The sequence below is a fragment of the Hetaerina americana genome, unplaced genomic scaffold (assembly GCF_022747635.1).
Source record: "Hetaerina americana unplaced genomic scaffold, ioHetAmer1.1.p SCAF_112, whole genome shotgun sequence".
NCBI classification, from domain to species: domain Eukaryota; kingdom Metazoa; phylum Arthropoda; class Insecta; order Odonata; family Calopterygidae; genus Hetaerina; species Hetaerina americana.
In genome coordinates, this window is record NW_027286204.1 from 659430 (window position 1) to 731518 (window position 72089).

Consider the following 72089-nt stretch of genomic DNA (forward strand, 5'->3'; position numbering starts at 1 on the left):
CCTCATCCCATTCCGTCTTGGATCCGAAATTTTCGCCGTCACGCCTATAAGCTCGCCAAATACACAAGCCACACCGAGTTTCTCACCTCCTGCCTGTCCTTAGGAATCGTTCCCAACGGTCTAGTCATTTCCCTACCACTATCTGCTACTCTTCCCGATATCCACCCCATACTTAATGCATTCTCTTACCAAAAATCTTTAGAATACACCCACCTTATCCTTATGCAATACCAATGCATTCGTGAACAACACAAATCAAACCTTTTTTCCCTCTTTAAAATAATCTCTTTGGCTTCTGCTCACCTAATTCCACAACTCAACGCCATAATTTCGTCTGCCCTACGTTCCCTCCAACAAAAACGTCAAACTCTCCTTAAAAAGCTGTCCAACTTGTATATTTCCTACTTCCGAGTTGGTCTCAAAATTCCACACTCTCACCCTTTCCCGCCACCTCCTCCTCAACCACCCCCACTCTTTCAATATAAGCCTGACCTCCGCAGCATTTACAACCTTCCCCCTCCTCCCAAAGGCCCTCCGGTTTTTCCAAAACGCCAGCCACCACCGAACAATCCCAACACCCCCCCTCCCCCCGACAATGCCCATGACATTGTAAACCTTTCAAACACCAGCCTTTCAGACAATGAAATATCCGTTCTTAGCAAAGGCCTATCCTTCTCCCCTACACCAAAAATAAACCACATAAACATACTCACTGATACCCTCAATTTCTGCCGAAACCTTCGATGGCGCGCCTTCTGGAAATCACAATGTAAACCTTTCAGTAACCTAAAAACCAATCCCGCACTTGACAAATTCCGCCCGGCTTACACTCATGAGCCAAAACCCCTTCCTAGTAACCATCCTGTCGAAATTTTTATACGTCTCCTCATCGAAAAAGTTTCCAATCAATCCTTCAGAAAACATCTCAGACCGAAAAATAACCTCTCCATGAACGAACGTCATGCCCTAAAAACCCTACAGTCCAATCCTAACATCGTTGTTACCTCCGCCGACAAAGGCTCCTCTGTTGTAATTCTAAACACCAAAGATTATATTTCCAAAGCCCTCGCTCACCTGAATGATACATCCACCTATACCACTCTAACCAAAAACCCAACACAAACTTTCCAAACCGAAATTCGGTCTTTTCTCCTCCACTCCGGACCAGAAGAAGGCCTCACCTCCCAAGACATATCCCTACTTTCACCCCCAAACCCCAGAACACCCCAGTTTTATCTCCTCCCAAAAATACACAAACCCAACATCCCCTGTCGTCCTATAGTTTCCAGTTACAATTCTCCCACCGAAAGAATCTCCGCATTCCTTGACCACCACCTACAACCACTTGTACTCTCCTTGCCCTCCTTCACGAAAGACACGTACCACTTCCTCGACCGTCTAAATTCCGTCTCTATTCCCTCCACACCCAACCTACTTATGGCCACCATCGACGTTACCTCACTCTACACTTCTATTCCCCATGCAGAAGGTTTATCCTCCCTCCGGCATTATCTTTCTCTGCGCCCCCTACCCCAGCGCCCTTCAACGGAATTTCTCCTCAATCTTGCCACTTTCGTCCTTACAAAAAATGCATTCACTTTCCAAAATTGTTTTTACCTACAGACAAAAGGCACAGCGATGGGAACGAGGATGGCACCATCATACGCCAATCTCTTCATGGGCCATCTCGAAGAGACCTTCCTGTCACAGCAACCCCTTCAACCTCTTTTCTGGGTCCGCTACATAGACGATATTTTTATTCTCTGGACACATGGCTCTGACTCTCTCAACAACTTCTTATCCGCCTTAAATTCATCTTTCACGGTTAAATTCACCTCTTCCATTTCAGACTCCACTATCACCTTTCTTGACACAGACATCTCACTTCAAAACAACAAATTCACTACTTCAGTACACATCAAAGCCACTAACCATCAGCAATACCTTCACCACACTAGCTGTCATCCTCAACACACAAAACGCTCGATTCCTAACTCTCTCTATCCGCGGACACCGAATTTGCAACACCACAGCCACTCTCAACAAATACCTTGCCAATCTACACCTTGCACTCCTCAAACGCGGTTACCCAGAAAAGTTGCTACGAAATAAAATCCACCGTTCCACCCGACCACACACACCACACAATAACAAGCCCACATCTGACGCAGGACTCAACCTTTGCACCACCTATTACCCCGGATCACACAGACTGAAAACCCTCCTTAAAGAACTGTTCCCAATTCTACATGACAATGACGCGACCTCATCCTTACTACCCCAATGCCCATCTATCGCATACAGACGACCCGCCAATCTCAAAAACCTTCTGAGATCCACCAACCCTTTGGCGCCCCCCCGTGACAAATTTCCCAATATTTCCCCAACTTGCAACCGCCCCCGATGTAAAACCTGTCCTCTTATTATGCCTACTCCCCTCTCCCTACATCCCCTCATAGCCCCCCCACCTCGTTCCCACGCTAATTGCCTCTCAAAAAATATTATTTATCTTTTATCATGCAAGCACTGCACTTCCTTCTACATAGGTGAATGCATTACCCCCTTATCCATCCGAATGAATAATCACCGATACTCCTGTAATTCTGCCTCACTCTCTTCTCTTCCTATCCCTTCACACGCCAATTCCCACAACCTTTCATTCGACCAGTGTTTTTCCCTCAGCATCCTAGAATCCCTACCTGATTCAGCTACCAACATAGAGGTGAGAACTCGTGAATCCGCCTACATACTATCCTTCCGTTCCTTTAAAATTCCCACCCTTAACCGCCATATTTAATTTCCCTCCCAGCATTCCCTCCACACCTCCCCTCCACACCTCCCCTCCACGCCCATAACTCTTTCCCCTCTCCTGTTCCATAGCATATTTTCAGTCTCTCTTGAAGAAGGCCCCTGAGAGGGCCGAAAGCTCGAACAATTTACCGTGTAAGTGTTCTTTTATATGTGTCTATTCTTTTCTATTTGTGTTATGTTGTGTCAGCCAATTATATATATATATATATATATATATATATATATATATATATATATATATACACCCTCCCCGGACTAAAACCTTGAAGTGGTGAAAGGGCTTATGCGTTGAGCTGTGCTTGCCGTAGTAATAATAATTGCTCCTGGTAGGGTCACCCATGCCAAGGCAGCGTGTACTTTGCTGTACAGCGCACCAATTTCACCCTTCCTCTGCAAATTTCCATATCCTCACACTGCGTCTTCAACCATGCTTCTTTTGCTTAATTTGTCGCCCGCCTCAATTTATTGTTTAACTATTTGTACTTCACTTAGTCTTGTACTGCACTTCACTAACTCTGTTTACATTCTCCCATTTTCTCCTCCCATCCATCTTTGTAATCGTCTCATCCGTGAACCATGGTTTCCTAGTCCTTTTCGCGTTAACGGTTCCAATATTGCCTTTTGCGACTTTAGACAACCCTTTCTTGATACTTTGCAATTGTTACAGTTGTTAGCTCTTTACCATCCTCCATGATTTCCTCTACCGCCTATTGGTAATGCTTCCTTTTCAATTAATTTAATGCTTCTACATTCCATTTTTCTACCCGCCGCCCATGCCTTATCTTTTTGAAACGGGCGCTACATTTCATAACAACTAAATTGTGGTCAGAGTCTGCATCCGCTCCCGGGAAGCTGTGCGAATTCATCACACTGTTCCTAAACATATGTCTAACCATAATATAATCTAGCTGATACCTTTCTGAGTCACCTAGAATTTTCCATGTATACCAGCGTCATTTGTGGTGTCTAAACCAAGTGTTGGTGATGACTAACCCATGTCTCCTGCAGAACTCAACTGCTTTCTCCCATCGATCATTCCTCGTACCTAAACCGTAGTCCCCCACCTCATCACCATCTCTTCCTTCGCCTACCGTCGCATTCCAATCCCCCATCACTATCAAATGTTTCCCTGCGGGAACACACGCGATTATGTCCTCTAACTGATCGTATATCCTATCGACCTCTTCTTCCTTATGGTTGCTCGGTGGCATGTATACCTGAATAATAACAAAGATCGTCGGTTCTGCTTTTATCTGTATTAGTAAAATTCTATCCGTAACCTGTTCTATGTTGACTACGCTTCTTCGTACCTCTTCATTTAATACTATGGCAACCCCTCGTTGGCTCTCGTCCCCGCCGCTGTATATTATTCTATACTGATCACTCCAGTAATCCCCGGTATCCTTCCATCTCACCTCGCATATACCTAAAATATCTATATTTCCCCCTTCCCATCTCTAGCTTGATATTCTCGAATTTCCCTGCCCTCATCATACCCCTAACATTTAACGTTCCTATTCTAACTAATTTGGTCTTCTTCTCCTGCGTCTTCTGTCCTACTGCTGCCGGTTTTCCCTTGCAAGGTTTTCGTGGGATGACGACCGCGGAAGCCTTACCTCCCCCGCTGCTGGGCACGACACACGGCCGATTGTGCCGAGCCCCGTAGTTGCCAGGACACAAAATCTCTGCGTTGTCCATCATTTAAATCTTGGGAATAATAATTGAGGTGGTTTCCCGTTGCCTTCCTCAATAGTGTTTTTAACGTGACACCATCACTTACTGGCCGCCCCACTGGGGTCAGACGCCATTGCAGCCGCCTCACTGAGGAACAGACGCTGCGTGGACTACCTTTCGTCTGGCTCCTGACCTTCGACCTATCTGGCATGGGTGACCCTACCAGGAGCAATGATTATCACTCCCGCCAGCACAGCACTAGGGGTCATCGGAACGCAAAAGCCCTTCCACCACGTCAAGGTTGTAGTTCGGGGAGGAATATATATATATATATATATATACACACTGTATATATTTATTTATTTATTTATTTATATTTATATAAATGTGGGTCACGGTAGTCCAGGACGTAGAGTGTTGGACTATTGACCGGAGGGTTCCGGGTTAGATTCCCGGTCAGGCACTCTGGGTACCTGCAGCTGCATCCAAGCTATGTGAATCTTTTGGTACCAGATCTTCCTGGGAAACCATTATCACAGGGAAAGGAACTGTCCTCTCTACCCTGATGTGTGGATTTAACACGCCGTCGGGCATGGGTGAACACTGGGTGAACTCTACCATCACCTACCAAACCGACCGTTGGGTTGATTTCTGTGTTTATGGTCTTTTTATATATACGAGCTCGTACTAGCTGTCCCGGCGGTCTTCGTTTCGCCCAATAATCAATGAACAGTTTAGTTACACCATTTATAAATCAAGAACGGCTGTACCGATTTTAATCATGTTTGACTTGTTATAATAATATAAGGAATAAAATTCATTAAAACTACAAACATTAGTTTTACAATGGCTTGTCAGAAACACATTTTCTTTCTTTAATATATACATGTACACATTCGGGTTTTTTTCTAATGATTGAAGCACCTTCTAATATACAACATTTTTTGTTTTGTAATCAGGCGCAAGAACAAATAAAGCCAATGGTTTGCCAACATGTGAACATGCCACATATAATTGGGTTTTCTAGATTCAGACCACAAACACTCAACGACTGGCCTTGTGATTTGTTAATCGTCATCGTGAATGCAACACGAGTTGGAAATTGAATTCGCTTAAACTCAAAGTGCATATCGGTTGGGATCATGGGAAACCTCGAAATTAGAAATTCCTCCTCTTTGAATTGTCCTTTGAGTATAATCGCGTGAATCACATTCATCATCATTTTTTTTACCACCAATCGCGTTCCATAGCATAGTTTGCGTTGATTTAGATTCCGAAGCATCATGGCCACCGAGGCAACCTCTAGTTGTAAATTGTGCGGTGGAATGTATTCCCAGGTCCACCAGGGGCATCCAGGAAAAATAAGCCACCATTGACATCATCAATTGCCTTCATTAATGTATCATATTCTTCCTTCTGTTGGGGGTTCACCAGGGATACATTCGTTTGAACCGATTGGTCAAATTCATGTCGATCATATTCACGTTCACGTTCCAATTCTCTATCAAACGCATCCTTCATTCCATGATCTGGCGCTGGCATTCCTAACTTCACTAATAAACTGCCGCACATGAGGTAACACATGTCCTCAATCAACAGCAAAGCCTGATTATACATCTCCTCATTTTCATCAACATCGAGATCTCTTGGATTTACACAAATTCGATGTAAAATGTCTTCTAGCATGTTATCCTTGTATTGGTTCTTCATGTCACGTGGATTGGATGGGAAGCATGTCGAAATCATGATGGCAAATAATGTGCGTATCTGACTTGGAGATGCAGAAATAGTTAGTTGCTTCAGCAGTTGTCGTGTCCCAATGATTATCGTTTTCAAGCAAATTGAGCTCTTGACATGCAGCACGAAATGTTGGATCCACTATACCATAAACAGATCCTAGAGATTTGAACGATTTTGGCCCTCGAACATTCATCAGCAACAACCGCAAATAGAAGCGTTCAGCATTCTTCGGATGAACTGTACAAATACGGCCAAGAGCATCAGTAGAACGAACATCCGGATGACCAGGAAACGCCTTTCACCTTGCTCCCGACGATGAAATTTCTTCGATGAAGCGATATTACGATATTTTAATGGTAATTCTGCTATCCTGGGCTGAGACGAATCCAAAAAACGAAAATTCATCAAAATCGACGATACGATATTTAACGATACGACACTTTTACGATATTTTAACGGTTATTCTGCTATTCTGGGTCGTATCGAAAAAACCAAACATCAAGCCGTTACCGAGTTATAAATGTTATAAATGGTGTAACTAACACGATTTACGACTTTGTTTTTTAAACGACTGTGTTTATATATATATATATATATTTAAAAACCAATATATATATATATATATATATATATTGTTAGGTAACTACCGGTTAAAGTAGGTTTTTGGATGAACACAGCTTCCAGACAAATATTTTGTGACTCCTAACAGAACACAAAATCCATCATCCTACTCTACATTAGGTCCCTCTTCATCTCTAAGTACTTTCTTCCTCCCTTCATCCCGTACAACATCCCTACCCTGTTCCTTCCCTTTCCTCGTCTGCCAAACATTCACCCCTCTATTACAGTCTTCAACAACCCACTGCCGGTCAACACCCCCTTCATCCACTTTTCCTGCCTCCATAGGATTGCTCCCAGCAAACCCCTCTCTTCGCCCACCATACTAAGTACTTCCTCATTGGTTTTCTTCTCTGTCCATTTCACCTTCTCCATTCTTCACCACACCCACATTTCAAAAGCCTCCAGTCTCTATCTATCCTCCTGCTTCAATTACCAAATTTCCACGCCGTACATAGCTACGCTCCATATAATCGTTTTTACGAGTCTTTTCTTAATATCCTTACTCAACGTCCCTGTCATCAACTCCCTCCTCCTTGTGAAAGCCTCTTTGCCTGGCGCAATTCTTCTCCTTGCATCCCTACTACTTTCACCGTGTTGGTCCAAAACACTACCGAGATACGCAAACTGTTCTATCTGCTCTATTTTCCCCCTCCTATTTCAATGTTTAGCTTACCCTTTTTCTTTCTAAAAAATCGCATAACCTTTGTTTTATTAATATTGATTCTCATCCCATACCTGTCGCACGTAATTTCCAATTCACTAAGCAATGTTTGAAACCCCTTGTCTGACTGACAAACTAAAGCTTGGTCATCAGCGAACCTAACTGATTTTACGAATTTCCCGCCCACTTTCATTCCTACCTCCAGGTCTTTACATGCCTCTTTAATCATTTCCTCCAGATATACCTTGAAGAGCAACGGTGATAATGGGTAATCCTGCCTTACACCTCTTCCTAACACTGCCCATCCGGAGTCCCTTTTTCCCACTTGTGCCTGAGCAGTCTGAGACATGTACAGGTTGCGGATTAGCCTCCTTTCCCTCCAATCTATTCCTATTTTCTGCAATATACTCATTAGTTTTTCCCAATTCATTCTATCAAACGCTTTTCCGAAATCTACGAAACAAGCAAATACTTCCTGGTTGTATTCTATATTCCTCTCGATTGATAATCTCATTACTGAAATGACATCACGCGTATCCTCCATCACTATCAAATGTTTCCCTGCAGGAACACACGCGATTATGTTCTCTAACTGATCGTATATCCTATCGACCTCTTCTTCCTTATGGTTGCTCGGTGGCATGTATACCTGAATAATAACAAAGATCGTCGGTTCTGCTTTTACCTCTACTAGTAATAATCTATTCGTTACCTGCTCTATGTTGACTACGCTTCTTCCTACCTCTTCATTTAATACTATGGCAACCCCTTGTTGGCTCTCGCCTCCACCGCGGTATATTATTTTATACTGATCACTCCACTAATCCCCACTATTCTTCCTTCTCACCTCGCATAGACCTAAAATATCTATATTTCCCCTTTCCATCTCTCGCTTAACATTCTTCGATTTCCCTGTTCTCATCAATGCCCTGACATTCCGCTATATATTATTACATAATTATCTTTCCAGTAATCCCCGCTATCCTTCCATCTCACTTCCCAGAGACCTAAAATATCTTTTTTCCCCTTTCCATCTCTAGCTTAATAGTATATATATATATATATATATATATATATATATATATATATATATATATATATATATATATAACCATAAACACAGTAATCTACCCGAAGGTCGGTTTAGTAGGTGATGGTAGAGTTCACCCAGTACTAAGCCCGTCACGGTCAATCGAACTTCCTCGAAACATCAAACACTGAGACGCGCGCCTCTCTACTTTTTCAGGTGACATCGACATCTATTCTCTACCTGCCAACCTGCAGGTTCGATTCTAATTTCAGACGACAGTTTTTCCTTATTTCCGGACGACAGGCGTGCCGTTACTCACTACAATTGGTTCACATAGCACCCCGAATAGATGGAGCCCCTGTAGCGACCTTATGGTGTGAATCTTTGTAAATCCATGGCCAACGTTGAGGCTCCACTATCAGCGAAACACGTTGACCAACTTGAGGCACAAGACATTCTGGATTTGATGCCTATACCAACCAATAATTTCGACGCCTTTGATACCGAGGGATCTTAGTCTGGGTCTGAGTGACCACTTCCCGATAAAATTGGCAACATAGGCCTCTTCCTCTCAGATTCGCAGAGTTTTTTCAACCGTTCCCATGATGCATTCACCGCACTTGCCATTGCCTCTAACCTCCCCTCTGATGCTGATACTCTTGTCCGAGAGATCTCTGGCTGGTGGTGAGCATTGCTTATATCCTAGTAATAGTGTTTATGGGAGGTGACCGACAGCTAAAGTTATTAGTGCCATTAGGGTTGGACAGGAAAGGATGGAGAGAAAACCCGCATCGGCATTAGCCTATTCTTAACGAGAGGCGCCAAGGGGTCCGCAGCTGAACGTCCCATCCGACGGATCGCTCAAAGTGCCCTCCACAAAGCACCTCTAGTATTTATCGGGATACCACTGAAAAATATCTGTCCCCGTCGGGATGTGACCCCGGGCCCCCGGGGTGTGGGGCGAGTACGTTAGCCACCGCACCATGCCGACCACCTCAACGTTTCATGTTCGCGCTTGGTTCCTCTTCGCCTTTCCCTCCCACCATCACTCCCCGGCCGCGCCCCCTTCTTGTAATACATCGCGCTGAAAATGGATGGGCAACCGACCGACAAGCGACGACGTTTCGTGTTCTACGTGGAAAAAGTAATTACGAAACACAGAAACGACCAGTGGAATAATAAAGTTTACCTCCCAATCACAATTGTCTTTTGAGAATTTTGAAGCATCTCACAAAGAAGGGATCTGCCCGATCTTCGATAGAACGGCCTGCTCTGCCATGGCGTCATCGGCAAGGCAGAAATCCTTGTGACAGCATTGCAACGAGCGATGACATTTAGAACCGACTTGGGAGGAACAGTCAGTGGGCGGCGGGGGCACGGCGGGGGGAGGGGGGGGGGGAAGGCGGTCGAAAGGGCGGCTGTCGGCGCTCGTTCCTTCCGCCGCCCCCCGTCTTCCAGTTACGGACGGAAATCTGCCTGCAGATGAAATATTGAAAAGGGAATGTCGAGCCGGTCGGTACCTTCTGCCGGCACCACGCCCGACCACTCATCATTTAATTTCTCTCCCAAACATGTTTCTTTCCGCTACACTCTCCTGCCGTGGAGAAGAGAAAAAAGTTTGTCTGTCCCTCTAAAACCAAGTGAAGGCCCTTTTATCTCTTTAAACTGCCTCTATTCTTTCCATCGTCGCCAAACTTTCAGAAAAAATAATTTGAAACAGTGCCGACCCTACCCTACGGGCAAACGGCCTGAAGAGATGGGATTATCTCTCGACGAGTCTGCAAGGTCTCTACGCCGTCAGCACACGACCGTACCATTCTTGGGCACTGACAAGGCCTTCGACAAGGTCCGACGCGATGGCCCTTTAGCCTGAGGCTCTTCAGATTGAATGTCCACTTGCTCAATGTGATTCGTAGCTTCCTCTCCTCCCACACGCCTTCCGGAAAGGAGCGCTGTCGACCGCGGAACAGATTAACTGCGGCGTCTCCCAAGGCACTATCTTATCTCCTTTACACTCAAACACCTACGTCAATGATCTTCCTTCTCCTCCACATTACTTTGAACTTCATGCTGGCCAATTACACGAAATCCTGGTAATGGAGATTCCGCCGTTGCCAGGATCCAAGGCCATCTTTCTTCCTATTGACCCTCAAATCGAAGGGCACAATTAACGCCGCTGCCACGTCGACGTCAACTTTCGAAAAAGATTAAAGTACCGAAAATTCCTTCAAAATTTCCCGAATTCCAACGAACACATCTCACAAATGGACAGGGATGCACTGCGACCACAATCTGACCTGGGCGACACACCAGGAGTGTCGCCCAGGTCGGATTCCCTCCCTCTGCGGAGGCGGCCTCCTGTCCCCGCCTTTGTGCATCCTTTAGTCCACAAAGGCGGCCGCATAAGATCGCGCCCTACAAAGCGCACCTTTTGTCCCCGGCTCTGACCTCACGTCGCAATGACGATTCGCACCAATGACGGAGATCCGAGACTAAATACCGAGAGCCCGCAATTCGACTCGCGGTTCAAGCTGAACTTTTCGAAAAGTCCTCCCTTCCACGGAACACTTCCTTTTCAGAGAACTTATGACATTACTCTATGCACAAAAATGCCCTTCAAGCAATACGAACTTCAAATCATTGCGGTAGCAATCCGAATATTTTAAATTTTTATTTTAAACTTCGCTCCTAGTATTGTGTTTTTATTTTAAGTTTCAACGCAGAAATTGTTCCTCGATCGAATAATGTTCTTTCTCATTTTTTTTCAAAACCACCTGGCGAGAGAAAAGTCGCCAAAGAAGTAACGATATTTTTTCCAGCCCGTTGGAAGAGATCACGGCCTACTCACGTCTAGCAGGGTCGCAAATAGGTCCAAAAGCTGCCGAAGATGCAAAGAAAAATAGAATAACAACAAGTCACCAATAAAAAGAGCATAAAAATATAGAAACATCCGGTGCCCCAAATGGGCACACAGGCCACAAAAATAACAATAAAAAATCTAAAACAAAGTATACATCCTCTCCAATTATTAATTATGTATTCATTTTCATTATTGTACTCCTTCATAGTTCATTTGTGATGCCTAGTTTCAGTTCCGTCCATGGGAGCGAGATTGGGCTCATAAACCTCATCCTTAGATTTCATTTAAACTAGTCCTAGTCTTATGTGTGTCATCCTTGCTCACCAGCAACGCTACCCTCCATCTTCGCTTTCACTTAAACTGCAAAAGGTACGCTGGTCCATTCTGATTTTTCTCACTTCCCACGGTTTCCATGGACACTGAAGAGATGAACAGCTCTCTCACGGGACCATTGCCTTCTTTCAGTCCATAGACCCAGTCAACTGAGGGATGACTGACCGACTTTACAATTCGTAAAAAAGAGTTGGTCTTCATCGTGCCGGTCACTAAAAATATTTCCTGCTAGGAATATATTTCACTGCTAAAAACTGCAGAACTATATCTTTTTGATCTCGATACCTCGAGCTTTTGAAAACTGGCACATTAGTTCGGGCCGCGGAAGACATGAGACATTATTCCAAGAGCTGGTAATTGAGATGCATCGGGAGCGGAGAAAATCCTTTAACGACGGAATCCTATGGAGCTATGGTAAACATTTATTTTAAACTTTGTACAGCATAAAAGCAATATAATTCCTGCTCATTAAACATTTTTCTTCGACGAAACTTGGACACATTAGTGGAATTTCGAAATGGTAGGTAGGAAATCTTATTAGTCAAAGGCGGTAGAAACTGATTTAATTTTTATAAATTCTCTGTCCTGGGGGAAAGCCGAGGGTTGGTTTTAAGCGGCCACAGTCATCTCGCTCGGTCGCAGTTCAGAGGTTCGCCCCTGCGGCGTCGCGGGACGGGACGGCCTCCGCCCCTGAATCCTCCGGCATCGTCCGCCGCTGCAATCCAGCCACCCGCCAAACTCGCGCCTTTCATCGTCGTGCCATCATGTCGTCGCCTTGCCAATGTGTGCCACTGTTGGTACACATCAATACTCGCGATGGATGTCCAGAAAGACCAGAACGGAGAGGTTAAAGATGGCCTCGCCCCACCTCCTCAAGCGTTGGCGATCGCGTTTCCGTTGAAGAGCGCGCTTCCAGTTCGCTGTCCTCCGCATCTCAACCAGCGGTCGCCCTTCCCGGCACGAGGAGAAAGGCTGAGAACGCATCTTAATGATAGCAAAATAATTAAACGAGTCTAATGTCAAACCTCATCCGATTACACATCGTGGGTTCTTCACTGTCATTCTTAAGGTACTCCGTAACCACATAAAATGTTATGTGACAATTGATGTTTTACTTTTTTACGGTGGCGCAGCTGATAAGAAACTTGCCCGCCCTATTTGTAAACCTGTGGACATTTGTCCTCAATGGGTTAGCACGCGCACCACGCCCCCCACCCTTCGGAGTCGACATTCCGAAGTTGAATGCCGTGTGATACTCAATGTCCCCGTGGCATGCGCCAACAAAACAAATACAACAAGCGCGCCCCGCCCACGCAGTTCGACCCGATGCAGGGACATACCTTTCTCTCTCTCTCTCTCTCTCCGTGGGGTCCACTTCGCCCCCCTCTCAACCCCGGGGCATGACGCGCCGGCCTTTCCCGTCCCGTCCGTTGGCGGGGAGCGGCGCACGAGACAAGGGTGCGGCTCGCTCTCCGCACGGCCCACCGCAGCCACACACGCTCCACGACAAGACTGCCGCGCGCGCGGACGGCGTACTCTCCCCATCAAACCTTCCCACCACCCCCCCACTCCCTTTCCCCCTTCTCCCTCCGGACGAGCAAGGCGCCGTCGCCGAACCCCACCCCCTCTCCCCCCTCACTCAAGGGGTAAAGGGCCTCTCTCTCTCCCGCCCCGTGATGCACAAAATCGTCTCCCCCTCTCGCTATCCGGTAGCTTCATTCCCGTGCGCAACAACTTGCTCCTCCCCGTCACTCGCTCCACGGAGCAGCGGCCCGACGGAGGGGCGAGCGGGCTGGAAGATATGTGACCGCTGGATGATGCATTTCCTGAGATGACACCCGGAGGGCAGTGGCAGTATGGCACCTTACGCCTGCAAATCACCACGAGAATGTGTGGCAGGAGGTATTAGGTCGCCAGCCGAGAAATCGGTGATTAATGGTTTTCGGGAATTTTAATCAGACGTGAATTACGTTTCCCACCATTGTGGCCTGATCTTGAGCGAGGGGATGTGATGTTTCTTCGCATCGATCTGCTCGTATGTCCGTCTTCCCTTTAGTGATGTCGGCTTCTGAATTGTTATGCAGAGCGACATTAGTCCCTCCCTCTGTGTGTAACCGTTAAGATCGAGGGATTTATAACCACCCGAAAGTTTAAGCCGTGTATGTGGCTTCGTTCCTCAATTGCCCTCCACTCCAATATATCCAGCAATAATAATGACAATAATAAATATAATATTGCGACCCTTTTTGTGCTCTCAAAACTAAATTTCGCGCCGTTTTTCCGCATTCTCTCCAATTCCGTAGTATATAAGTACTAGGACGAAGAATCCAAGCACTCGCGTACAAAATGAGTAAACGACGCAGAATAACGACTTTTCTTGAATTATTCATTCGTTTCACTCCCTAGCATTCGTTTGATGGACCACAGTTTCCCGACTGAAAAGCAGAAAACGATTCTAACATACTTGTTGTCGTAGTATTTAGGGGAGGCGACCGACAGCTGAGGGCATTCGCGCCATTAGGGATGGACAGGAGAGGATGAAGGGTGGAGAGAAACCCGGCGAAGGCTGAGGCCTCGGGCCGCCGGAGTTTCTCTCCCCAGCTTTAAAGAAAGGCGCCAAGGGGTGCGCAGGTGCTCATTAACGTCCCGTCCGACGGACGGCGTGTCACTCAAAGTGCCCTCCACAAAGCACCTCAAGTAGGGATCGAGATACCACTGACAAGGATTCGACGCCGCCGGGATTCGAACTCGAGCCCACTGGGTGGGAAGCCAGAACGATAGCCACCGCACCATCTGGATCCCCCCGAACATAGATTCTCCATTCTCTTTGGCCCGATGAAGGTGAAACTCCCAGGTATTTCAGTTAGTCCGCTTTTTGAATGTCTACCCCTCCGAGGGTATTGGCTGGAGCGATCGGTGAGGTCTCTCAGAACCCCTCATCTGTAGCTCTCCAAGTAGAGAAGGAAGTTGATGATTTTAGAATAATGATTGGCTCACTCACACGCAGTACACAAAGCATCCAATGGAGTTAATTTTTGAGATGCCATAAACAGATTAACTATTTCCACCGTTGCGAAATTGCATCCGTCGATGATGCGATCGAAGACCATGAAGAAACCGCGAGTGGCCACTTTAAAACTATTCATAACCCGAAAGCAAATCCTTACATTGACACAATTACTCGTTGTTTTCTCTAAACCGGAATCTATTACTTAAAATTACATTTTAAATAGAAAAGAGAATAGATTACAATCAGGATGTGTTTGTTGGGTATTAGATTCCGACCTGTTCGATAGAGTAATTCTGGTGGAGTCAACGAAGACAAAACGAAAGGCATGGGTAGAGAGGAGGGGATAGGAGACTAATCCACGCCTGTCCATGTCTCACCCGGCCGTCTCAGGAGCGAGTGGGGGATGGAGAGTCCGGATGGACGGAGTCAGGAAAAGGAGAAAGAAAGCACGCGTTCAAGTGCCCACTTCGTGCATGCAAAAGATAAGAATTCTCGAGTTATATGTATATTTGGAAGTTAGTTTCATGACTTCATTAAAAATAACGTTTTCCCAAGCATAATATTGACATAAAAATAAGATGTTATTGACGCACGATAAAATTTAAAGAAAAGGCCGATTAAGATCACTGAATCGAATCTACAACCTCAACCAAGGATGATTAAGAGGGTATCATCTAGCACGTCAGAGCAGGGCACAAAAAAGTACGAGGGAGGGTGGTCCGAGTCGTTCGAGGGAGAAAGAATGGCGCCAAGTGAAATCCCTTGAGCATATGCGTTTCCATGGATGGAATCAAACCTCAGCTTGAGAGTGATTCTTTGAGCCGTTGTACACCGTTGTGAGTACGAAAAATGACACTCATCAAGTATGTAGTCCGATTTATTAATTTCCTCTTAAAACATAATATCGAAAAGGTGCTCATTTCCTTAGCGGATCAACTTGGATGATCCATTTCCGATGCTATTATGATGTATTTCGAAGCTGTCAACATTCTAATTATGACGTTTTCAAACCATCATTGGTACGGGAGAGAATCTTTTGGGTTGGAATCCGAATATTGCTGTGGGGCGTGAGATATGTTGTGGCCTTATTGAGAAGATCCAATGCATCCTTCGGGGCGCTGGCTGAAGTGTATGGGCAGCACATCGTTGGCGAAAAGCACCCCCTTCATTGATTTCATTAAGGAGGGCATCAAATGTGGAATCCACTCTCTCCCCTTCGGCAGAAGAATCTCATTCCCCCCCACTGTCCATCCTCGCCGGCATCATTCAAAGTCTGGAGCAGTGGCCTCTCCTGCAAATACAGGCTTTATTCTCTTTGAAATATTAGCAGTATCATCCGTAGTGATGCTGTATACTACCTTGACCAAAAAGTTCCCGGAATAACCACCGTGTGGTGCTCCCATCGTTCCGATTTGAGTTCTGTTTTTTTTGTTAAATTGGTACATCTGTTGTTGATATTCCCTTTAAATCTTAGTGTCATAACTTGACATTTGCAAAAGTTACGGTCGGTTTTCGGTATGTCCATCAGTGCTTCCTACGATTTTTCCATTACTTCCTCTCGGCTGCTAAAACGCGTTCCCCGTAATGGTTTTTTAACTCGATTGAACAGAAAGAAGTCACAGGGAGCCAAATCAGGTGAATTCGGTGGCTGTTGGATGGTATTTGTTGCATTTTTCGTCAAAAAATTACGAATAATGATAGCACTGTGCGACGGTGCGTTATCATGGTGCAAAATCCACGAGTTTTCTGCCCACATTTCTGGTCTCTTTCGGCGAATTGCTTCACGCAAACGTCTCATAACGCCCAAATAATACTCTTTGTTTACTGTCTGGCCTTCTGGCAAAAATTCATGATGCACTACACCGTTGTAATCCATGAAAACCGTCAGCATTGCCTTCTTTTTTGACTGAAAACGACGTGGTTTTTTTGGTCTCGGCTCATTTGGTGAACGCCATTCACTTGCCTGATGTCTGGATTGCGTGTCGTACTCATAAACCCACGTCTCGTCTCCAGTAATGATCCTTTTGATGAATGTGGGATCGGATTCAGCCTCGCAAATCATGTCTTTTGCGACGTCAACACGGTCTCTTTTTTGCATGAAATTGAGGTCTTTTGGAACCAACTTTGCTGCTACACGACGGAAACCCAAATCATTAACCACAATGTCTTGGGCGGATCCATAGGCAATGTTCAAGTCCTCCGCTATTTCTCTGATGGTTAATTTGCGGTTATTGACCAACATTTCCTTTACTTTATCAATTTTTTCACCGACTTTCGATGTCGATGGTCTGCCACTGCGTTCATCATCTTCGATTGACTCACGACCACTTCTGAACCGCTCGTGCCACTGGTAAACGACCGTTTTTTTAGAGAATCGTTGCCGAAACACTTTTCCAACATTGCGCCACTAAATCCGTTTTTTACGCAAAATTTAATACAAGTTCGTTGTTGCAAATTTAAATCCATTTCTGCAATTGTAAAAAATCGCCAACACACACAGAGATAGATGTACTCTTGGCTACGTAACTTTTGCAAATGTCAAGTTATGACACTAAGATTTAAAGGGAATATCAACAACAGATGTACCAATTTAACAAAAAAAACAGAACTCAAATCGGAACGATGGGAGCGCCACACGGTGGTTATTCCGGGAACTTTTTGATCAAGGTAGTAGTTGCTGCTCCTTGGCACCCAATCCATGCAGATCTGCTATTTAATTTTCTAAGATTCCTATTCATACCGAGTCCGTGGTTCTTTAGCACACACACACATTTTTCGAATGGTAAATTTCCCATTTGGCCTGTAATGCACGGTGTCACCAGGGCCGATTGGTTTGATCAGTATCAAGATGCAGTATCCACCTTGACACCCACCAATCAATCGTCCCTTCACCTCGTACGGACGTCTCCCTTCACGAGAATAGCTCCCGCAATTACCTCTCTTTGAATGTTGGGTCGAATAGTGGTGTTTCGGAGCCTTACTCATTGATACTCTCTCGCCATTGGATCAATAACCCCACGCGGACGACTGCCCTCGAAAATTGAAAACGGACGCCCGTTAACCGCCACTATTTCCAAGCAACAAATAGTTGGGCGTTTCAGATCGAAATCTCTGAGAGTCGTCGCATTTTTTCCTCCGCCTCTCTACATTAAATCGAGGCGTCATGACTGGAGACGGTTGATCAAATCCTAAAAAAAGAAACCAAAATTAAATCGCTAAATTAATCGCTCGTAAACTTTATAGTAACTGCTGAATCAAGAAAGCTATTATTGGAGGAATGGATGAGGTGGGATAGTGGGACTGTTCGACTCAGAGATGAAGGTAACATTGATTAACAAGGATAAGGGGAAGAAAAAACGGAATGGTAATAACCCCCACACTGTTGTTGGTGTAATCTAGCATTGCTGCTCGTAAATGAATTTGCTTATGGCAAAATGTATGAAAGATGGAGAGGTTAGGTGAATAGAGATGCATAAATGAGCTTATTTTTCGCAACTCTCAATTAATTAAGGCCACCGACCCGTCTCCATTGAGAACGTAGAGAAGCATGCCGCCAGTATGGTGTTTATTTTACAGACCCCGGAATCCAGTGCGTAATTCCACTCAAGGGTGGTCATGAAATATGAGCTTGCAACTCGCAACGTACATTTAAACAGATGACTGCTTGGGCATGTGGTGAGGGGAGTTCGTGGTACGCACCAGCCTATTATTTGTAAACTTAATGTCTACCTTGTGGTGAATGGCAGGGGGAGATTCCTCATCGGGCGAACAACATCAAAATTAGGTGTGGCTTGATTGTTAACTGCGAATCATAGATTGGAATGGAAAATTACAAAACACATCATTATAACTCAATCGAAAAATACGTAGAAGATTAAAATGGAAATAATTGTCAGTAGCTACACTCATTGCCGTTTCGAGTTGAAAGACACTTGGCTTGAGAGACACGCTGCTAGCGAAAACAAGTGAAATGAAATAGGATTGAATGAAAAATGCAACGTTCTAAGCTATTTAGAATAAATATCTTATCACCGAGCCAAAGATATCTAACTTAAAAGAATTGATAAAAAAGTATTAGCGAGAGTAAGAATAAATAGAGCAGGGTAGTAAAAATTGGTAATACGAGATCTGTCCAATAAATACACGATAAAAACTTGCAAAATGCAAAATTTAGCACACATCGATTTGGTCCCCTTCAAAGTACTCTCCATTATTTGTTGCTACGCACTTATTCCATCTTCTTCTTTTCCACTGTTTAAAGTACCTTTGGAAGTCCTCGGCAGTTAAACTTTTTAGTTTTCTTATAGTTTCTTGCTTTATTGTGTCCACATCTTCCCAAAGATGTCCCCACATCACATTCTTGCATATTATAGGAATAGGGAAACGTCGCAGGGGGCGAGATCTGGCGAATAATGAGGAGGATCAAGGATGGCGATTGAATTTTTTGCCAGAAACTGGCGAACAATCAATGCTGAATGTGCAGGTGCATTGTCATGGTGAAGGATCCATCCATCGCCTTGAGTCAAATTTGGTGGCACGCGATCTCTCAAAGGTTTGAGAGCTGTAAGGTGGACCTCAGCATTTACTGTTCGTCCTTCACGAAGAAATGCATGATGAACAACACCTTCGACATCAAAGAAAACCAGGAGGATGACTTTGATTTTCGATCGGCTTTTTCTTGATCTTTTGGTTTGATTAAATCCACTTGAAAACCGATGTTTCCCTCAGAGCATTTTCTCCGTAAACAGTTGTCAACATTTCCGTTATTTCTTGACGACTTTCTCCGCGCTTCACCAAAAAACTTGATGTTGATTTCATACTAAAAAGAAAGACTTGTACTTTTCCACAGATTTTTGGTAAATCTGTGGAAATTACAAGTCTTTCTTTTTAGTATGGATATTAAATACTTCCATGAAGTGAAGCCTGAAACAATAGAATATGTTGATGTTGATTGGTTGCTCCGTGATTTCGTCAATTTCCATTTTCGACGAACAGTAAACACAAGGACAACAGAAACTAACATAACTGGCACCATACGCACAGCTCGACGATCCGCCAAGTACAGACATGGCTCCTCATTGGGTCTCAGGCAACTAGCGCCGCTAGTGGGCGAGCCTATAGTCCGCGTCGTGGCCGTCAGATTGCACCAGTTCGCGTATTTATTGGATTGACCTCGTATATCAAAAAAGGCAAATCAAAAGCCGCAAACAAAATTATAGGAGCATTCATTGGAAATATGTGGAAAGGGCAAGGAAACCATATATTGCAGACGAGATAAAAGGAAGTTATACCAGATAAGGAAATGTGAGAATGTAAACGAAGAATTAGGCAGAAGGAATGGTAACGTGATAAATAATAAAATGAGAAGATAAAAAGTGATAATAAATGAAAAAGAAACACTTTGTTCCAATCCACCACTTTATTACAGGTACGACTAGTTTCGACGCTACGGCGTCATCCTCAGGTACTGAGGATGTGACGCCGTAGAATTTGTACCTGAGGATGACGCCGTAGCGTCGAAACTAGTCGTACCTGTAATAAAGTGGTGGATTGGAACAAAGTGTTTCTTTTTCATTTATTAAAATGAACTTCCACAAAGTTGAGGCTGAAACTATTGAACTAATAAAAAGTGATGTTGGAAGACGCATGGCAAGGACATAAAGAGGGAAGGTGAAATTCATATGCAGTATAGAAACGTGAAACCGCAATCAGGAGGTAAAACTCGAGCACATTTTTTTAGATACGGCTGAAAAATAATTAATTGAAGGAAGAAAGATTCAAGAGAAATGGAAGGCAAGTTTATACGTATAAAGGGAATAGGACGGTAGATTGGGATAGCTTAGGCTCAGATATACAGATTTGATTGCGAAATAGGAAGAACATTAATGGAAATGGAATCAAATGAACATGTGGGGATGAATAACATCCTGACTGAACTACTTTATAATCTAGAAAAATGCTGAAGGGATAGTTTTTGCGAGTTAATTTGTGGCATCTCACTGCGGGGGCACGCCTCCGCTGCCCTCCTGCAACCGTGCGTCACATTCCCTACCTGTGTCTTCGGGGGCGGAGGCCATGAGTGAGTGGCATGTCCATGTGATCGTAGAATTTCCCCTTCTTACTTTTCAATTCTAATTTCCACGTTATTGGGTAGATTTTCACTAAATTTGCGTGTGTACGTTGGTTGATGGTATATTTATGTACATGCGTGTAGGTTGATACGGTTTGGGTGTGGGTTTGCATGAATACAGGGTTCGTCCGGAAAATAAGTGTACTGAGCTCAGGAAACAAAAATTTATTACACTTTTACATATCTTAAGCTAATATTCCTCAAAATAGGACCCTTGTGAGTCGATACACTTGTTCCAGCGGCGTTCCCATTCCTGGAACGCTCCCGCGAAGGCATCATCGGCAACCTCTCGAAGACACGTCGTCACGGCCTCTTTGACGGCGTCCAAAGTCCCGTATCGCGTTCCTTTCAAACTCCTCTTTATCTTCGGGAACAGAAAGAAGTCCGGTGGTGCCAAGTCCGGGCTGTAGGGCGGGTGCGGCAGCGTTGCCACGCCATGCTTGGCCAAGAAGTCCGACACGACAAGCGCGGTGTGAGACGGCGCATTGTCGTGATGCAGCCGCCAGATGTTTTTGATCGCTGGCCGGACGCGGGCGACTCGTTTTCGAAGCCTGTCGAGCACTTGGACGTAAAATGCAGCATTTACAGTTTGTCGTTCAGGTACAAATTCGTAGTGGACGACTCCCCTTTTGTCAAAAAAGACAATGAGCATCGCCTTGATCCGAGATTTGCTCATGCGAGCTTTCTTTTGACGGGGTGATGATGTGGTGTGCCACTCCGCACTTTGTCTCTTCGACTCCGGGTCGTACTCAAAGATCCACGTCTCGTCACCCGAAACAACGTTCTCTAAAAAATGTGGATAATTTTTGCAGTGACCCGCAAGTTGTGTCGCAATTTCCAAACGATTGAGTCTTTGATCATCACTGAGCATTTTCGGCACCAACTTTGCACAAATTTTTCGCATCTGTAATTGCTCCCTAATAATCTCGTGCACTATTGTTTTTGGCACATTACACTGCTCTGCTATCATCTGAACACTAAGACGACGATCAGAGTTCAGTACATCGCGAACTTTTCGCACATTTTCGTCGGTGAGTGTCGTTGATGGGCGTCCAGGCCGTGGTTCGTCGTCGACCTCTTCTCTGCCCTCCACGAACATCTTGTGCCACCGAAAGATCATGTTTCTGGACATGGCTGACTCCCCGTAAGCCTGGTTAATCATACCGACAGTTTCGGTAGACGATTTCCCAAACTTTACCGCAAATTTGATGGAATAACGCTGCTCCAAAAACTTCGGCATCGCGTTCCGTGACGTGGGTCGAGCGTGGAGGTTCGCGTTAACAGAGCTCCTCACTACACCACAGCTCAGAGCCGACTGCCTTTTTCAGCGTCGCTGGCCAACATACCCCCCTCCAATCGCAGCCCGTCAGAGCGGTGCTGGGCGCGCATGGAAAAAATCAGTACACTTATTTTCCGGACGAACCCTGTATTACACTCATGTACATCAAGTATGCCGTCATCTGATTTCGGTGATTTAAGTTCATGTCTTAACGACTACATGGGCAACTTTCTTAAGAGGTTTTTGCATGAATCATAACTTTTAGCCGATTTCCCAGCGAAACATGTTTCCTAATTAATTCACATTGCCGGCGATTGACGTAAAAATCGTTAGAAAAAGTTTTCACTGGCGATTCTTCACTTCACTTTCGTCAATCGCCGTTCACGTGGAAGCACTTTTCTTAATATCGGACCAGCTTCTTCAATCCCTCTGCATGGTAGTCCACCGCCGGGGAATCAAACCAGCTGACAACGGCGGTCTCGAGTTCCTTGTCGTCTACTCGAACCGTTTTCCACCAAACGACCACTTCAAGTGAAAGGAGAGGAAATAGTCGCTCGGTACAAGGACAAGTCTTCTCCTTCAGCGGTCCAAAAATGCTCGTCCACTCAGCGTTCTTCGTTCTATTTGCTGGTTGGTGAGAATTTCCGGTACCTACCTAACACAATTTAAGATGTCCGAGACAAAGAGAGGAAATCTGCCATCCAAAGCACCAATCGTCAATCGTCGTTGGTCTGGATTCTGGGCCTGCCACTCCCCACTCTCCATCATGCACTTTTCAGCGGCCATTTTTGAGGTCTCGACACCACTGTTTAAGCATTCCTTTCCTCTTTACTATTGGTCCATAAACTTGGCACAGGTCCCGATGAATTTGGGCAGCTAATGATCCCTTTGCCTGCAAAAATAAAATCACAGCACGCACTTTGCAACTGGCGGGAGCAACGATTCTTCGCGGGCATAGTTATTTGAATTTACCAACAATCAAACGACTCGTGAATCAAAACAATAACTTCCGTGGCTTCGGAAACATGTAAAAGATGGCACTGCATTGGTCATCAATGAGGACCGGGGTAGACTAGAGGTAACGTGTTTGCATGCGATGCCACTGCTTCGATTCCCGTCACCGACGAAAAATTTTCAGTTTAGAAAAAATGTGTTAATGTTTTTTCGGGACGAGGCAACTACCCCTGGACCCATGGTTAAAGGCAACAGTTTCACCATTAGGTTAAGTCGCCCGGCCATTAAGTTAGTCGGCCCGGCATCAGCAGCCACACCTGCGGGCGAGAGTATATAATTATATTGGTATTGGTCGCAGTACTGCGATATGGAAGTGAACGAGAAGCCACCACATTTTGGAAATCACCGCTTAAACTCCCCAGAATATGCAGCCTTGCATCGAAATTGGACAGGATGGCTTTCCTACCGGTAACATATTCCCAGGGTAAACTAGGCCCCCAATCGGATTTCCGAGGCGACTACTAGGCTCCGTAATCTAGGCTCCGAGGTGACTACTAGGCTCCGCTGACTACTGGGCGGGGAACATCAATCAAGGTGGATAAATGCAGAATATGGCAATATGAAAAGAATTTGATGATAAATTTAGAGGCAGAACCTACGGAAAAAGTGATAGTACATGCGTTTATGCCGACGTCCTACCATTCAGATGAGGAAATAGAGTATGTATACGAACAACTGGAAGGGGTTCTAGGAACAGTAAAAGTGAAGGAAAACCTCGTAATATGATATTGGACCGCTGTGGTCGGCGAGGGGCGAGAGGGAAGTAGCATGGGATACTTCGGATTGGGAAAACGAAACGCCGCTGCGCCGGGGTGGCTTACACTTCTTAACTTGGGTCTTGTATCTCTTCCTCACGAGGATGTAGTCAATTTGGTATCGTACTTAATCTCCATGCATCTTCCATGTGTATCTTCTTCTTCTCGATCAGTCGAAGATGGTATTTACCACTACCATGTTTTTCTCGTAGCAGAAATCTATCGGTCTCTCTCCCATACCCCGGCGCAGACATAAATAGCGATCACAACCTGGTGATCATGACTACGATAAGAGAAGATGAAGAAAGATACACAACAACTCAGATGGAACACAAAGATACTGGAAGAAAAGAGCGAGTATTATGCGAACTTATTGCAACGTTTGAGCGAAGAAATCAAGGGAAAGCGGCCTCATTTGGCTGAGAAGAAGAAAGGGTTGTTTCATCGAGACAATGCACCAGCTCACGAATCCGGTATTGCAATGGCCAAAATTCACGAATTAAAGTTTGCATTGCTACCTCATGCACCCTATTCCCCAGATTTAGCCCCCTCGGATTATTGTCTGTTCGCAAACTTGAAAAAATGGCTCGGTTAGTCAAAGATTTTTTAACCGTGATGAAGTGATGTCGGCAGTAAATGGCTATTTTGTGGAGCAAGGCAATTCTTAATATAAAAAGGGTATCGAATTTATTGAACATCGCTTGGAAGAGTGTATAGAGCTGAAAGGAGATTATGTTGAAAATACTTAAAGTTTTTTCCAAAATTTTTGTGCTTTCTTTGTTGGGTCGGGTACTTCTGGGATTACCCTTGAATCAAGCTCCCAGCCCACTAAAAGATGGCTTAATTAAAGATGAAAGCAAAGGAAGGTAAACATGAAAGCAAAGGAAGGTAAAGATGATCGGGGCCCGCAGATATCAAGAAGCGTATTTGAGAAAGCCGTGGAAGACCTGTGAAACAACAAGGCACCAGGAGTTGACAAAATAAACGGAGAAATAATCAAGGCAGTCGGGGTCAAAACGGAGGATGCCCACCAAGGAATAATTAAAGATAGCTACGAAAGCGAAAAGATACTACGAGTAAAATATTATGATTGCAACACCGAAGAAACCGAAAATAGATATATTGCGAAGAACACAGAATATTGAGCCTGGTGATTCAAGCATCAAAAATCCTTACTCGGATAATTACCCAAAGAATAGAAGGAAGGATAGGAGGATACATATCAGTGAACCGATTCGGGTTCAGGAAAAACCGAGGAGCGAGAGAGGCATTTCTGAGCTGGAGAGTTCTGGCCGAAAAAATTCTGGCTGACACGTAAATAAGCCATTATATGTGGCATTCGTGGACTTGGCGAAGGCCTTCGGCAAAGTCGAATGGAACAAGATGTTCAAGATACTGGAAGCGCTTGGATTGAGCTACAAAGACAAATGAGTTATCCATAGCCTCTAAAAGAATCAGGTTAAAACAATGCCAATGAAAAATGGAATAAAATTAGAAGCTAAAATAAACAAAGGAGTAAGACAAGGATGCAACCTCTCACCAGCAATATTCAACGTATGCCTGGAAGAGGCAATAAAAGAAGCACAAGAAATGGGCATCAAATGAGCCAAGGTAAATGGAGAAGAAATCAACATAAGTCGGTCTGCAGATGACATCGCAGTAGTGGCGGAAACGCGAGGGGGCATGCAAGCAACTCTAAGTGCTATGGATCAAGTACTAAGGGAATATAATATGAACATCAACAAGAAGAAAACTAAAATCCTTGTGTGCGGAAGAGAGAGGCTGAATCACCGTTCGAGGGGTGAAACTAGAGCAAGTGGAATCCTTCATTTACCCGGGCAGCAGTACAGCATGGGATGGAAGGAGTTGGACCGACATCAAGCGAAGAATAGCCCAAGAGGCAATTACTATGTTCAAAGAACCGAAGGCTGGAAACAAGGAAGCGATTCGTCAAGACTTTCGTGTGGAGCATGGCGCTCTATACTTCCGAGACTTGGAACATTGGAAAAGTGGACCAGCGAAGAATAGAAGCCTTTGAAACATGGTGGTGGAGGAATAAGAATGAAGATTAAATGGACGGACAAAGCAATGAAGGAGGAAACATATAGAAGAGCAGAAGAGGATATGACCATATGGAGAACTCAACGGCATAGAAAAAATAGATGGATTGGACACACATTGAGGCACAATGGATTGATTAGGAATATAATAGAAGGAAAAATGGAAGGGAAGATTCCATGAGGAAGACAAAGAGACATATGCATAGGACAAATTAAGAAGGACGTAAAACAGAGGGTATCAAGGATTGAGGGCATTGACATTAAATAGAGAAGAATGGAGGGCTGCAGTAATACAATCCTAGGATTGAAATGATGATGATGACACAGCGGAGGGGACGAGAGCCAATGAGGGATTGCCATAATATTGAATAAAGAGGTAGGAAGAAGCATAGTCAATGGATAGAAGATTACATGCAGAACAGAGGAACTTGGTCATTGTTCAGGTATACGTGCCACCAGGCCATCTTAAGGAGGAAGAAGCCAATAGGGTATGCGATCAGTTAGAGGACATAATCGCGTGTGTTCCGGCAGGGAAACATTTGAAAGTGATGGGGGATTGGAATGCATGCGGCGATAGGTGAAGGAAGAGATGGTGGCGGGGAGAAAACAATTCAATTCTGCATAAGAAAGGGGTTAGTTATCACCAGCACTTGGTTTAGGCACTACAAAAGGTGTAGATATACATGGAAAATGCCAGGCGACTTAGAAAGGAATCAGTTAGATCATATTATGATTAGGCACAGATTCAGGAATAGCATGAGCAATTCGCAGTCTCCCAGGAGAGGATGCAGACACTGATCACAATTTATTAGCCATGATGTTTAGCGCCCAATTCTAAAATATAAGGCAGGGGAGATGGATAAGGAAATGGAATGAAGAAGCATTAAGTGGATTGACAAGGAAGGAGTACCAGGAGGCTGTAGAGAAAATCACGAGTGAGGAAAAAGAGCCGAGTACTATCAAACAAAAATGGAAATACATCAAAAAACAGATAACAAAAGCCACAAAAGAAACTATAGGAACCGTTAATGGGAAAAGGAAAACATGGATCATCAATGAGATGATTAGAAGTATAGATGAGAGAAGGAAATGGAAGAATATAAATACAGAGTTAGGTAGAAGGAAGTACAAAGAGTTAAATTATAAATTAAGATGGATAGCAGATAGAGCAAAAGAAACATGGTGGAAGATGACTGTAAGGATGTAAAAAGTTTGCAGAGGAAGGGTGAATTGGTTCACTCTTCAAGAAGCTTAAAACACTCTCGGTGAGTAAGAAGGGAAAATCTCCTGAGTTAACAACTGAAGATAAGTCGGGGACTATACTAGCAGAACCACGAAAGATTCAAGAGAAATGGAAGGAAGAAATGAATAGAAGAACAGTAAGGTAAAGAACTTAGGCGGCCAGCAAGGTTGGGTATAGAAAGAGAATATGATGCAGATGGAGATGGCTTAGATGCAGGTTTACTCGGTGGTGAGATTAAGAGGGTATCAAGGGAAATTAAATCAAAGAAGGCCATGGGGGTAGACAGCATTCCTGCAGAACTACTTGAAGGTTCAGGAAAATGTGGGAGGAAGATTTTGTATGGAGTAATTCATAGCATCTATGAGAAAGGAGTTTGGCCAGGAGACTTCGCAAGATCAATGTGAATTCCTATTCCAAAGAATTTAAGGCTACCTTATGTGAGGAATACAGAAAAATAAGTTTAATTGTGCATTCAGCTTAAGTGGTTATCATGATCATCAACAATAGGATGGAGAGTAGGGCAAATGATTACTGAGGGGATAATCATAGCAGTTTCAGGCTTAACTTTGTTGCATTCCTTCATGATGATGGGAAAAAAGAAACTTCCGTAATAGATATAATATTTCACGACCATGGTTTCAATTCTGCGCATCATCATCAGGTAATATGCATCAACATTGTTTCAGCTGAGGAGAGGGGGTAAAGCAAAAGCAGGGGTAGTCAGGGGGAGGGGGTAAGTTGAGTGCAGGCACAGCAACCCAATAGTGAGCCAGGGGAGGGGAAGGGTATGTATTGAAAGGCTATTGGCTCAAATTTGTGAAAGTTTATGTTAATTAAATGATCATTAAATGAAGAACACAATTTAACACTCCACCGTTATTAGAAGTAGCGGCGGGGGAAAAAACGAACACATTGTGTTCTACATTTAATTAGGAGGGGGATGTTTGTTTACAATGGGTTGACATTTATTAAGGTACTGTTGATCATCGTCACTGCCTTGGTGGGGGTGGGGTTGGTGCGGAAAGATATTGGAGTCTTTTAAGGATGTTAGGAGGGGGGAAGGGGAGAGGTGTAATGTTTCATTGACCACCTCAAACCTGTCAGACTGAAGGGATTGCCAAATTTCCAACTCCTCCAAAGCATTCAACCTGCATCCTTTCATTTCAGCGTGAAGAATGCCTGCTGTGAAATCACTGGTGTGATTTTTATCTAAAAGGTGTTTGGCAAATTGGGATCTGTTGTCTTTCTTTGTGAAGCTTGATCGGTGCTATTTAATCCTAAAATCAAATGCCTTCCTCTCTGTCCAACGTAGATGGCGTTGCAGTCCACACAATTGAGTTTCTAAACCCCGCTTTGTTGCATTATGTCAATTTTTTCTTTGGGTGAACCCATTATGGTTTTAAAGTATGTGTGTTGTAAAAAGCTGACTTGATTTTGTTCTTGGAGAGTATTTGTGGTATCCTGAGTGAAATGCGGCCAAGAAATGGAATTCTCCGCCATCGGTGCTCATCAAGTTTAGATGTGTGGTATACAGATTTCTGGGCTATCTGCGTTTGTTTTCTGTTATACATGTTGTCGATCATTATTTCCCTGTAACCATTGTAGACTGCAATTTGTTTAATAATACAGAGTTCCCCTTGTTTGTTGTGTGGTGACATTGGAATATTGCATTCCCCCATGTAAAATGGCATGAAACGCTGCATGCACCCAGACCAAAGAATCTGGGTGATTTGGGATTCATTTGTACAAGTTTGATAATATCACCCGGCTTTAACAACACTTCACTTCTAGCCAAAGCAGTCTTGATATTTCTCTGGTGTTCTGCAGTGGAATCACGAGGAAGGCTGACTGCTTCAACAGACTTAATGAAGTCATCACATTTTTAGGGGATGATGAATTTGGGTTCAGGAAAGGGATGGGCACGTACAATGCCATTGCAGTAATAAGAGTAATGGGATCACCAATAGAGAGGAATGTGCATAGAATGCATGCAATCAGGACCTATTTGCCTGTTTCATAGATTTTGAGAAGGCATTTGATAGAGTGAATTGGGAAAAACTATTGAATATACTGCAGAAAATAGGAGTAGATTGGCTGGATAGGAGGCTAACCTGCATACTCAAATGAGTCAAACCACCAAAGGCCACCATCACAGCAGCTAAATGACTCTCTGCCCAGATAGAAAGGACATCTAGTGGCTGCCATTGAGAAAACCAGATATTCCTGAAGGAATGTCCCCAAGGGGATCCCCAAGAAAGAATGGGGAGTCATGGCCCATGAAAAGGACTGAGAAAGACAAAGAAGCAAGGATATATGCTGCTGGCACAACAGAAAATATATTAAGATTCCTTGCTCAGCACAATGTTACCACAAGGCCTTTATGAAGCATGCTACTGGATCCAATGATCTCATGGGAAATGTTACATTGGCCAAACTGGGAGATTTCTTAGATACATACTGAAGAAGCTTGAGAGGGCCTTAACTAAGAAACAGCTTGGTCTGTTAGCAGTGGTTGAGCATACACCTCCAGACCAGATATTAATTTTCATGAAATGAAAATAATGCAAGAGAAAACCAGTACTTTCCTAGACTAATACAGAAAGACATAGAAATGATGAAGAAATCAGGCAACTTAAACAGGGAAAAAGGTTATATGCACAGGGTATGACTAATACGGCTAGAAGGCCAATCAGAACACATCTGTCCCAACCACATGCCTCTATACATTTGGCAAATCTCACCTGAATCACTTAGATCTGAAAATATCCTCTGGACTGAGGGGGTAGCTGTAATCATCTGGAGACAACCAATCTGGTGGAATATCGGGAGCCTTTCAGCAACTAAAAATATTTGCTTTATTCTTATATATTTGCTTTATTATTATATTAGTTTGTTGAATATGCTTGCATTGTCAGTGTTGTGTCTTCATAAGCATTTATGCAACATCTGAAGTTTTTCCTTTTTTATCCGTCTAGATGAAGCTGTAGTCCAAAATAGACTGCAAGGCTTTTCAAGCCCTTTCGACTCTTCAAAGGAATTTTATTGCATCTAGGAATTAGAGTAAGAGGGTAAAAATCATCTCATTTCCTTAACTCAGCACCTCTGCATTATTACCATTGTGGTCAATTCTTCCAATAACGTAAGATGGCTCAAGCACTCAATAGTTTATGGGGAGAATCTGCAATTTGTTTACTGCTCCAAATTCTTAGTCACCAGAGGAACTTTAGTTTGCTCTGATCTGTCGGTGTATGTGTGTGTGTCTACTGCCTCAAAGTTCTGTAAGCCTTCATGTTTTAAAAGTGGCTAGTCTGCAAATTACAGATAATTCCAGATTCAAAGGGATCAAACAGAGAAGACAGTTGAATAAATGGAAAGTATGAGCATTTAAGGGGACAAGGAGAAACGGCTATCAGGAAGCAGCAGAAAAATTTGAATGGATGATGAACGAGAAACATTCAATAGAGGAGTGATGAGCAGATATCCAAAAATATGAATGGAGAGAGTAGTAACAAATCTATTGTTACCTTTCTTGCCTGTGTGAATTGCATTGAATAGCTAGCCATATTGGTAATCATATTTCCCGTCAATTTGGGAAAGACATCACAATCCTGGCAGAATTCCATTCACGGACTCAGTTAGGAGTTATTTCATCAACCAGGGAGAGAAATAGTAATGAAATGCCAGTAATTTTTTTAAGTAATGGCAAACGAAAACCTAGGAATGAAATTTCAATGAAAGAAAAATGGGATCAATTAATCCAGAAGTTCCTTTGTTGCCCAGGCAGACCTGATTGGAGAGAATCATAAAACTGATCTTAGCCCTTGAATCATCTATCAACATCTCAATGACAGAAGTGTTGTCTCTCACAATAATATGAATTTCTTAATATCCCTACTCAAAAGGGACAATGGATTATGATGCTAAGAAAAGATTCACTTAAACCTTGATTCAGCAAGTGGTTTTGTATAGTGACAATAGTTGTTGAAGCAGGATAATAGGAGTCGTAGATTGGAGATTTTTGAAATGTGAGTGTGGAGAAGGATGGAGAAGGTGAAATGGATGGAAAGGAAAACAAATGAAGTGCTGGGCGGGAGAGGAGGCAGGATTGTTCATAGAAATCCAAAGGAGCCAGGAAGAATGGATGAAGGGCAGATTGATCGGCAATGGGATGTTGAAGAGTGTGATAAAGGGGAAAATATTAGGCAAATGAGGAAGGGGCAGGAATTGAAAAGGATTGCTGGATGGAATGAAGGGAGGAAGTATGTAACATTGAAAAAGGGCTTTCAATGAAGTTGGATGTCAAATTTTGTTTTGTTAGACATAGCTAAGAAATATTGTGATTCCGAGTTAAACCAACCATAAAAGGTAGACTACCGATGACTCTAATATGCATAGATCTGTGAGGGGACTGAACACTTTGATGTAGATGGGAGGACATTAGGGGAGTGAGGAAGGGGTAGGAAAAGAATAGGTAAGTTGTATAGGCTGAGGGGTGGAAGGAAATACGTGTGACGAAGAGCAGTTAAATTTAGATTGGGCATTAGGTTCTTACTTGTTAGATGACGCCAAGAAATGTAGCGATGTTCATACTGTGCCCATTCCTAACCTGCCATAAATGATAGACTACTGATAATCTTATTAAATGGAAATGGTATTCTGCAAGGATGCATATAAGTCGCCCCCTAATTATGGTCGCATGTTCTCATTCCTACTGCAACACTTACACTGTCTATATTACAAGGGGAAAATTATTGCAGCATGCTTATGTCTGGCATGCATGGGTTAGGGCAAAGGCTTTCTCACAATGATATCGTCTAGATTATTGCTACGAACCGTAACTCCTTTCTCAAGCTTTTGTTCCAAGTTAATCCCATACAATTTGAAAATAAAATTCTGACTTTTGAACTCCAACTAGTGAGCATACGCCTATATTATGATGGTGAGTATAATCATGCCAGTACTAAGCAGGAATAGAGGAATATGATTTTTTCAAGAACTGAAATTAGGAATCAATAGAAAACTATTGAACGAGCATTATGAAAGGAGTTCCGATTTGAGATTTTAAAAAAAGTTTGTAGCCACCTAATACAGTGGTGGTCCTTTTCATAATATTGCCGCCAGAGCTCATCGATAGTAGTATCAACGGAGACCGAGGCATGCGCTTCGCTGCAGATACCGAACACAGTTGTGCGGTGTCCTGTCTTACCAGTGGAAATCAAGACCCATGAAAAGACATATAAATTGCGGATGATAGTAGGCAATATTAATGCAGTAAATGCTATCGTGAACTTTAATTACAGTTCGAATTTTTTAAATTAAGAAACAACGGTTCAGCCACGTAAATCTCAAGTGACTTTTAATAATTTCGCTGTCCCAGGCAAAACGGTGATATTGCTGCGTTACAGACCAATCAGCAAAGCTGTTGTCTGCTGATTCAGTAGGCATATACGTTACATTCTCCACATTCCTATCGATATCAAGGAACAGCATTGCGCGTATAGCGCCATCCCTAGAATAACAAACGAATCGTGGCCACGTCATTTATGCCATATTGAGTGCTTAGTGGTAGGTCGCCGTTCTTACTAAAATGAATATATTTCGGCTACTTGGCGATCTCTCCCATCTACTTGCAATTATCATATTGCTGTTGAAGATATGGAAGACTCGATCATGTGCAGGTAACTCAAAATATATACGATCTAACATGAAATTCATTGCATTAGCCGGTCCCAGATAGTCATTTGTTACTGATACCGTCGCTTTTGTTTGACAATATTCAATATAAAATGAATATATTTGCCTATTTTGTGAGTTTTTAGAATAATTAGAGCGAATGATTAATTGTTTGCCTCTACGTTGTAACCTTGTGCCTCGAAGAGTCAATTTTATTCAATCGGAAACATGGAGCCAATGTACGATAATGAACTTGTTTCCAGTGAATGGTTGCCTTTATATCCATTTTTTTTAATTATTGGTGAAAATAGTATTATAATATGAATTTAAATGTTCACTATTGGTCATTTATTTCTCAGGGATATCAGGAAAGTCACAAATTCTCTTTGCCATAGTCTACACAACAAGGTACTTGGACTTAGTCACGACGTTCATCTCAGTATATAATACGATAATGAAAATCGTATTCATTGCCACTTCTTATGGAACGCTATATTTAATGTATGTGAAGTTCAAGGCCACTTATGATCATAATCATGACACCTTCAGGTAAATCGCTCGGAATGCTCGTTTATTGGACAACACTTAGTATATCATAGTTCTGTGTATGTAATTATATCTTTTCTCATTACAGGATTGAATTCTTGATTATCCCCGCCGTCGCATTGTCATTTTTGATAAACCACGACTTTTTTCTCTTGGAGGTAATGTATAATGAGCATACCTATTCAATAAAGAACTTTGAATGCGTGGCATTAATAATTGCTATCCGAACATTTTTTTCCAAATCAGAATCATTTTATGTTTTATAATATCGTTGTTTTGGTGTCATTATATTGTGAACGATGTTAAAATAAGGACTTTGCAATTCGTGCCGTAAAGTTTCATGTTGTTGCATTGTATTAAGGTGTATCTATGCGGGTTTTAAATGTGGGTGTTAGTAATGGAAAAGTCGCGTTACTGCGGAATTATTGCAAGATAAGAGGTCATCAACATCAGAGGTCAATAACCTGCGAATGTCCCCCAATATGCTTCAATCCTAAATGTGCTCGAGATCTTGTAAATTAGCGTCTTGCAGGAGGTTTTAATTGAAAGGGTGCGATGCACGAACGTCTCAGATTTCAGCATTGATACTGCATTCGGTTGCTTGAGAAAATAGTTCTAGCTTATTTCATTGCGATTTATGGATTCTGAAATGAGAACTGTAATCGGTGATTCCTAGTTATCGTAGTCTGTAATACTTTTCAGTAGACTATTGTTTTGTTTGCATCCTAGTATGTAGATATGAGTAAGGGACTCCCCTCAATATTTGCAAGTTCCAATGCTTCATTTCTGTTTTAAACTTGTTTCTTTAGTTTGACACTCATAACCCAAAAGTGGAGCTAAATATGAGGAGCATAACTTTTATAACTGATAGTAAGTTGTATCATTATCAATGAGCGTCATGGCTCAACATTTAAATGAAATATGCGGCCACCTACAGTAATGATGTGGACCAATATTTTTATACTTTAATTTTTTCAAGTGAGTCCTTATAGGCTGTTTTGTGTGGAAATATTTCGTCGAAAGCCAATTCTTTCATTATCATCAGTGTATGCATTATGCAGTTTATGCATTATGTAATGTATTATGTTGACATTTCTTTTTAATTAGAAATATTAAAGCTCTGCCTTTCAGCTTCAATCTAAGTTTGTTGTAATTGATTATTTAATCATGATATGGGATAGTGATGCATTTTAATTGTGTCTATGGCATGTGGAAAACTCACTAAACAGTGCAACAGTTATTAACTCTGAAGAGAGGAAGTAATTTTAATAAAATAATACGGAGGCAAGGACACAATTGATCTGAATGTAAATGATCTGTATTACATATTTGCCGATGAAAGGATGCAGAGTATTGTTGCAAGCTATATTAGATTTCTTTCGTTGTCATTATTTCTCTTAAGGGTGGACAATTCTACATTTTGGTGTTTTTTATGCAGTAGGATTTTCATCCCGTTAGCTTGTTGTTATTTATACTGCGGCGTGCTAATTTGCCACGGCTACATCAAATACTGATGTAATGTGTGATCTTTCTATTTCTAGATTCTGTGGACTTTTAGTATTTATTTGGAGTCTGTGGCCATCCTGCCGCAGCTATTTCTAGTGTCAAAAACCGGAGAAGCCGAAAGCATTACATCGCATTACCTGTTTGCCCTGGGATCTTACAGGGCATTGTACGTTCTCAACTGGATTTATCGTTACTACTCAGAAGAGCACTACGATCTCATAGCTATAGTGGCTGGAGTGGTTCAGACAGTGCTCTATTGTGACTTCTTCTACCTTTATATTACAAAAGGTAGGGATAAGAGTTTTTAATTAATCAAATCATCTTACTTTCCTATGAAGGCACCATTAAAAGTATTCTTTCCTTAGTACAGTTACTGTAATTCTACTTCTGGCTTACTCTGCTTTCTAAGTTGATCACTGATTTGGTACCAAAAATCTTATTGTAGGCTTAAAATTTGTTACGTTTAAGTTTTGTCATTTTCAACTAATTTAACAAATTGTAGAAGCTCAAAGAGTCATGTTGCTCCCTTCTATTTTAAGATTGCATTGAGTATTAACAGTTATTAATTATATGAAATTTGAAGTTGCATTTGTAAGTGGCCAGAGAAAATCCTTCCATATTATTTAGTTTAACATGTTTGGACCAATAATTTTAATATTTTTTCTTCTCCATCTTCTATTTTGTTATTGTAGTCGTCAATGTAACTATGACTTAAAATATTTGCAGTCATTGGTATAAAATTTTGTTTAATATGGTCTAATTAAGTGTTACAAAGTTCTTCCTGTCACGAGAAAATATACAGTGGGTCCTCACTTTATCATATTAATCTATTCTATGCAGCAAGTCATAGAGTAAACACTTTGATTTCCTGTAAATTGTTCTATCTGATTCCTTTGGTTCTAAAAATACTTATGTGAATGTTGAACTGAATATTTCAAATTATTAAAAATTGTGGGGGAGGTAACTCAGTGGTGACCAAAATAATGCGTACTTAATAAGCAATGTCATGGAAATGTCTGCTTTTGATGACTGGCTAATTGTCACGTCTTCCAGCCCATCTTGCAGGTGACCCAGAAACAGCCCCAGCTAAGCATGGCAAAAGTTATCTCATGCGTTTCGGTCATCATGTTCATGAGACATTAATATGGTGATTTTTATGGTCATCCTCATAGCATTGCTCTTGAAACACACACTGCAAGGCATCAGCATTAACGATCACAAAGCTGAAGCTTGTATTACTTGTTACGATGAAAAATTAATAACGATTAGCTATAAGTAAATAATTCATAATTGAGTGGAGTCAGGGGTGACTACCCCATGTCAACAGCCAGCCGACCATAGTGTGTCATCCGCTCTCTTCCCCATTTAGGAATAGGCGTTGCATTTTTGTAAAAATGCAGGAACTCATTATAACCCTTAAGTGGAAAATGCAAAAAAATATGTTATCTGTGTGGAGCAGGTAAGGGAAAGAAATAGGAGCTTATGCTTTGAAGGAAAGAAGGATTTTCTCTTTGTGACTAAGTTGCGCAGCTATGTATCCAGAATTCATCATCCTTGACCCACTCAATACTGTCATCTCCATCTGATCTCCACTAATACATTCTCACTAATGTCTGACGTGGTGCTATAAAAGTGGCAGCATCAGTGCAGAGGAATACATCTGTGATATATCTTATTCCCAAAGAGACGGATGATTGCATGCCCTGGATCTGTCTCGCAAACACCCATGTCTTGGAAGCTTGGAGCTTCCCATTGTTACGATTAAGAAACAATGTAAGCTCATAAAAACTGTTGTTCATGATGAAGAATAATTTTCTACTAATATTTGACATTGATCACCACGAACACAAATCTTCACTCTCTCAAAATGTTTAATTCCTGGCATTTGAGTTGAGTTTTCATTATGTCATGATGCTCAAAGACACAGTGTTTATGGTGCATGGGTAGGCACGAGCGATGTGCAATGTTGAGGGCATCATTTACACACACGAGTGCTGGTCAGCTGCTGCAGCAAAAGCAGTGCGTTTCCATTATGTAGTGGTGCGAGTAGAAGAACGGTGAACAAAGCGTATTTTCTCTCATGCGATATCAAATTTAAAATTGTGCTCCATCCTAATGTTTAAAAGTTTCTTTGCATTTTGTATAGAATCTTAATGTTGTGAACACATGATAAAGTGAAGACCCAGTATGTACCATTATCATTTGATTTTGTTCCCAACTGGTCACCATTTCTAAATTGCATGTTTGAATTGATTATTTGATAAGTTTATGTTTGCATGTCACCTTAAGATCTTAAAATTAATTGAAATTATTCTTAATGGCTCACCAATTTGTGCATCATCATCTACATTAACTACGTACACTATTACCTTTGAAAATATAAAGTATTCATTATGGCTTTTGCGATGACTATTAACCCCTTTTGGTACGTGTTGTTCTTCCACAGTGCTGAAGGGTAAGAAGTTGCAGTTGCCTGCTTAAGTTCCAGATTTAACAGAACGAGAAACTCTAAAAATATATGTAAATAAGTGAAACAAATTGTGTGTGTGTGCGCATGGGCTTCTGGGAATGAACTCTGTGGTTTCTCATCTGTTGGTGGAGTGGATGGAGGCAGCGGCGGAAGAGTGGGGAGGGGGGAATGTGTGCGACAGTTTGTTCGGCACTCACTAATGGCCATTCTGAAATTCCCACACTGGGAAGAGGCGTACTTACGCCCTTGGCGAAGAGTGGACATCGGCACCAATTGCATTTTTTCATGCCAAATGTTTGGGAGATAAAAGATGTCTTCCAACGAAGTCCATTTGTAGAGTAGCGAGGGTTTGTTATGTTAGCTAAGGTGTCGAGTGAGTTACGCCAATCTTCTAGACTCAAGGGGAGCATTGATCATTCAGTCAAGGGAAGGAATGGTGAAGAACACTGTAATTTGATTTCCTTGATCAAATTTTAGTTACACTGATTAACACATGCTGTAGACATTTTTTTTCATTCTTTTGACAAGTAACTTCTCAAGAACTAAATGGACAGTATTTGTTGCATTTTTTTTTTGGTTCAACGGTGCAGAGTCATTGCTCTTTGCTGGTCACCCAGTTAACACAGCATAAGGAAGAGTCAGCAATATCATCTTTGACCTTGAATGATCTTTGCAACCTCCACCAATGGGAATTCACACAGGTTTAATTCAGAAACCGGAGTGGCCAAGCACAATGTGTACTTGAGGGATGATTCGAAAAAGCTAATGAACAAGCACGAGTGTGGGGACGTCATTGGAATATTATAAAACCAATAGGAATAATAATGCTCCAGTAAACAACCAAACCAAAGGGTTCATTTGCTATTTTTGAATCACATGGTTCCATATTTTGGTGCAAGGGCCTTCGCGTCCTTTGTGCCAACATATTTGAGAAATTTTACAGTGCTAGTGTGAATATAAGGTATGCATGCTGTGAAATATACTGCATGCGATTAAACTAGAAATTAGGATGTGGTATATGATTACTGCATAAGTTATAAACACACTGATCTTCAGTCACTTTTGTAATTATATAATTAACTAAGAATTCATTCAACCATTAAGTAAATTGCTTCATATTTGCTTAAGAAATAATTGTATTCCATTTTGTCTGCTGTCGAATATTTGTTTCTTTTAAAATTTTTTGTAAGGAGAATTGACCAGACGGCAAGCCGCTCTTACATGGGTGGGCTGCTTGAAAGATTACGCGCTGTTTTCTGTAAGGATATTTATGTAAGAATAAATTGTTTTGTATGACAAGTTCAATTAACATTAAGAGACTTTTGGGTGCTTCTCAGTAGTTTTTCAGCAGTCTCCTCATGTGCGATTTCAAATCCGTAATATGCAGCTGCTCCTGAAATTTTAGGATACAAATGACAATGTAAACAAGGCAATACGATTGGTGAATCATTAAAAGGTTGGTTCAGTTGCTTCACAAATTTAAGAATCAAAGTCTCGTATTGTTAAACAGTACCTTCAGAGTTGTGTCCCTGCTCCTCAAACCAATAATTCCATTCTTTAAAGTCGATTCATTCATTACTATTGTGTAAGGGATACCCATTTCATCATTCCTGGAAAAGAAAGTCATCAACAATTGCCCATAGAGTTTGTTCAAATAGCTTAACACATTGTTAGAAACATGTAGATGTACATTCAAATGATGTTGACGTAACTGTAAAGCTGCTGCTGTGGAAGTAATTTCCATTGCAAGAGCTGGAGCATGCAAAACTTAATGAATAACAATGGGTGAGATTATGCACTAGGATACACATTCGATCGAAGAGTTTTATTTTTGCAGACAGGTAAGGGGCTGAACAATTTCAGAGAATTAAATGGCAATATGCATGGAGAGAATCACTTTCATTAGAACTAGAACTGTATGTTCCAGTTTCATAATTTTCTGTTTCAACTGTAATTGTTACAATCATGGAGCTGTTAGTAGCACTGCCTCTGGCATCAGTAATTTCACGAATTTTGATTTGTCGATCGTTTAGGAGGAAATCACTTCCACTGGATATCCCAAATGATATTCATCAATTGCCGATTTATGGCCATATTTGAACTCATTTACCCCATTGTAAACAGTCACAAACACAGGAGCAGTAGGGGACATGTACTTCATTCAACTCAGCTTTGTTCTCAAATGGTTCTAAGCCTTTTAAATGGTGTTTAATCACCACACTAAACTCATTTTTTTTTCAGTTTCTCTAAATAAACAAAAGTTTGTTGTTTGTTCAATTGACTATGAAAATGAAACCATGTGGTTGATACAACTGAAACTTAAAACAGCAGTATAGTGAAAGATGATGCTTGCTAAAAGCAAACCTTATGCCATACTACGGAGGCCTTCTCTTGGGTTTTCTAATGACTTACTGAAGGATCCTCATATATATTAACTTATCTAGGATGTGGTAGGCTTCTGGTGTTTTTAATGTTATATTTGCAGATGATCACTATTTAGTCAACAAGGGACTGTAAAAACAATTTCAGAGCGTAAAAATCATTCGCCTTGACTGGGATTCGAACCCAGATCCCTCAATATCCGGTCGAGTGCTTTAGCCACTTAAGCTACCGAGGCGTCCTCTTAAACTCTGAAATTGACTCCATTGATGACTCCGTTAAAAGTTACTGTTGCGGCATCTCCCGCAGTTTCTTTGGAATTTGTCAAAGGGACTGTAGTTGTTAGTACAGGTATATTCTATGATATCTTTAGAATGAAGATTAATTTTATTGGTACCCTACTGACATTACCTAGTTTCCTAAAAAACAAAACTGACATCAAGCAGTACAATAAACCCTTCAATCCCACAAACTTATCTTCATTTTGTCCAACATCCCTATTACTTCCCCTTCCTTGCTTGCCCAACATTCTCCCCTCTATGACAGTCTTTAACACTACAATGTCTTTCAATATGCCCTGCATCTATTTTTCCTGTCTCCGTTCTCCCAACAATCCCCTCTCCTCACCCACCACCTCCCCATTTTGTTTTATTTTCTGTCCATTCCACCTTCTCCACACCACATTCCAAAAGCCTCTAATCTACATCCATCCTCCTGCTTCAGTGACCATGTTTTTATTCTTTGCTTTACACAGCACACTAGATGCTAGAAGTCTTTTGAGCAAATATGTTCTAGTTGTATATCATCACTAATCTTGGTGGAAACATTCATCACCTTAGGTCACACTCTTCAGCATCTGGTATTTTCATCCATTCAAGGTATTCTACCTATAAAAGATAGATATTGGGTGCTCCCTAACAACTATTTACTTCTACTAATCATGGGAACTTCTTCTGATTTGCCCTACAATATGCATGCATATTAAAACCACGTAGATTACTCATTTTATTGCGGCTTACTCTGCGGGCAAGTTTGCACACACAGTCATATAACTAACCTTTTCCAGTGTGATTCGATTTGCTAGAATTATGACTGATTCAAATCTAAAAAATAATGATGTAGATCTGTATATCCATAGATAACATGAACAGGGAAGGTGTTAATATGAGCAGACATTGCTACTTAAGACTTGGCCTTTGGAGTCTAGAGGAAGATGAGCATGGCTCTGAGACTGCTGAGATGTGGTTGTGGAGAGCGAGAGCAATTGAGCAAGGGAGGAGCAAACTGAGTGGTGAGGGAGTGAGCGTAATACGGAGAGGGCAAGAAGAGAGGAAGATGGATGTTAGGTAATTTAGGCATTAGAAACCTTCATGCGCAAGAGGAAGAAATGATTTTGTGGGCAGAGGAAGTTTGAAGCATGAGAAGTCTTAAAATTTTTAAATTACTAATATTTTTTATTCATCCTGTCAAAAAAACAGACCAATAAATGAAAGACTTAAGAAAAACTGAATGATATCCATTTATAATTCTCGAGTAAAAATTAATATTTATGTAGCGCTACTGATATGGTAAGAGCAGGCATACTTAATAATATGTTCACACATGTGGCTTTTTTCACTTTAAATGTTTCAATGACGCTCGTCTTTCTAGCAGAGCAGAAGATTGTGACCCATTAAAATGCATTGGTTATTAAATTCCAATAATTACCTCAAGTGTTGGGCCTCTAGGGATTTTTTGGTTAAATCTTGAGGCAAAAGAACTGAAATTCCAATTCTTCTTAGCTGCCTTGTCAGATAAGATGCCAGATCATTTAAATCTTCTACCAGAGTTGAATCTGTAAGTCGAAACATTGGTGAATTCAACATTTTGAAAAATGTTTGCATTTGCTGTTTATTTGCATATTAGAATGAATGAGTCAATAATGACCAATTGGGCATTTGACAATGCACACTTACTTGATGATGAGGCAGAGAAGCTTGCTTTATATGGAGCTAGTCTGCGGTGCAGATGCAGAGTAAGCCGTGTGTTATTTTCCTTGGAATTGGAGCCAGTTTTGGAGTGGGAAGGAGAAAGTCTCTCTCCATAGGCATCGCAAAGAAATGCTAGCACTGCTCCATCTAATGTAGCCGCACATTCAATCACATGAGGGAGTATACTCCGCCTTCCATCTTTCATCTGCAAATCAAATATTCCCATTTGTATCAGACTTCCTTTGAATTGTAAAATTACTGTCATATAACTAGATAAACTACAACTGTCTCAAATTGTGTGTATGATGTGATCCTTATTTTGCAGAAGAAATTTGTTTTCAGTGGAAAACAGTCTAGGTAATCTGAATTCATTAATGGAGGAGTAAATTGGTTTAAAAAGTATTTAAATTTGGCTAGTAAATTTTCCAATATTTTTCTGTCAAATTAAATTACAAATTTTTATTCACATAAGTATTTAAATATTGAATAATAAGCATCGATGTACGTGATGTGCATGGTTTGCTTACACTCTTTTTGTCCTTGTGTAACATCGCAAATAATGTATCCATTAATCTTTCTAGCCCCTTTCTGTACCCTTCACTTGGGTGTCTTGCGTGTTTGCCTATTGGAGTTGATGGCAAATTACAAAGGATTGGCATTCCGTAATGGCCCAGGAGAGAGTGACACTTGCATATTTGCAGGTTCTTACCCTCTTCATTCCCAGAAAATATCTCTTCAATCATTCGGAAATGTGACCCTACAGAAATACATTTCGGACTAAATTTTAGTTAGGTTAGCTAAAAAACTATTGAATCCTATATTTTCACACCCTTGATGTAAATTTACTATATTATCATCATTATTTTGTTAAGAATACAAATTTCCATCAAAATAAAATTCACTAAAATCCAGCAAAGATGGGGCAATAGGGATTTATTAGCATTGAGGAATGGACAAAATGTATGGCTTTCCACTGCCACGGCTTGCTAGCCCACAACAAGAAACTGCAATTTACAGGCACAGAGTATATGTCTTCTGTGATTTAGATTCAAATAACTAATGTAAAATTCACTCATTCAACACTTTTTACTTTTTAAATGATGCTCCGCCCTAAATTCTTTCACAAATGGAAGTAACATGCTGCTGCGATGAGCCATGGCTGATCCTTGCCATTCTCTTCAAATGGTAGCTTCTTCTTTCCCCATCCGCCGATGTGATTTGAGCACTTAAGTACATATTTCAGACCTCTATTTGCCCAGGGTATATTCATGTGTCATGAGTGAATTTGAAATGCAAATTTGTTTATTGTGTCAGCACAACATAATTCCTGCCATTTCAAGGTCCCTTAAACAATAACCAAAATATGTAGTTACTAACATATTTATAAATACCAATGCTAGACCATCCTTGAACACGTGATTAGTTGGCGGTACACGCAATTTTTACGAACAATGAAAACTTCCTTAATTCATAATGCATGTATACTTGATAGGATCATGAGCAATTGCAGAACTGCAATGATTCAATGATAATGCCGTCCTTGTCAAAAAAATCTCGGTACATACTGCTTGCAGTAGTATCGTAAATGTTGACAATATTATTTAAGTAAAAGTAAACAATATTTAGGAAAGGAGTTACCATCTTATGTATTGTGCCAAGCTTTAGGAGTTCAAATGCTGTGAATATATTCATTGAGTGACATTTATTACACATGTCTTCAATTTAAAGTATGTAAGCGATTTTCTTCACAAGAAAAGAAGAACCAATTGTCTTGGAAAGGTTTACGTTAATTCCCAAGCATGAATTGATTAACAGAACATTATTACATGTAATCTGCAGCGTGTCTGTTTATAATTGGTTCCACTTATTCTTTGAGGAATAACATGATAAAATAACAGTGAACACACTTGGCATGATTAGAAACTCATGGAGAGGAAAAAGGACACATCAGGGAGAGGAGCCACAATTTTGAATTGGAGGAGCAGCGCAGGTGTTCAAAATATTTATTAAACCAAGGAATTACCACGTCTGAAAAGTCACAATATAGAATACATTCATTTTTCGTCATCACTGTGAGATATTTTCATTATTGAATGAAGCCAGTTCGTTAGTTGAACCCTGTGAGTGCAATAGGTTCTCCGTCATTGTCTTCACCCACAATACTTGAAATGGTATGAAAGTTAGATAATGTGATATCTTAGGATTAGAGGAAACTCTACTTCCATTAAGAAACAATGCAGAGGTTGAAAAAAAAATATTGATACACATAAAAATTGGATCTCTCATCTATGGGAGCCATCAATTACGTGAAGGATTTACCCTCTGAAATAAAATCAGCTGCTTTGACTTAAATCATAAGAGGGTTTAAAAAAACTGTTTAAGTAGTTCATATTGAAACATGCCTAAAAGCACAATTAGATGATGTTCAGAAACAAAATTAATGTGCATACCTCCATAACTGTGTCTCAAGTATGAGCAAGTAAATAAATCTTATAGATTTGTTATCTCCGGCATAACTTTTTGGAATTTACATAATATATCGAAATGAAATTATTGACTACGTAATTCCACACTAAGTGATAGTATTATAAAGTCAATAAATTCATTTCATTTAAAAATCTTTTAAATATTTGATAAATAATATTTTGATAGTGGGAGATGGTGTATCATTCTATGATATCTATATTGCCACAGAAAATAAACTTTCATAACATGAAGTATTTAACAAGTTGAGCAAAGCAGATTGTAACAAAGCCGCACAATATACAAAATGGGGTGATTCTAAATTGTTTGCAATGTTGCATATAGGTTTGGATCATCACTTTTTTCAACAAAGGAGAAATTGGAATTTCAACATAATTATCTATCGTGACACAAATGAATACCAACAACAATCTCAGGATGTCTTAAGACTGAATCGAGCCATGATGGCTCCATTCAGTCTTAAGACATCCTGTGGGTGTGGAGGCTGAAGTTGAGCATGGGCAGAGATCACACTTAATACTAGAGTATGACTGCAGGCCTGATGCTCCTTTGGTCCAGAGTTAGTTAGCTCTGGGTATCCCTGAGACTGAGTGATCGCATGGAAGGTGCATACAAGGAAGGCTACCCTTCCTCAGCTAATGCATGCTCCAGAAATGATATTCCTATGGAAGACTAACTTTGAGAAATACTGCAGGGAAGTTACATTCTCTGTTTCAGCATGCCACGCCCAAGAGAACATTCAATCAGGCTCAATGAAAGGCATTAATTCAATGCAGACTGTGTGTGCATAGCATTACTAAACTAGCAGTATTATATCTTGGGTTAAAGATGACATAATTTTTAATGACAGCGCAGAAATTGTCATTTAAAAAGAATGAAGAGTAAATTGCTGGTAAATATATAACAATTAATTCTACCAATGTTTTGGAAATATAATCATACAGTTACACTGAAAATTAATAATTTCATTGGGATAGAGGTATGAAAAAAGTAATGCAAAAAGATATTACAGGAGTTTTTCGTTGCTCAAACCAACTTGTTCGGATTTACAATTCTGCAATGTGTGTAAACACTGCTTTGGCATCATCATCAACATACTTTGCTGGAAATAAATAGGCATGATGTTGGGCTGCTCTAAGATTGATTAAATCATAACTTTGCAGTAATTCTAAATACATATATGAATGCAATATTGGTCAGCATTTAAAATTTATTTATCATAATGTGATTGTTTTATGAGCAAAATTTTACATAGTGCAGGCAATAGTTGTGGTTTTACTAAAAGAGCTGCAGTTTGAATGAGGGCATAAGGTGTCTCCTGAGACATCTAGATGAGTTATGGTTCTTCGGGCATGGATTCATACGGCCTCCCAAAGCACCTCTTACACCTCTTGGCTGGGAACAATTCGGACATTCCATAAGTAATGACGTTATGAGAGCCAAAGAACTCTCACATATTGTATTATATCAAAGATATAATTCAGCTGTTGCAAAAAGGCACACTGGTCACAGCCAAAAATGCAAGGAACATATTCCACTGCAAAAATGTACCTTATTCACAGTTTACACTAGAATCACCTCAAACTGTTTCCTTGTCACGTCATCTAGCTCATAAAATGGTTTTTCTCCTCGGAGACAGATGGCCTCCAGGCATTCCATACCCCAAGGGTATTCGGCTCTGATCATCACTGAGTCTCCCATTGGCTGACTTTTCACATCCGTCAGCATATAGCGCCCAGGTGACCCTGAAAACTTAAGAGAAATAACTTACTCGAGGATTTCAGCTATTTGTATCATTTTATTTGATGACCTACTGAAATAAGCAACGACTGCAACATTCAATTACACTTCTGGCTTAACACAATTTGCTCATATAACACTGCAGATTAATTACAGACTAACTTGCATAAGATTACACTACTTCTCTGTTGATACCTGGTTGGATGAAGCTTTCAATCAAATTCTTTAATCTGCAGCTTTAGCTGAGGAGTGTGAAATAGCTGTAATTAATTTTCAATTTATTCGTAGGGTGGCAGCCTATTAAGACTTTTCATTTGAATGCAATTTACAATTCACTCTTGAATGTATTAATGTACTCGTAGAATAAAAATTTTATACCAGAATGAATTATACTTTTTCATTTAAAAATTAGAGAATATTTGCCTAGTTGCCCCTTTAATATTGATCGGAAAGAAAAGGGTCCCCAGTCTCCACCAAAGTTATCATTCAATGTTAGCTGCGACATTGAATCGTCATCATGAAAACAATGCCATCCAAATGTTATATCTGTGCATGAAAGTCATTTTCTTTCCCTTGGCCACTTTCAAATAGAAAGCAATACCATTCCTTTTTCCAAATGAGCTTTTTTCACATTCTCTCATGTAATTGTGGTGATCCCATTGACTTGGTATTCTAATGGACAACATTTAAGCCTTGAGAAGTTAAATAATCATTCTCAGTTGACAGACTGGATAAACCATGAAGATTTTGCTGAGATACCATCAATGATCTCGCAACGGTCTAATGTTAAATGCAATTTTTACATGAAAATTTGTCAGTAATAACCACTCAGTAGGCTCAAAAGATGTACACACAAATTAGGCTTAACTTTAACCATTAACTTGTACACTGGTTGTCCATCGCTGGTAGACTCAACGAGCAGATTCATGAACACCCTTGCTTTACGGCTAGCCCTGCACACAACACATTTTCATTTTTACCATATACATTTAATTTTTATTGAATCCTTTACATTCATTATTTCTACTGCTGCTATATAAATCATATGCTTTCAATAGTCACCGTTAAATGGTTTTATTTGTGATTTGCCAAATACATAAACCAAAATATATCATGCCACTTCCATGAATGACACCAAAGATGTGTTGGACACATCACAGGGCCATTCCATATTGGTTCAACCAAGCCATAACACACATTACATCAGTTTTCGGCGAATCTTCTGCACCCAACAGTCTACCGCATTCCCCTATTTACATGTACAGTCGAAAAATATTTATATACTCATCATTTCTCTACCACAGATGTTTGAGTTTATACAAGTGTTCTTGGGTAGCTTGCATGGCACTCAATGTAATCTCTGAAAAGTCCCCTCTACTGAAATTTTCCGGTGGAAACTTTTAATTTTTTCAAAGATAAGGTATTCTGGAACAATAGTAACTCTAATTTGATTGGTGTCAGACCTTTCTCCACCATGCTTTCCTTTTCCGCTGCCAATGGTTGAAAGCTTGAGCTGCATTTGTGGGGTGAGTGAATAAATACAATCTAAGAGATGTATATCTCTCAGGATGAAAGTAGGCACTCCCAGCTGCCTTCCTGCCCTCAAACAAGATGGTATCAGTCTTGGAGATCAATGTCTCTGCTTTGCTCTGAGAAATACCAAATGGCAGTTTATCGCAGCACAGTTGTTTTGCATAGATGAAGGCATCCTTGATTGCTAAAATGAAGAAAAATTTTCACTACAGATTCCACTTCGTTTTCTACAAAAAAATTGTCAATGTAAGTGCCTTATGTAAAATCATCAGCCCTGATTTTATATTTAAAATAACTCTGCATTATTCAGTTTTCCCTATTTACATTCTGATGAAAGCAGCAAGAAGGGGTTTTTTGTGCCAATAATAATTATCACTCGAAACAGAACTGACCAATTTATTTCGTACACCATTAACTGGTTAATTGAGGTCAACTATGGTTGCATCGTATGCAAGCTCGATCAAAGTTTGTCTTACCTTCAAAAGTGTCTCCATTCTCAGGTGAAGAAAATGGCAAAAAATTCTCTTCTGCATTCACTACATTGCCTAAAAACCACTCTTGAAAAATGTTATTTCTAAGCAATTCGCCTGGGGGACCGTAATTGTACCCTGACACAACACGTTCTGCTGAATTCGAAATAACAGGTTTAAAGAAGTAATGCTTTCCACAGAGATTTAAAATACTTGGTAATTGGCCTATCATAATTCGCTTTTTATGGAGAATACTGTGTTCACCATCTCCACAGCTCTACCGGTTCATGAGAGATACATGTAACTCAATGTATAGTTATTTACAAATGCGCCGCTACACGGTATTGCGATGTTCTTCTAATATTGGCCTGCTAGGAGTAACAGGAATATTTCCCGGGGGTGCCACAAAATACTCTTCCTCGACAACAGCAGCGTTCGTCATTACACTTTCACGACAGTGGACATCGACAACTTGGTCATTCCTCAGGTATATACTCCTAAAAAATATTGAATATATGCATCACATCAAAGTTTGGGATATTAATACCAAAATTATGTTTCCATCGCTACATACCTATCTTTTAAAACGGAAACCATAGGCTCCACATCATTAGTATTTACATGAGATATCCGGTCGGCGAACTCAATCGCTGATTGCAGCCTCTCGATCCCCTTCTTGTTCGCAAAATCTACCAGCGAAACTCTCTCTAAGTGATCGACTATTTCTTGAGTGATCACTGCGGTCTTTTTTTGGGACCCTTTCGAAAAATACGCACAGCGACGACAGCTCCAAATCACATTGCATACAAAGCAAACCGGGAGTAAGGGCAGGGGCTGAGAAGCTCGAAGAGCTTTGACAAGCATTACCCAATACGAAATATTCAACGAAATATTCAGAACTATGCAGCGAAAATATTTATAACGCAAGTATTTTCTGGCCGTAAACACTTATGAGCGCAATCTTCAAAACTAACGCATATTACGATTCGTTCGTCACTTTTCAAAGGTTGGAGTCAACACTTGCCGGTTCTTGGCGCGGATTAGGTTAGCTATAGCTTTCTTGCAAGTTAGAGGACAAACGCGATTTTAAGTGAAGCGTATACAATAAAAAGTAAAGATTAAAATATTCAAATTAACTAGCCGCTTAAAATAATTGTTCTCACTGTATAGTATTAATAGTTAAATTGTATTGATAAAATGGATATGTTCAGAGGTAGATTTTGAAGAACCAATCTTGTTAATTTCACATAACCAGTATTAACTCAACCGTTCTAGTTATTTTTAATGCAAAATAATATTGTTCGACACACTCATACTTAGGTTAATGATTTGGATGCGCCAGATGAAACCACCGACATTTTCAAATTGCTGCCGTATTGAAAATATAGCCTGGCGAAATGACGACTTACAATAGTATCCATAATTACTTCGAGCTGATAGTCTCAATTCGGACGGTACCATGCGGTGCGCGGTAATGATCCCTTGATGGTATTACGAAATATTAAAAATAGCGTATATGGGAAAACATTTCTGGTTTGATACGGACTGGCGGCATTCCTCTGCTGGAATATAATCTCATTTTCTTCGTTGATAAATGATTAATACTTAATATCTCATTGCTTGGGTTCGTCATTCATAACTTCCCAATTACTGACGAAGCATATTTGACATTTTTACGAAAAGAGTGATATTGCCAAAGGAGCGACTAGCAGCGCCAATACATTTGAAAAAGACTGCATGAAGAGGGAGATGAATTGGAAAAAGTAAAAAGAGCCGCGTGGAATTGGCGAGGCTGTAAATATCGCGAATATCACTGCGTTCGTACTTCGTTAAATTTATCAGCTTAAGCCTCCAATTGTCAAAACAGTTATATTTCTCAATTTTATTGAACATTAGTAGAGATATTTCAATTTATGTGAAGGATTAAACACGAATTGGCGAAGTTGTGATTTTCGAAAAGGATAATACTAAAGCCCTAAGTATATCCAACTTGCTATTGCTACTTCCGACGAAATAAATTCGTTGAGAAGGAAAGAAAACAAAAAGAATAAAAACATCCCTTTTTATTCCATTTTGGCAATTATAATTTACAATCCGTTTGGAAACTTTCGGTCGATGCCGTGGCAGCTATAAAAATCAACTAAAAGTTGTTTCAAAAGTGTTGGCAAAACAAATAGAAGTATTCATTCAAGGCAGGTTTCCTTTTTACATGCAGATAGGAAAAAGTTGTCTCCACATTTATTCTTCGAATATACCATGTTTATTTGAAGGAATACCTTTCTTATATATATATATATATATATATATATATATATATATATATATATATATATATATATATATATATATATATATATATATGTTTATGATGCAATTATAAGCTATTACACTTAACTGAACTTGGCCCACGACGAGCTAGCCCACGACTATGCACCGGCCGTTGGAGCTCTGGATTTTTCAGTCATACCAACGTAAATATTTTTGCAAGACATAACTAAGTAAATCCCCTAAACCATTGCAATAATCCGACTACAACGGACACACTAAACTCAGTGATACTCCCTGTAACCACTTGCAATTGTAAGACCGGGATGATATATGTAGTAAACGATATAGGGCCCTAGAAAGATCTCTACACTGAAGTTAGCCCAAGCGGGAAGTCGTCTTTCATATCAAAAACTATGAGGTCCTAACGAAAACGTTTTCGACAATATCTCCTGAACTAAAGAAGTACTTTTCTTGAAAATCACCAAAAACACTCGGCAATCCCTGCTCTATCACAGCATAGGCATAAAACCCACATCCATAGGCTAATGTAGCATCCAGGGCCCAGTGCAGTCCAAAGGGTCGCCCTTTCATACCAAAAATAAGAAATTACTTAACAATATCTACTAAACTAGAACATTTATTTCTCTAAATTTCACAATACACATTAGGCTACACATGTACTTCAAGCAGTCTTTCGCTTACCCCATGCTCCTGGCCTAGTTTAGTAACCAGGGCCATATAACCTCACCTCGGTCGTAATCTCACACGAAAAAACAAAAAGTACTTCATAATATCTCCTAAACTAGAACATTTTTTTCTCTAATTTTCACAATACACATTAGGCTACACATGTACTTCAAGCAGTTTTTCGCTTACCCCATGCTCCTGGCCTAGTTTAGTAACCAGGGCCCAATAACCTCACATCGGTCGTCATCTCACACGAGAAAACACAAAGTACTTCACAATATCTCCTAAACTAGAACATTTTTTTCTCTAATTTTCACAATACACATTAGGCTACACATGTACTTTCAGCAGTCTTTCGCTTACCCCATGCTCCTGGCCTAGTATAGTAGCCAGGGCCGATTAAAAGTGACTACGAAACGACACTGAACTTGGCCCACGGCAAAGGGTTATCTCAGCTGATTTTCTAAGAATTTCAAAATATCTCCTTAACTAGAACATTTTTTTCTCTAATTTTCACCATACACCCTAAGCTAAACATGTACTTCAAGCAGTCTTTCGCTTACCCCATGCTCCTGGCCTAGTTTAGTAACCAGGGACCAATTACCTCACCTCAGTCGTCATCTCACACGAAAAAACACAAAGTACTTCACAATATCTCCTAAACTAGAACATTTTTTTCTCCAAATTTCACAATACACATTAGGCTACACATGTACTTCAAGCAGTCTTTCGCTTACCCCATGCTCCTGGCCAAGTTTAGTAACCAGGGCCCAATAACCTCACATCGGTCGTCATCTCACACGAGAAAACACAAAGTACTTCACAATATCTCCTAAACTAGAACATTTTTTTCTCTAATTTTCACAATACACATTAGGCTACACATGTACTTTCAGCAGTTTTTCGCTTACCCCATGCTCCTGGCCTAGTTTAGTAGCCAGGGCCGATTAAAAGTGACTACGACACGACACTGAACTTGGCCCACGGCAAAGGGTTATCTCCGCTGATTTTCTAAGCATTTCAAAATATCTCCTTAACTAGAACATTTTTTTCTCTAATTTTCACCATACACCCTAAGCTAAACATGTACTTCAAGCAGTCTTTCGCTTACCCCATGCTCCTGGCCTAGTTTAGTAACCAGGGCCCGATAAAAACACCTCGGTCGTCATCTCACACGAAAAAACACAAAGTACTTCACAATATCTCCTAAACTAGAACATTTTTTTCTCCAAATTTCACAATACACATTAGGCTACACATGTCCTTCAAGCAGTTTTTCGCTTACCCCATGCTCCTGGCCTAGTTTAGTAACCAGGGCCCAATTACCTCACCTCCGTCGTCATCTCACACGAAAAAACACGAAGTACTTCGGAATATCTCCTAAACTAGAACATATTTTTCTCTAATTTTCACAATACACCCTAGGCTATACATGTACTTTCAGCAGTCTTTCGCTTACCACATGCTCCTGGCCTAGTTTAGTAGCCAGGGCCGATTAAAAGTGACTACGACACGACACTGAACTTGGCCCACGGCAAAGGGTTATCTCCGCTGATTTTCTAAGAATTTCAAAATATCTCCTTAACTATAACATTTTTTTCTCTAATTTTCACCATACACCCTAAGCTAAACATGTACTTCAAGCAGTCTTTCGCTTACCCCATGCTCCTGGCCTAGTTTAGTAACCAGGGCCCGATAAAAACACCTCGGTCGTCATCTCACACGAAAAAACACAAAGTACTTCACAATATCTCCTAAACTAGAACATTTTTTTCTCCAAATTTCACAATAAACATTAGGCTACACATGTACTTTCAGCAGTCTTTCGCTTACTCCATACTCCTGGCCTAGTTTAGTAACCAGGGCCCAATAACCTCACCTCGGTGGTCATCTCACACGAGAAAACACAAAGTACTTCACAATATCTCCTAAACTAGAACATTTTTTTCTCTAATCTTCATAATACACATTAGGCTACACATGTACTTTCAGCAGTCTTTCGCTTACCCCATGCTCCTGGCCTAGTTTAGTAGCCAGGGCCGATTAAAAGTGACTACGACACGACACTGAACTTGGCCCACGGCAAAGGGTTATCTCCGCTGATTTTCTAAGAATTTCAAAATATCTCCTTAACTAGAACATTTTTTTCTCTAATTTTCACCATACACCCTAAGCTAAACATGTACTTCAAGCAGTCTTTCGCTTACCCCATGCTCCTGGCCTAGTTTAGTAACCAGGGCCCGATAAAAACACCTCGGTCGTCATCTCACACGAAAAAACACAAAGTACTTCACAATATCTCCTAAACTAGAACATTTTTTTCTCCAAATTTCACAATACACATTAGGCTACACATGTACTTCAAGCAGTCTTTCGCTTACCCCATGCTCCTGGCCTAGTTTAGTAACCAGGGCCCAATTACCTCACCTCCGTCGTCATCTCACACGAAAAAACACGAAGTACTTCGGAATATCTCCTAAACTAGAACATATTTTTCTCTAATTTTCACAATACACCCTAGGCTATACATGTACTTTCAGCAGTCTTTCGCTTACCCCATGCTCCTGGCCTAGTTTAGTAGCCAGGGCCGATTAAAAGTGCTACGACACGACACTGAACTTGGCCCACGGCAAAGGGTTATCTCCGCTGATTTTCTAAGAATTTCAAAATATCTCCTTAACTAGAACATTTTTTTCTCTAATTTTCACCATACACCCTAAGCTAAACATGTACTTCAAGCAGTCTTTCGCTTACCCCATGCTCCTGGCCTAGTTTAGTAACCAGGGCCCGATAAAAACACCTCGGTCGTCATCTCACACGAAAAAACACAAAGTACATCACAATATCTCCTTAACTAGAACATTTTTTTCTCTAATTTTCACCATACACCCTGAGCTACACAAGTACTTCAAGCAGTCTTTCGCTTACCCCATGCTCCTGGCCTAGTTTAGTAACCAGGGCCCGATAAAAACACCTCGGTCGTCATCTCACACGAAAAAACACAAAGTACTTCACAATATCTCCTAAACTAGAACATTTTTTTCTCCAAATTTCACAATACACATTAGGCTACACATGTACTTTCAGCAGTCTTTCGCTTACTCCATACTCCTGGCTTAGTTTAGTAACCACGGCCCAATAACCTCACCTCGGTGGTCATCTCACACGAGAAAACACGAAGTACTTCACAATATCTCCTAAACTAGAACATTTTTTTCTCTAATCTTCACAATACACATTAGGCTACACATGTACTTCAAGCAGTTTTTCGCTTACCCCATGCTCCTGGCCTAGTTTAGTAACCAGGGCCCAATTACCTCACCTCCGTCGTCATCTCACACGAAAAAACACGAAGTACTTCGGAATATCTCCTAAACTAGAACATATTTTTCTCTAATTTTCACAATACACCCTAGGCTATACATGTACTTTCAGCAGTCTTTCGCTTACCACATGCTCCTGGCCTAGTTTAGTAGCCAGGGCCGATTAAAAGTGACTACGACACGACACTGAACTTGGCCCACGGCAAAGGGTTATCTCCGCTGATTTTCTAAGAATTTCAAAATATCTCCTTAACTATAACATTTTTTTCTCTAATTTTCACCATACACCCTAAGCTAAACATGTACTTCAAGCAGTCTTTCGCTTACCCCATGCTCCTGGCCTAGTTTAGTAACCAGGGCCCGATAAAAACACCTCGGTCGTCATCTCACACGAAAAAACACAAAGTACTTCACAATATCTCCTAAACTAGAACATTTTTTTCTCCAAATTTCACAATAAACATTAGGCTACACATGTACTTTCAGCAGTCTTTCGCTTACTCCATACTCCTGGCCTAGTTTAGTAACCAGGGCCCAATAACCTCACCTCGGTGGTCATCTCACACGAGAAAACACAAAGTACTTCACAATATCTCCTAAACTAGAACATTTTTTTCTCTAATCTTCATAATACACATTAGGCTACACATGTACTTTCAGCAGTCTTTCGCTTACCCCATGCTCCTGGCCTAGTTTAGTAGCCAGGGCCGATTAAAAGTGACTACGACACGACACTGAACTTGGCCCACGGCAAAGGGTTATCTCCGCTGATTTTCTAAGCATTTCAAAATATCTCCTTAACTAGAACATTTTTTTCTCTAATTTTCACCATACACCCTAAGCTAAACATGTACTTCAAGCAGTCTTTCGCTTACCCCATGCTCCTGGCCTAGTTTAGTAACCAGGGCCCGATAAAAACACCTCGGTCGTCATCTCACACGAAAAAACACAAAGTACTTCACAATATCTCCTAAACTAGAACATTTTTTTCTCCAAATTTCACAATACACATTAGGCTACACATGTACTTCAAGCAGTCTTTCGCTTACCCCATGCTCCTGGCCTAGTTTAGTAACCAGGGCCCAATTACCTCACCTCCGTCGTCATCTCACACGAAAAAACACGAAGTACTTCGGAATATCTCCTAAACTAGAACATATTTTTCTCTAATTTTCACAATACACCCTAGGCTATACATGTACTTTCAGCAGTCTTTCGCTTACCCCATGCTCCTGGCCTAGTTTAGTAGCCAGGGCCGATTAAAAGTGCTACGACACGACACTGAACTTGGCCCACGGCAAAGGGTTATCTCCGCTGATTTTCTAAGAATTTCAAAATATCTCCTTAACTAGAACATTTTTTTCTCTAATTTTCACCATACACCCTAAGCTAAACATGTACTTCAAGCAGTCTTTCGCTTACCCCATGCTCCTGGCCTAGTTTAGTAACCAGGGCCCGATAAAAACACCTCGGTCGTCATCTCACACGAAAAAACACAAAGTACATCACAATATCTCCTTAACTAGAACATTTTTTTCTCTAATTTTCACCATACACCCTGAGCTACACAAGTACTTCAAGCAGTCTTTCGCTTACCCCATGCTCCTGGCCTAGTTTAGTAACCAGGGCCCGATAAAAACACCTCGGTCGTCATCTCACACGAAAAAACACAAAGTACTTCACAATATCTCCTAAACTAGAACATTTTTTTCTCCAAATTTCACTATACACATTAGGCTACACATGTACTTTCAGCAGTCTTTCGCTTACTCCATACTCCTGGCTTAGTTTAGTAACCACGGCCCAATAACCTCACCTCGGTGGTCATCTCACACGAGAAAACACGAAGTACTTCACAATATCTCCTAAACTAGAACATTTTTTTCTCTAATCTTCACAATACACATTAGGCTACACATGTACTTTCAGCAGTCTTTCGCTTACCCCATGCTCCTGGCCTAGTTTAGTAGCCAGGGCCGATTAAAAGTGACTACGACACGACACTGAACTTGGCCCACGGCAAAGGGTTATCTCCGCTGATTTTCTAAGAATTTCAAAATATCTCCTTAACTAGAACATTTTTTTCTCTAATTTTCACCATACACCCTAAGCTAAACATGTACTTCAAGCAGTCTTTCGCTTACCCCATGCTCCTGGCCTAGTTTAGTAACCAGGGCCCGATAAAAACACCTCGGTCGTCATCTCACACGAAAAAACACAAAGTACTTCACAATATCTCCTAAACTAGAACATTTTTTTCTCCAAATTTCACAATACACATTAGGCTACACATGTACTTCAAGCAGTCTTTCGCTTACCCCATGCTCCTGGCCTAGTTTAGTAACCAGGGCCCAATTACCTCACCTCCGTCGTCATCTCACACGAAAAAACACGAAGTACTTCGGAATATCTCCTAAACTAGAACATATTTTTCTCTAATTTTCACAATACACCCTAGGCTATACATGTACTTTCAGCAGTCTTTCGCTTACCCCATGCTCCTGGCCTAGTTTAGTAGCCAGGGCCGATTAAAAGTGACTACGACACGACACTGAATTTGGCCCACGGCAAAGGGTTATCTCCGCTGATTTTCTAAGAATTTCAAAATATCTCCTTAACTAGAACATTTTTTTCTCTAATTTTCACCATACACCCTAAGCTAAACATGTACTTCAAGCAGTCTTTCGCTTACCCCATGCTCCTGGCCTAGTTTAGTAACCAGGGCCCGATAAAAACACCTCGGTCGTCATCTCACACGAAAAAACACAAAGTACTTCACAATATCTCCTAAACTAGAACATTTTTTTCTCCAAATTTCACAATACACATTAGGCTACACATGTACTTTCAGCAGTCTTTCGCTTACTCCATACTCCTGCCCTAGTTTAGTAACCAGGGCCCAATAACCTCACCTCGGTGGTCATCTCACACGAGAAAACACAAAGTACTTCACAATATCTCCTAAACTAGAACATTTTTTTCTCTAATCTTCACAATACACATTAGGCTACACATGTACTTTCAGCAGTCTTTCGCTTACCCCATGCTCCTGGCCTAGTTTAGTAGCCAGGGCCGATTAAAAGTGACTACGACACGACACTGAACTTGGCCCACGGCAAAGGGTTATCTCAGCTGATTTTCTAAGAATTTAAAAATATCTCCTTAACTAGAACATTTTTTTCTCTAATTTTCACCATACACCCGGAGCTACACAAGTACTTCAAGCAGTTATTCGCTTACCCCATGCTCCTGGCCTAGTTTAGTAACCAGGGCCCGATAAAAACACCTCGGTCGTCATCTCACACGAAAAAACACAAAGTACATCACAATATCTCCTTAACTAGAACATTTTTTTCTCTAATTTTCACCATACACCCTGAGCTACAAATGTACTTCAAGCAGTATTTTGCTTACCCCATGCTCCTGGCCTAGTTTAGTAGCCGGGGCCGATTAAAAGTGACTGCGACACGACACTGAACTTGGCCCATGGAGATATTTTTTTTTATAGTTTGTTCTTTTATGCACTCAATATTATCTGAAATACGACCGTTTTTTTCTTCTTTTCAGTGTGACATAGTAGACCAATGTTTTAATGGAAACACACCAAGTCAGCAATCTGTTTCCTAATTCATTACTTACAGGTTCTTTTTCATTTTAGCACCTTATTCCGGTCACAGATTCCTCACTTTCACACTTCCTCCTGATTCTTCACTTCTCTCCATTTTCTTTCTCTGATGTCTTGAGCTGCGAAGATGGGATTGAATGAAATGGTCTTAGAAGGTATGTATGGATAACCTTTTTTTGTATTATTAGTAGTGTTCATTTATACATCACGGTTTTAGTTTATCTGCAAGTTATTCCACATCACCCGAAGAGGTTACTCGCTAGATGCGTTTCTCTTTGTGCTTGGAGAAGAAACGAGCGAAAAAGAGATCCCCGGGAGGCATATGAGAAACCGCTCGCTCTTTCCCTTAATTAAAAAGGGAGCATCTCCCGAAACCTACGGTAAAACAGAGGAATTTTATCAACATTTTTTTTCGTTTTTTAGCGTTACGAAATCCTTTAACATTTTAGTGGCATGAAATTGCCGTGTTTTAAATAAGCATATTTAATTTTCCCAAGTCATTCCGTCCCCCGCTTCTTCAGATAGACGGAATTGACCGCAGATCCTATATCATCATTGCCGCCTCCCTTTTCCTATTTTTTAATTATTCCTACGCTATCTCTTGAGATGCTTTCCGTCCCCCGCTTCTTCAGATAGACGGAATGCACTTCAGTTACTATAAAATCATTGCTATTTCTCTTTTCCTATTTTTATTGGTTCCTACGCTATCTTTTCTGAGGCTTTCCGTCCCCCGCTTCTTCAGATAGACGGAAAGCACCTCAGTGCTTGTGATAGTAGGTTAACGTATAAACTATTGGTTAACCTTTGTATTGGAGGAAATTCAACCAAATATAATCGCCGGTCAACTTGTAAGATGCGTTCAAAGCTAAGACGATGTACAACCAAGGGATAGCCACAAGGCCAATTAATTAGCTGTTTGCCATATCTAGTGATTGAATATCTAATGTTATCCATTTAGTGCACAGTATACACGACCAAGCCATATTTTCGTAATCGGAAGCGGTGGCAGTTTTATCTACGCAATAAAGGTGATACCATCGGGAACACACATCGCACGCGACCCACGTTGTACTTCCACGGATTTTACCCCGATCGCACAAAGGGCATATTTCGTTAACTTTACGGAGGGATTGTAATATATTTGTTTTTATTTGGTTCCGGTACTCGTCGGCATCAAACTTTTGTTCTGTTCCCATATTTTTCGCTATCTGATTAATGAAATAACACGTATGCACCCCACAGTTATAGCCATCTCTCTGTTTGCCGAATGGCACTCTTATTGCTCTCAGTTTACTTGGACATATTTTTTCCTTACTTAACGTATTCCGCTTCTTTAAGAAAGTCGTGAATAAATTGTAATGCCTGGCATAATCCATATCCGTGCTGCCCAATGGATCGAAATAACTGAATAAAAACTACCGGAAGTTTACCACGAATAGGCACCAGTGATTTTGATCTTTATTGAACGGCATTAATATAATTTTCCCTTTGAATTTAAGCTTGGCGACTAAACTCTCGGACGTGAAGTTCCCTCGTAGGGCATAACTAGAATTTTCGCAAGGGATATAAATAATATCCCTTTCGTTTTTTTCAAGAACTACGGTGGCGAAGATATCTATAATGAAATTACAAAGCCATTGCTTTGGGGACAGCGATAGGAAGTCTTCCAAGTACACGCGGGTATCTTTGCCTACGTATCCTAAAACGTATGACCTTCCTAATTCCGAACAGTTATCGAAGTAACTATTGTCAGAAACTATGCCATTTTCATGGAAAGTAAGAGGCCGATGATTTATGGCTACCCTGTCACCCTTCTTAACCCAATAACTGGAATCACTTGCCTCCTCCATTGGTCCCCCATTATCTACAAAGATTTCGGGCTGCTTCACGGTCTCCACTTTGAAATCAGTAATCCCTTCTCCAGTAAAAGAAGTTACCCTTAATTTTCCTGTTCTTCGTTTCCGTTTTCCCCAAGGCTCCTCCGCCATAAAATTATCGATACTTTCAAATTTACTGGCCTTGCGGCGTTTACTTTGTGCGGGGGGGATTTGTAAAAAAACTTCCTTTGTTCGAGAGAAGACATGGGGTTGGATTGCCCTCAAAAATCTACCGCACGGCAAATGTAAATTATAATCCAGAATCGTGTTTTTCACGATTCCGAACCACCTTTCCACGCTTGCGTTACTATATCGTGGTCCAAATGAAGATAATTCATCTCTGCCCTTCAAAATATTCGACCAAAGAGGTACAAACGGTAGGAAATGCTTCAAAAAAGTAGATAAAAATTTAGGGCTGAAAAAGGGATTTGGATCCCCACAGCACTCAACGCTTGCATTTTCCGCAATGGCAGTGAAAAGGAGATAAAAAGGACTACTGTTATATAGGCTGCTTTTACGGACCCGAGGAATGGAAAAATCTTTCCTGATAACGGTTGAAGGAGTCACTGAGCTATGCGTAACCATCTCTTGGATTTCACACACAGCTGCATCCACCGCCTCGCCACGCCTCTCGCATTTCAATATAATGGAGAAATTTTTAAAAATATTTTCCAAGACGCTCATGGAATTTGACGTAACCATTAAGCCAATTACAGCTGCCAAGAATTTCCTGATTTTTTTTTTGGAATAAGCCTTCGCAAGATGTCGCGCCACTAAATGCATGAAATGAGCGCAGCAGATGAATACGGGAACTTCAATTTTGGCATCCGTCTTACCAATCAACATAGCATAACAATCATACAAATACTGAGAGAGGGTGCAACGTGACCAAACCAAAATTACAGCATTAATAATGGCAAAACTGAAATCACACACGATGCCATTAAATAAAGGTGAATTTACTTTTGTGACGGAGCTAGCGAAATGACGGAGCTGAAATAGAAAGTTGGCTATCGCATTGACATTGTGCCTATCGCTAATTAGCTCCAAAATGGGAACAATTACATTTCCTATATTGACAACTCCTGCGTAGTAAAGAACGCGTTTTTGAAAACCAGGAAGGCGTTTCACGACAGACCCCGTTGCATCTAGGTGGAGATATGGTCGGCTTCCTTTCGACAAGGAAGCCACGAGGCGAACTTGCTTCGTTGAAAAACAGTATACTGTTAAAGGGAGTCCTAAGAATTGAATGTATCTCTCCTCATCATTTTTTTCTGCCATAAACATTTGAATTAAATCATGTACGGGATTACTGCTGAAATCCTTTTCGGCTTTGCTCTCCATACGCGCGCGTTGTAGAACATTTAGAGAATACAAGCCTTGCAAATTCCCACTTTCCAAAGAACCCTCTTCTGAAGATAAAACCGCTCTACTTCGGAAAACAGATGGCTTCTCTTTCTTTAGAATTACTTTTGCAGCATCTCTATCTGATCCACGAAGAGGACGACAAAATTTTTCGGTGCCATGTTTCTCTTGGCCCTTGCTGAAAACTCTTAAGAACACCTCACTACTATCATTTATACTTGGATCGTCTACCATTATATTAAAGACCTTGCACTCATTATGCTTGCAATACGCCCGAATCACAATACTACCGTTGCCTCCTCGGACGCGATAGTCTCGGACAAGAAGAACACAGCGCGAATTAATCGCAAAGAACTTTCTACTTAGCACATTAGTCCATTTCCCTTTAACAAATTTTCCTTGCACAAATATTTCCTCCCACTCCTGACGGGAAAAATGAAACTGCCCTTCAAATACCCCTCCCGGTATCCAATTGCTCCCTATTCTCATGCTTTTCCCCGCTGTAACTGAACTTTCGTCTTCCATTTGCATGCGTGAATCTTGGGGAATCGCAAGCACTTCCTTATTATTATCCATAGTGGAACCTCGTTTGATAAACTTTTCCATATTCCACCCACTTCTTATGGCAAGCCCTTTCAATCTTTTATATCGCTTGATTATCTGTCTACGGCAAACTAATTGAGAGGATGGACGTCTTACTACCTGGCTACTGCGCAATGGACACCCTTGTTTGAATAAAGTCCTCACTTGTTTATTCCTTCGCCAAAAGTAGTACACCGTACGCCTTCTCGTCTTGTCGTTACCCCCAAGGAATTCGGAGGCGGCATCCCCAAAAATTGTACTTTCCATGTAACCAGCAGTCTCCAAAGTAATGAAATCCAACCCCCGCGAAATAAAAAAATCACTCACAGCACTTGGACTAAGGGCACACTTCTTCGGAGACGTCATTTCCACCATGAAAAGTGAACTAATTAGGAGAAAGTGACAAGATTAATACGAAAAAACATGCACAGGAAAGGGAAAAGAAAAAATTGACAAGAAAAAGTGATTATGAGGATAAAAATCGGTGACTGCTGATGCATATAAGCAGAACTATTCGATTTCACAAATAATCAATTTATCTAAGAAACACAAATGAAGGGATAGAATCAACTTATCAACAAGATATACAGCAGATGATGGCGCACTCTCTCTGTTAGACGAAGCAGCAGTTGGTAGAAACAGCTATGTTCCTCGTCCGTATGCGAAAGAGCAATGAAGCATGTCCGCACAGGGCCATGTGATTCGAGTCACCCTGAAAAATCTGTGAATCCCGTTTTCCAGGAATACCCAAACCACCTACTGCCAGAAGCAATTTGTTTTACTCCTCTAAGGCCCGTTATTCTGCGGCTAACCCTTCCCTCCTCCCTCGACCCTTTTCTCTCCTGCAAGGGTGAAAGCGATGCATTTTCTCAAGCATAGTTAACGCTCAGCAAAAGCTTTTGCGGTATATTCGAATCGATTTCTCAAGACGTTAGCAAGGGTGCCAGAATTCCAAAAGGAACGCATAATATTAAGTTAAGTTCCGTTCATAACATATGTTCATTCTTAGTTTTCTGTACCAATGTATTTCCACGTAATGGGGATAATATGCTTTTCCAATGTCACCGTTAGTGAAGATAAATAAAAATAAGTAACCTGAGGATAGCCATTTTCCATTGCAAGTTACTACGAATTTCATGTTAACGCGCAAACAGGTTATTGACATGATATTCAGTAGCTCTATTTCCCAATATTGATGACAGAGTTTTCGTTATGGTTATCACATTTTGCAGGCTCCTCTCTCAAGTATTTCCTCATAACCCTTTCTTGGTTAAGTTAGATATGTCTTCGTCATTTGCCAGGGTTTTTGTGCTAGCGCATAGTTGTTTACCTTTTGAGGATAAAGCCACCCATTAATAGGGTAACAATTCCTTTCGGAAACTAGTGGCAAAGTGAGATATATTGTCATTTTAGAAAGAAGAGCAGACGTTGGCAAACCTAATTGGGTCTTTAGATTGACAATGCTTTTACTCATTTATAATAATGATAGGTTACATTATACCCTGCAAGGCACCGCTAGGGTGTGGGACAGGGGGTGACTACTCACGTTATTCTGATCGTTTATCGTCCGTGAGAAAAATGACATTGAAAAATACGAAAAGCATTATAACCATGGAATGGTTATTTTTGTTAGATGTTTGTAAGCTGCTAGCTTACTATAAATGGATTTTATACGAATGCAAACGCTTCCCTAGGCGTTAAGCTGCTATATCCTCAGGGTTACGGATATCTCTGTGAACCAAAACATCATCGGCCGATTAACTACGGAATTAATGTCCTTCGTTTCCTCGGTGAAACCTGAACGAGGGATATGTGGAAAGCTAACAAAAAAATTGGAATTTAATAGGAGAGTCCTCGGTTAATGCGATGAAAAGGTGAAAGAGAAATGTGATCTTTCGCTGGTTAGGTCTCATTCAAAAAATGCTGCAAGAGTATAGAATCCTCACGAGGTTGGATTTATTGTCGACTTGGATCGCGTGCAGCGTGGGTAGGGATTAGATTTGTAAGACATTGTAATGACAAACCGAGTAGAGCATGAAAATTATTACAGCTGCTAAGCTCGGAATCACTCACGGAATGGAGTTAAATTACAGATTAAATCGCTCGCAGGAATTGAAATGACGTCTCTTCAAGGAATATGTTGAAAATGTTTTATTACTGTCATCGTACTACGGCAGAAAAGATCAAGTGAATTGCATCAGAGAGGTTAAACGTAGAACAGATAGAACTAAGGTGCAAATTTCCCACGAAGAAAAGGGATCCCAATGATGTTGTCCGGCGGCGGTAGGGATAAAAATATTCGGGTCAAAAATAAATATACTAAATATTGCCAAGAAAAACCGAGGTCATCAGTCAAACATGCACAATCCCAATACACAGCTCGACACAAATGTCAGTTTGATTGTGCAGATTACCCAGAAAAAGAAGGCTCAGGGAACCGTTATAAATAGAAGGCCTTGTTTAAGCAGTGGAATCTGTCCACTGTAGGGCCATTCCGAGTCTTCATCAAACAATACTGTCGTTCTGCCCCCTAATAGTCGTGGTGATTATGTGTTCTATATCCTTGCCTGAAATTGATGTCACGTAGATTGTCCTGTAATTGCTGCGTACTTTCCTCTATCGACTAAATCCGGCGTTGTGTTACCTACTTCACAATCTTTGTGTAACTTGGCTTCAAATATTTGATAAAAATTAATGTTGACTAAGTTTTCCTAGAAATAGCCTTAACATTTTCTGCTGAAATCAGCGAGCGCTTTAGGAAAAGCTGCTTTTGCCATGGAATAACTTTCTACATTTACATAATACCCCGCAAGCCGCCGCATCATGCACAATCGCACAATCATGCAAAAATCCCTTCATCCAACACTCATGCAAACACATATACCACAAACAAAAAAAAACTGCGCCCCAGGATGCAGCACGAAAGCCACCCAGCAACACGCAAGCTTTGATTGTATTTTGGTAAGAACTTACCGTGGTGACTAATGAGGACACTTTACCGGTAATGAATAGTTTTGCGTTGGACACCATTTGTTGCCATTGTCATAACAGTATAAGTGGAATGCCCTGTGAACTAGAAGCCCCAGCCACACGCACTTGAAGGGTTATTGTGACCACGTATACGACGAACGACTGCTTGAGTCTTGAGTGCGACGGTGCATATACCTCTGTTATTTTATTGCAGTGGTTGAATCTAACAATACCATTTGATGCCGTCATCATTCACTTTGCTGCAAGGAAACTCATATGCCCCGTGAGCTTGAAGTACTTATGATGGAATCCGGATAAGATCCGTTTCTTTCTTATTTAAAGGAAGACAATTTCCGTGTCTTGGCGGCGTCTGACTGATTATCAAGAAAAACACGTCAAGTAATTGTTACATATGAATAAAAAAGTTACAATATTTTCTCAGTTTTTCTCAGTAATCAAGTGTATGCGTCACATAAAGGTATTCATAAGGCAACATAGTATCAAGTTTTTCCCACTAAAGCTTAATGACTTCTCCAGTTAAAAATATAAGTGCGACAGCGTTGTTTTTCAGTTCCAGTTTAAAGGTTTTTATTTCCGTAAAGCACAGTTTTACAAGAATTGATAAAATATACATTGAAATATAATAAAAACAATACGGAAACCCCGTTTAAGGGGGTGCTTTCTTGCTCCTATCTACGGTGTTGAAGTACAAGTGGGGTTGGCAGTCGGCACCATGAAAGGAAATGCGCAAACAGACGACACCGGTTTTTCCCGGGAAAGCATATTTCGTCGGCCTTAAACGACGAGATTAGGAATCTTTCCCTTCGTTCTCGCCTGAGGAGTTTTATGGAGGGGGTGTGTGCCAAGGAGGACCTTTGGAGGCATTGGGAACCTTTGGGGATTCCTTTGTTTCCCTCTCCCGGCCCTACGTGCTTAAAAAGGATACAGAACATCATTTCATTTCAAGGAAAGCTTATGTTTACAATGAACACCATTAAATGTCCACAAAGGTGGGAAAAAGGGAGGGCCACCGTCATGCAGGGACAAGGGAAATGGGGAAAGCGAGGGGAAAGTGGAAATCCCAAGCTGGTCGGAAAAACCCAAGTAAGAACGCAACGTAAAGAGCAAATACAGAATGAAAAGACTTCGATAAACCATAGGTTTTCACATATCAACTAACCTCATGTCCGATTACTCGTTGCCTGCTACCGTGCAGTCTCAATTGCTATACTTTCACCTAAAAGAGTATCTGCCCCCCCCCCCCCGGCACGCGGCCTAGCGATGACGAGTATGGTACTAAAATATGTAAAAAAATATCTATCCCAAAATTTTCACTAGCTCTTTCAAAGTGATGTAAAAATCTTATTTGGAACACTATATTCTCTCGATGGAACGATAAATATTGTGAACAAAGATTGCAACTTTGTGACGCCAGATTGACCCAGGAGGAGACCGAGCGGATTCTTCATGAATAACTCCTTACTATCGGGATGAGTTATTTCATACATTTCCCATACCTTGACCTTGCATGACGGCGACATACGGAGCATAAGTCTGCTGTTCTCTGTTTGAATGGAAGTGCGTTGGCATGGCTAAATCCAGTTTGAGCATGTGGAAAGTGGAGGATGTTTACATATAAAGTTAAAAAACAATATTAGTGCCCTGCAAGCCACCGCTAGGGTGTGCGGCTGGAGGTTAATACACAGCAGATCTATTTTGACCAGATTTTTTCTCCTACTCCCGCGGTCGGGCAAGGCAATTGTGATCCCTTATCGCACCTGGAAAAACTGACACACGAAATTTTTTCTTCCCAATACATAATCCGTCTTTTTTGGTGGACATGATTTCGCCTACCGTTGGAAGATGGGGTTATTATACATTTTGTAATAATATTATTTTAATAGCACATAATTAACGTCATTATTAATCATACATCATTGTTCTAATAATACATGATTGAAAATATTTCATCGGGTCCAGGGAATATATTGCGCTTAATGTGTTTCCAGATAAATTTGTATTCTCCTTATTTAGTTAGATTTGTAAAACGTTGTTTTGATACTGTATCCAAAATATTAGAGCAGCTAGGATCGGAATCACTCGCGGAGCGAAGGTGAAATAAAAGATTAAACCTTTCGCAGGATTGAAACGACGTCTCTTCAAGGAATGATGTTGAAAATGTTTTATTCGCCAAATCGCACTACGGTAGGAGATATCATGCAAATAAAATTACAGAGATTAAGTGTAGAACAGATAGATTTAAGTTGACATTTTTTCCACGAACGATAGGGGATCATAATGACATTGTTCGACCGCGGTAAGGGTAAAAATATCCGGGTCAACATTATCCTGGTGTGTTTTCACCCCCTGCCAAGCACTCTGGCCGTGGCTTGCTGGGTATATATTAATAAATAAAAAATGTATTATCTGAAATGTACGCATTGAATGGAGGTTATCTTTTCTGATTCTCGGCGTACAAAGGGAGGTCACATATGCTGTTGCATCTGATGCAGTTGAATTCACTTCAGCTTATCCTCCGGGGAAATGTTACGGGACCTCTTTTATTCCTACTCAACGTTAACGACATTGACTCCTTGGTTAATAGTAAGATACGTTTATTTGCCGACGATGTAGTGGTTTATCGTGATATCCGCGATCCTGAGGACACAACAGCATTTTCAGATTACCATAATGCTATACAATGCTGGTGCGACCCTTGGAAATTAAAATTAAACTTCAAAATATGCGTCATGATAAATTTTTAGAAAAATTCCAATTCCCACACGAACGACTACTGCATTGGAAACACCGACATGGGATGAGTAAATTGAATTAAATGCCTAGGCGTTACCCTGACTCACGACCTCTCGTGGCACATACGGGAAATTTGTGGATAAGCTAACAAAAAGTTAGGATTTATCCGAAGAGTACTGGGTATATGTGATGAAAAGGTGAAAGAGAAATGTTATCTTTCGCTGGTTAGGCCTCGTTTAGAATATGCTGCTAGTATATGGAATCTACATCTACTTAATACCCCGCAAGCCGCCGCAAGGGCGTGTGGCGGGGGTGTTAGGACACCACCCGTAATTTAGAAAAGAAAAAAAAACCGCATGCAAAAACCACAAAATCATACATCCACAAAAATGGCATACATTCATGCAAGAACACTTACACCCCACACACCTGCAAACACTCAAACTACAAACTAACATACGCATGCACCTGAAAGTATACCTAACATCTTTGCAATGTTTAATTTTGTTCCGACTTGTAAATTCAATGTTTTTAATATTTCTAAATTGTCTTCGGTTTCTTACTATTATGATTTCTGATTTTTCGGGGAAAGAATGAGTATTTGTATCTATCTGTACAGGAATCTATCTCCCTTATTTTATCTTTGTGTTCTGATCTACCTAAGTAGTGTGGGGCCATTATGATTCCTTCAGTGTCATAGTTAAACTCGTTTGTTCTGAACCTTTATAAAAGTCTAAGCCTCGCTTGTTCTCTTCGTAACTCAAGTGGTTCCCAGACTAATTCCCCTAAGAGACCTGTCACGCTTGTTCTTATCATAACAATTTTGAACGAATCTAGCGGATTTTCTCTGGACTTCATCGAATTCTTTTTGCCAAATTTTCTCCCAAGGATCCCAAATACTTTCAGCATATTCCTAATGAGGGTCTAACCAGAGCCAAATAACACCTCCCTTTAACTTTTTTTATTTTTTAATTACATTTCCCCACCACCCGTTTTATGAAGCCAAGTTTCTTTAAAGCCGATCCGCATATTGTCCCGATATGTGCTCCCCATGAAAGGCGTTAATGAATCATCAAAAAGGAATCCTGACGAAGTTGGATTGATTGCGAAAATAGATCGCGTTCATCGCTGAGGAGCTAGATTTGTACAATGATAAACTTCTACATGTACATCTACATAATACCCCGCAAGCCGCCGCAAGGGCGTGTGGCGGGGGGTGTTAGGTCACCAACCGTAAAAAGGAACAATACCACATGCAAAACAACAACGTGGAAAATTACACCCACAGCAGCGCACACAATCATGCAAAAATCCCTTCATCCAACACTCATGCAAACACATATACCGCAAAACAACAACTTAGTAGCGTATCCAAAATATTAGAGGAACCAGGCTGGGAATCACTCACATAGCGAAAATTAAATTACATATTCAATCTCTTGGATAAATTGGAAGGATGTCTCTGTATCAGTGAGGTTGAACATTTATTATCACCCCCATCATACTACGGTAGGAGGCATCTTGTCAATAAAGTTAGAATGAATAAGTGTAGAATAGATGGATTCAAGATGCTATTTTTTCACGACCGATAGGGGATCAGAATAACATTGTCGCGCCGCAGTAGGGGCCATATTCTTCTCAAAATTAGTCTGGTGTGCATTCACCCTCTGCCAAACACCCCAGCGGTGGCTTGTAGGGTCCTGAAATAACTGCGCGTCCTTTTCATCTCCCTTCATGCTTTCCAGCATGCTTAATGTCTTCCTTCCTCTACAACTCTCATCCAGGGGTTACATTTCTAAAACGTTTTTTTATTGATTACAATCCATCATGGATCACGAAGAGGCAGATCTTGTGAGACACAACTACCTCTTTTCGCCCAACACGTTTTAATGTCTGGCAATAATAACACTCACGTTGCTGCGATGTTTACAAACGAAGTTTATTATAAACTTGAGATCCACATTTGCTGACGATGCAGTGATATACGAGTGCCACTAGCATAGGGAAATATCCAGTAATGAAGATAGGGAATAATTAAGAATCATTCAATCATTGGGAACTATGGGGAATCAAAGGGAACCTGGGAATCATTCCATTCAAAAGTGGTGCCAGGATAACAAATGAATAAATGTGTTTCGATAAATTCTTGGAGCGAAAGAATTTCTCCCGAAAACTCACTAAACAGGGAAACGACGTAGCAAGCTTAGAAACGGTAAAAACTTCGTTGTAACGATAACTAAGGATACGTCCTGGGAGAAAGACGATCGTTAAAGTTGCAAAATAAAAGTTAGGATTCATCTAAAGGATGCTTGGGCTTTATAATGACAGGGTTAAAGAGCTTTCTCATTTCACATTATTTTGGCCCAACCTAAAAAATACCGCAGGTGTATGGCATCCTCACGACATTGCCTTAATTTTGGAACAAGCTCCAGTGCAACGTAGAGCAGCTAGGTTAGTGAAAACCCGCAACGAACAAGGTAGCAACGTCGACACACTATTAGAATAATTAGCATGAGAGCCACTACTTCACCGTTGGTTGAATTACAGGTGCTATGGTAGATCACGTAAAATCAGGGAAAAAGATTGTAGATGGAATGGATTTAAAGTGTCTTTTTTTCCTTGGACCAATGAAGATAAAAATAGATATGATCGCAAGCGCGTAGACAAATACCATTGGCTGTGCATATATTTCCCTGACTACCTGAATGTTTTTGTATTTAATAGACCCATCTTCATTAATATTCTCCCGCATGATTTTATTATACGTATCCTGTCATTGAATATTTATCCATGTAAGTCCCTTCTTTCGCGTGATGAACTTGTTCCAGTGCACGATAAAACAAATCTTTGTGTTCAGGTGTGACCATCGGGAATGTTCTTGTGCGGCTGATGACGTCACACCCGCCACCGTACGTCCTCGCGGTGGCTAGCGGGGAATGCTTTGCATGCGTACACTTGTGTTTAGATGATAACGAAGTTTTCAGGAAATCGGAAGATTGGTGTCATTAAAGGAACAACGTTGGCATGACGACTGCTGCAAAAGCTTTGTCTATTCCAATTAATTGAAGAATGGCACTGGAATCACCTCCGGGAAAACCGATACGCGATGGAAGAATTCGTGCCCGAGTACGCACCAACCTTGAACCCAAAGGCATGCTCCCCGCTGAGACGGGGTTCGCCTCGAGAGCGATGGCTATTGTTGATGTCCTCGGTAGTATTTCCCCTTTCACTTGATTTTTGACGCAGTGGGACCTCTCCTATTTGGGTTTAACCAGGATTTACCGTTAACCGATGGTCGACCAACACCCTTCGCCTCCCAATTCGTTTTCGTCCGTCGTTCAAGCCAATAGGGATTGTCCACCCATGAATCCTCTCCACGAATAAAGAAACACGTGACATTTTTTGTCTAGGCGCGTCCGTCAACTTTCAAAGAGATGTGAACATTTTTCTTCAGTTACAACAATGATTCCCGTGGTAAGTGACCTGCACATTTCATCTTCTCACGTACTTTATGCAATCGTAAAAATGTGTCCCCGTTATACGAATTACATTTTTTTGTGTCATCAAATTTTCCACTTTCTACATTTAAGGTACTTTCTATGTTGTTTCCTTCGTTTCAGAATGAGAGACCAAAAGTGTTCGGGGCGGAGATGTTGGGTGACTCCTTCTTTGTTAGGGTCGCCTCAAACATTGGGTATAGGCTGCAAGATGGTGCGTTGGATTTTATGAGGATTACTCTTTCATACGGTAGTTTTGCTTATTTCTAATATCATTTACTTCGTGGTTTTATAGTTCATCCTGCCCGTATCGGAATGTGTGTCTCAGGACAGACAACCGAGGAGTTGAAGAGGAGGACCCAAATTGTTAACGCGATAAACGAAGAAGTCATTGTATTGATTGGTTGCAATGACTTCACTAAGGTATTATGTTCACCCATTTAAACTTGAGAGACGATAACATTAATTAATATGCCCACCATTACTGACTGATTTAATTACAGGGGACTAAGTTTCACTCATTAAGGGGTAGCTACTGCTCCTTAGTGAGAACTTTATGGAACAGGGGATGCAGAATAACACTGTTAACCGTGATACCAGCCCCAAGGTTTTGGCATTGTTCCAAATATAGGGCGCTTCTGGAGGCATTAAACAAAGCAATTTTGAATTGGCGAAAGAGTAAGTTCACAAAATGTCCTTACATATTTCTTTTTCGACGGTCGCGGTAGTCCTAGGGGTTGAGCGTTTCACTACAGAGTAGAAGGCCCGGGTTCCATTCTCGGGCAAGTCTATGGACACCAGCAGCTCCACCCAAGCTAGAGTAATTTTTCGGGTAGCAGGTCTTCCTTGGAAAACATAACCGGCCAGCACAAGGAAAGGAACTGGCCCCCCTACCCCAATGTGGGGATTTCACACGCCGTCAAGCTTAGTAATGGGTGAACTCTACCATCACCTACCAAACCGACCTTCGGGTTGATTACTGTGTTTATGTCTTTTTTATTCCTTTTTCACACAGATAAAAAATATATCTTCTGCTACTTTCATTATTAGGGGGGATAAGGGTGATTGACGCGGCAAGCTTATTCGTCAATGCCAACGGAACGATAAAAACACAATATTTTGAGAGGTAATCGATATTCTTAAATATTC

General features: G+C 41.0%; 3 protein-coding genes across 4 annotated transcripts; 1 reads left to right on the forward strand and 2 right to left on the reverse strand.

Moving 5' to 3' along the window:
- Window positions 1-32411: 32411 nt before the first annotated feature.
- KdelR (ER lumen protein-retaining receptor) lies at window positions 32412-38731 on the forward strand. The gene is made up of 5 exons (XM_071582458.1): window positions 32412-32899; window positions 33254-33443; window positions 33529-33598; window positions 34982-35234; window positions 37393-38731. Exons 1-5 carry the CDS (start codon window positions 32809-32811, stop codon window positions 37425-37427), a joined length of 639 nt encoding a protein of 212 aa, XP_071438559.1. The 5' UTR covers window positions 32412-32808; the 3' UTR covers window positions 37428-38731.
- On the reverse strand, window positions 38707-48224 carry PolG2 (DNA polymerase subunit gamma-2, mitochondrial). 2 transcript variants are annotated; one of them, XM_071582456.1, is made up of 7 exons: window positions 47999-48224; window positions 47453-47706; window positions 45828-46001; window positions 41751-41970; window positions 41503-41629; window positions 38930-39026; window positions 38707-38809 (listed from the first exon to the last, which is right to left on the reverse strand). In XM_071582456.1, the coding sequence occupies exons 1-7, from the start codon at window positions 48222-48224 to the stop codon at window positions 38750-38752; spliced, it is 1158 nt and encodes a 385-aa protein (XP_071438557.1). In that variant the 3' UTR covers window positions 38707-38749. The 2 variants fall into 2 exon arrangements, with proteins under 2 accessions (XP_071438557.1, XP_071438558.1); XM_071582457.1 differs by lacking the exon at window positions 47999-48224 and having other exon boundaries at window positions 45828-45994; window positions 47453-47576.
- Window positions 48225-48326: 102 nt separating this feature from the next.
- On the reverse strand, window positions 48327-48943 carry GatC (glutamyl-tRNA(Gln) amidotransferase subunit C, mitochondrial). The gene is made up of 2 exons (XM_071582459.1): window positions 48567-48943; window positions 48327-48489 (listed from the first exon to the last, which is right to left on the reverse strand). Exons 1-2 carry the CDS (start codon window positions 48854-48856, stop codon window positions 48327-48329), a joined length of 453 nt encoding a protein of 150 aa, XP_071438560.1. The 5' UTR covers window positions 48857-48943.
- Window positions 48944-72089: the final 23146 nt, after the last annotated feature.

Excerpts from the sequence above, each read along its gene's own strand:
- KdelR (XM_071582458.1), top strand. The coding sequence starts at position 32,809 with ATGAATATATTTCGGCTACTTGGCGATCTCTCCCATCTACTTGCAATT. Across the intron at positions 33,444-33,528 it reads CATAATCATGACACCTTCAG|GATTGAATTCTTGATTATCC; the intron begins GTAAATCGCTCG and ends TTCTCATTACAG. Across the intron at positions 35,235-37,392 it reads CTACCTTTATATTACAAAAG|TGCTGAAGGGTAAGAAGTTG; the intron begins GTAGGGATAAGA and ends GTTCTTCCACAG.
- PolG2 (XM_071582456.1), bottom strand. The coding sequence starts at position 48,224 with ATGATAGGCCAATTACCAAGTATTTTAAATCTCTGTGGAAAGCATTAC. Across the intron at positions 47,707-47,998 it reads GAATGGAGACACTTTTGAAG|CAATCAAGGATGCCTTCATC; the intron begins GTAAGACAAACT and ends TCTTCATTTTAG. Across the intron at positions 41,971-45,827 it reads TGACAAGGAAACAGTTTGAG|ATGAAAGATGGAAGGCGGAG; the intron begins GTGATTCTAGTG and ends TTTGATTTGCAG.
- GatC (XM_071582459.1), bottom strand. The coding sequence starts at position 48,856 with ATGCTTGTCAAAGCTCTTCGAGCTTCTCAGCCCCTGCCCTTACTCCCG. Across the intron at positions 48,490-48,566 it reads GTTTCCGTTTTAAAAGATAG|GAGTATATACCTGAGGAATG; the intron begins GTATGTAGCGAT and ends AATATTTTTTAG.